A 72,089-nucleotide genomic window follows, 5' to 3' on the forward strand; every position below is an offset into this window, starting at 1 on the left:
ATACAATACAATTGAACTTATTGTTGTTGCATTGTGGATTGTGGTACTTGTGTTGCACTATACACTACTCATCCCGTGTATTCTTGGTCTTCAGGCGTATGTGCCTGTATGTACTCCGTTAATATTCAAAGTCAAAGTCGGTCAGAATCAGAGTCTTTGGTGCTCCGATGAGCAGCCAACCTTTTTGTGATTTCCGACCAAAATTGTGCACCCAATATATAGTTGTTCAATAGGGTCACACGGCGCTCTATAGTTGTAATAGAGGTTAAATGAACCATTAGTGGCCCACAGAGGCTACCATCCGCCAGTGCCGAGCCTGTTGAGCCGAATATCTGGGGATTCTATGCCTTTATTGGAGAAATATGGTTATAAACTACACTCACAATTATTTCCACTTCATACCTGCATTAATTGTCGAATTTATCACTGCACTATTTATATATATGTATATTTATATATAGACGTCTATCCTCGCATATATTCTCCCTTAGGGTTGATCTGGTATTTTTCCTCTGCCAGATTATATAATTTGCAGAATCACGTGGGATTATAAAATTCGGTGGCCGAGAGACAATAAATACGTCTGCTTTGTCTAATTGCTTTTTCTCTAATGCTAAGCTCGCTTCACTTTCGACTGTACTCCACTGCACCGCATGGTAAGCCGAGCTTTTGCAAGAGCTTTGCGAAGACAGTGATAAGCAAATGCAGATAGTGAGATGACTAAGTTAGGGTGCGTCAATATTTAGAACACCAAAAAAAAAAAAAAAAAAGTTGGGAAATTTTGAACTTTTTTTATTACAATATATTTTTCGCTCACTACAAGCGTTAATATGATATTTGTAAATTTTACATCTGCCGTCAGTAATATTTACCCTGCCTTATTGGACGGCTGGCAAAAATCCTCTGCTGAACCCTCCCCGAGGGTGCTGGCTGGGTAGGATCTGTATTACCTCAGTGTCAACGGGTAGCAGATCTCTACTATACGTCGATATTTCAGGAACTGCAGATCCTAGCTGAGGACTCTGTTCCTTATCTTTCGGGCATCTGCCTGAAGATAAGTAGCAGAATCCATGGTACGAGGTGTCTGGCGGTCAGACTGAAAACGCTATGGGGGGCTCCCAAGAACAAAATTAGCCAACTATGGTCTCGGAATGGACTCTTTAAACTATTCAACTCGGGCTGGGATGTCAGCCCAAACGTCGGTGGAAGGCGTGACTGCTACCACCGGCGGGCACGGGGGGGAGAGATCCTCTCTGCGTGTCGCCAGCGGTCACACCTCTGAGGCGGCGGGAGCAGGCCGTATCAGTTGTAACAACACTGCCACCAAAAATTCGAGGTTGGTGCGCGCGGGTGCTGTGGTCTTAACCGACACGGACCAAAAGAGCGCTGCGCCAACTTCTACGGTGGAGGGGGAACGTCTTCCTCTTCAGTCACCCCTGCCTATCGCCAGCACCTCCAAGGTTGCGCAGCGGGGCACGGGGGGCTGAAGGAGAAGGCCAAAAATAGGGCGGCGACCCGTATTCACGCAAGGCTTAGTGGCGTAGCTAACCTGTCCGTCAAGGACCAGGAGAGGCTTGCCTGGGCCAACACGTGGATGCGGGAAAACCAACTTAGCCCCTTCCAAAAGACAATAAAGTGCAGACCGGTTCTACCGGCCCTGCCAACAACAAGGTGGAGTCCATGGCAAGCAAGCGCCAACGGTCCGCTGAGAGTCCCAAGCAAGGGGCTCCAGTGAGCAAGAAGCTGCGAGCACCTGGCTCCACCAACACGGACTCGAACAGGACGAAACAGAGAGCAACGGTTGCTGAAACTGCCAGGCGGCATCTCGCCGTTGCTCTCATAGACAGAGGGGACCCTAACGGGAAAATGTCTGCAGAGCGGTGGCGGTTGACCCATAGTAAGCTGGTCGACGCACTGTTTGTCAGGATGGAGAATGTCCCAGACAGTCCAATGCCTACATTCGAAGGCACTGGCTGGCTGAATGGTGTCAAGATCCTGACATGCAAGGACGACCCAACATTGCAGTGGCTGCAAGCGACCGTACCCAAACTGGACGGGCTGTGGGAGGGGGCCAAGCTGGACGTGGTGGACAGGAATAATATTCCGTCCATGCCGAAGGCGAAAGTCCTTTTCCCAATAGTTGTCCAGGGAGAGCGGGCGCTTCAGCTGCTTAAAAAGCAGAACCCGGCCATACCGACGAGTGATTGGTCCGTGCTGAAGGTTAATGAACCTTTACCCAGTGGTGGGCAGCACGTGATCATTCAGATCAACAAGGAGGCCGAGGATCTGCTATATAAACGCAATGGGAAGATGGCGTGGGGCTTAGGGAGCGTGTACCTTCGCCTCAAGAAACGTCATCCGAACGACAATGACACACACACGCTGAGGTCTGGGGAGGTTGAGGCAGATCTCGGTCTCGAGAGCGTGACCGACGCCACCCAGCACCTCAGCCTGACTGACAAGACGGAGGAGGTGGGGGAGGAACTGTCCATGGAGACGGGCCCCCCGCGAGTTTGCTAACCTCTAATGAGTGTGCTGCAACTCAACCTCCATAAATCCAAAACGGCTTCGGCGGAGCTACTCCTTGCCCTGGAGGAAGTGTCCGCCTACGCGGCTTTGGTCCAAGAACCGTGGATAGCGTCGGGCAACACGGTGGCTGGACTGAAGTCGCCCAACTATGATTTATACGTCCCGACATTGGTAAGCAGATCGAGAACTGCCATCCTTGTAAAGAAGGGGCTAAAAGCTCATCTACTACCTAATTACAGCAACGACGATCTAACCGTGGTGGTGCTGGAGAGCCGTGAAGGATGTTTGCTGCTGGCATCCTGTTATATGGCCCACGACAAGCCGGCTCCACCTGACGAGCTGCGGAGGCTGGTGGACATGGTCTGCTCCTCCAATAAGCATATTATTATCGGAACGGACGCCAACGCCCACCATAGCGTCTGGGGAAGTCCCGACATCAACGACAGGGGTGAGTCAGTTCTTGATTTTATCCTTAACCATAAGCTTAGACTAGCCAACAGGGGTGAGGTATCTACCTATGTAGGTCCCACCTCCAGTAATGTGCTGGACTTAACGATTTCAACTGAGTGTACCAATGTTGAAGAGTGGAGGGTCCTGGACAGACCCTCCTTCTCGGACCATAAGTACATTCAATTTACCATTCCTTTTAACAGGGTACCTGCGGCTCAGCCGTTCAGAAATCCCCGTAACACGAACTGGGCGAAATTCTCTAGCCTTGTTTCCAAGTCTCTTGGTTCGCCGGGTAACATCAACTCGGTGCAGGACCTAGAAACTAATGTCAATGTCCTTTCTGCAGGACTACTTTCAGCGTTTCGCCAATCTTGTAGACTCTCAAGACCGACGAGAAGATTGAAGCCACCCTGGTGGAACCCAGATCTCTCATCGCTACGTGGAGAGCTTACTAGCATGTTTCAACTTGCTAAGAAGGCGGACAACGAATATGTCTGGGACGAGTATAGGTCTCTTCTGAAGTCGTACAAGAAGATGATCCGATCATCCAAAAGGTCTTCATGGAGAACCTTCTGCTCGGACCTGGATAACATCAAAGACACCTCCAGACTGAGGAAGCTGCTGTCCAAGCAGGCTTCCAGTCCTAGTCTGCTCAAGTCGGGCGATGGAGCGTGGACGGAGAGCAGTGCTGAAACTCTTGAAGCACTGCTCTCAACTCATTTCCCGGGATGTATTGGAATAGAGAATAGTGACTGGCAGCTCTTTCCTAGTCTCCCAGTTATGAGACTCCCTGCCAGTCTAATTACAGATAACAAAATAATTTGGGCTATCGACTCCTTTGCGAAGGTCAGGTCGCCCGGTCTCGATGGACTTTCGCCAGCAATGCTGCAAGCCAGCAAGCCCACGATTGTTCCGTGGTTATCGGGTATCTATTCGGCGTGCCTCGCATGGGGTCATATCCCCACTCTTTGGAGGACCTCGAAAGTCATTTTCCTGCCCAAGGCGGGCAAATGCAGTCATGTGGTCCCAAATGACTTTCGGCCTATCAGCCTAACCTCTTTCCTGCTAAAAACATTGGAAAAGCTACTTGATTTGCACATCAGAAGCAACTCAATGCATCTGTTGTCCCCAAATCAGCATGCGTATACAAAGGGCAAGTCCATTGAGACTGCTCTCCATGCTCTAGTAGCCTCCATAGAAAAAGCGGACCACTATAAAGAATATGCCTTGGGTGCATTTCTTGACATTTCAGGCGCCTTCAATAACGTCACCACTGATGCTATTATGAAGGGCCTTACCTCAATTAACACGGCACCAGCGATCCACAGATGGGTCAACCGCCTTCTTTGTGACAGGCGGGTGGTGGCTACGTGGGGCGATGCGGCCATTACAAAGGTAGTGCGAGGTGGCACTCCCCAGGGTGGGGTTCTCTCGCCTCTCCTTTGGAATTTGGTCGTAAATAGCCTACTTCTAAAATTTACTAGACGGGCCCCCAAGTTAATTGCCTATGCTGACGACATAAGCATTTTGATAACTGGGAAATGCCCAACCACCCTTAGTTCCGTAATGGAACTTACTTTGCGGGAAGTTAAAGCATGGGCCGAATCAGCCGGGCTCAGCATTAACGCGGATAAAACGGACCTTATCCTCTTCACGAAGAGGTATAAGGTACCTGCGTGGTCCCCCCCAAAAATAGGCTGCACTATGCTAAAGCCGAGCCTAGCAGTAAAATACCTAGGTGTGGTCCTGGACAGCAAACTGACATGGAAGCTCAATGTGTTAGAAAGGGTGAAGAAGGCCACCGGAGCCTTGTACATGGCGAAAAAGATGCTTAGTTGCACTTGGGGCCTCTCTCCTAATCTAATGCGGTGGATATACATCTCAGTTGTTCGCCCTATCCTCACCTACGGTGTTCTAGTGTGGTGGCAGGCCACTGAAAAAAGGACGTACCTATCCATCATGGAAAGGACACAGCGTCAAGCGCTACTGTGTATCACAGGCGCTCTCAGGTCGACGCCAACTAAAGCCCTCGAGGTTATAGCTGGTGTGGAACCATTACACCTATACGCGCAATCCATAGCCGCAAAATCGTCCCTACGGATTGCCGCAACTGGCAATTTGGGTCTGCTAGGCTATGGTCACAGCGCCATTGGTAGGGAGACTAGTAGAGACTTGGACTATACTATCCCCCTTACCAGTACTGACCATATTAACACTATATTCTTGGAACCGGAGTGCTGGCGGGAAGGGTTATGCATTCCCGAAGCCCTCAACCTCTTCACCGACGGTTCGAAGATGGATGATGGTGTCGGAGCGGCCGTATACTGCCCGGACCCGGTCTCCAAACAATCCTATAAACTCCCAGACCATTGCAGCATCTTCCAGGCGGAAGTTTTTGCCATTGGCAAGGCTGCCGAATTGGCTCGGGGTTTACAGCGTGATCACACCTCTATTAACATCTTTGTTGACAGCCAGGCTGCAATAAGATCAATGCACTCTGATGTGGTCAAGTCCAAAGTTGTCCTGGACAGCAGAAGAGCAATAGAGTCGCTGAACGCATCTGCGGTCGTGCGAATCTATTGGATCCCAAGCCACCAGGGCATCGATGGCAACGAGATCGCAGACACTCTCGCCAAAGAGGGAGTGGGGCTCGATGTTGGCAACATGTGCAATGTTCCGATATCCCTGCGAACTCTAGGCAGTGAAATTGAGGTGCGCTCTAGACTTCAGTGGGACGCGAGCTGGCGTAATGCCAACTCGTGCAAAACTGCAAGGCTGATGTGTGCCTCTACTAACAAAAACTTAACCAAATTCGTCATGCAGCTTTCAAGGAAAGACTGCAGGCTAATGCTAGGCATTTTAACTGGCCACTGTATGTCAGCTGTCCATGCTGTAAAGATGGGCATCACGAACAGTGATCAGTGCAGGAAATGCAACGAACCCGGGGTTAAGGAAACACTTGAGCATCTTCTCTGTAGATGCCCAGCGTTATCCCGACTCCGGTTGAAATACCTTAATTCGCCGTGCCACAACGATCTTCGGGACGTCTCACGGCTATCTCCTAGGATGCTGCTGGCTTTTGCCAAAAATGCATCCATACTGCGCGATTTCTGAGACGTAGATAAGCTACCGGTTCAGCTACGGACCTCCACTGGTCTATGCTTTGCCCCGTACTGGGGCAGCCGGTCCTACCTAACCTAACCTATTGGACGGCACCATAGAAAACTCCAAAAATTCTATCCGCCTGTCGCCTGTTGGCTGCTGGCCGAAATGGGGGAGGTGATTTCACTCAAATATATATTATATTTTTTTCTTTTTCCCGCACTGTTCACTGTTTATTTATGTATGTCACTTTTGTCTTTTACTTGGCGATGTATGTATATAATATATTTTTTTCTCTACTTTGTGAGAACTGCCATGACAAAATAAACAGGTGACTTGCGAGAGAATGACTAGCACGAATGAAAAATCTAAGCCTTGTCAAACGGACATTAAACTTTGATGCATTCTTATCTTCCCATTCTTTGCCATTCGCTGCCTTAAGATGCATCTATCGCGAATACTTTCTGCAATGTTGCTAAGCCCCACACACAGAGGGCGCTAAGTAATATTTCCTACCATACATATGTATATTCTACAAGTTTATACTAACACTAAACAATTATTATACATCTAACATTTAACTAACAAAAATTGGATTATTAACATATATAAACATAACTTTAATAAATATATTACATTAACTACTACTACATCTGGTCTCTTATGAAACGTAAAAGAACAGTATCGTTAAATAAAACCAGAGAGGAGACAATTTCTGAGGTCACTTCCCTTTGGGAAGAGATATCTCCAGAGATCATCCGAAATTTAATCGATTCAGTACCGGATCGCCTGGAAAAAGTTATTGAAACTAAAGGAAATTACATATTTTACTAAATACCTTTTTCCCGTTTAGTTTTGTTTAAGTTTAAACTTTGTTATTCATATTAAAATACACTTGTCAAAATACTTATGCCACCGCTTGAAAATTACATAAGCTTATATTTTCTCAAGTTCATATGATAAAATGTTGAATTCATTATTTTTAAGTTTGTATTAGCACTAAGTAAAGCAGCAAAAAAAATCATTAAGTTATATTAAACCATTGCAAAGTTACTTAAAAATTTGAATCATTTTTTTTTCGTCAAAATAATTATGCCGACTAGTGTACATCTAGTGCCGTGGCGCTGGCATGTTTTTTCTACTTGGCAAAAAAACTTTTGCCTACTTTTAGGCCCAACCAATAAATGTTGGCTGTCCAAGCGACCACTACAAGTCAGTACCAGACAAGATTGAATTTGATGCTAGTAGAGTCGCTTCGAGCCCAGTTGCCGTAGTCAGAAAAAAAGATTCTGTGTTGATTTCCGCCAACTTAATAGTATGGTATTAAAGGACTGTTTCCCAGTACCTGTTATAGACGACGTACTTGATGTTTATCGTAATGGACTTAGAAAACAGTTTTTCCCATGTTCCAATACGAGGGTTGCTATTTAAGTTTCTGGCCTAGGTCACTTCTAGCCATTTTAGGACCAATTGGCTATTTCCCAAAAAAAGTTTGGACTTTTATCGATAAAAGCTCCATACAACTTTTTCATGTGCGACCACGTTTGATATCGATAAACGATTAATCAATAACTTACCTCGGCAGAAAAATCGAATTTACTCGTGAACACTTTCGAGCAATAATTTTTCACAACTTTCGACTTCGATTATTACGACAAGAGTGGACCGATGAACTTAAATCTTTGTAAGGCGATGAAGTGCCATCCTATAGCCCTGTGAAAAACTGGTTTAATGGATTCTATCATGGCCGATGCTCGCTGGAAGACGAAGGTTGTGAAGATCGTCCAAAAACAGACGTTGTGCCAGAAAACATAGATGCCGTCCGTGAACTGATAAGGGGCTGTCCATATATTACGAAATCACGTTTTCTGCGATTTTTGACGCCCTACCCCCTGGTAATCAAAAGTAATTATTTGATCGTCTTCGTCGTCTACATAGTCCTCGTCAAGCCATTCGAGGTCTTCACATGGCCTATTGTAGTACTTTGTTTAGATTTGTGCTATCTCTTCTCTGACGAGTGGTATGTGAAGGTCCCTGTGAATGTTTTCATTCCGAACGTACCACGGTGCCCCGGTGATGGTTCCGAGAATTTTTGATTGAGTGCGTTGCATTATATCCACACTGCTGTTACTGGCATTCCCCCACAACTGGGAGCCGTACATCCAGATTGGTTTCAAGACGGTGTTATATAGGAGTACCTTGTAGTCCAAGCTATGGGGCGAGCGGCTATTGATAAGCCAGTGGAGGCTGTTGGCTTTGAGCTTTAAATGCGTTCTTTTGGCTTCAATGTGGCTGCGCCAGGTAAGCCGTCTATCGAGGTGTACGCCAAGATATGTTACTACATTTGCTATCGGAACCACTCTGTTGTTAAGAATAAGTGGAGGGCAGTCTTGCCTGTTAAGAGTGAACGTTACGTGTTTGCATTTTTGTTCGTTAACTTTGATTCGCCAGTCGGATAGCCATTTCTCCACTGCCACCAGGTGTATAGCAAGTTGCGCCGTTGCTTGCTTGGGGCATCTCGAGCGGCTTAGGATCGCTGTGTCATCTGCAAAAGTGGATGTGGTTAGATTCCTGCTCGTTGGGATATCCGCAGTGTAGATAAGGTAAAGTGTTGGTCCAAGCACGCTGCCTTGAGGAACTCCGGCTCTAATGATGTAGTCATCGGACATGGCTGAATTACATCTTACTGAGAATTTCCTGTTGTATAGGTAGGACTTCAGAAGTTTGTGAGTGTTGGTTGGGAGCATTTCTATAATTTTGTGCATTAGACCTTCTAACCATACTCTGTCGAAAGCTTGTGATACGTCCAGAAATATCGCAGTGCAGTACTCCCTTTGTTCGAATGTATTTCGGATTTCTGAGGTTATGCGGTTGACTTGCTCAATGGTTCCGTGTTTTTCTCGAAAACCGAATTGATGAATCGGGATTTTGTTGTGTGTTCTGAGATATGGGGTAATGTGTGCCAAGAAGCATTTTTCGAAGAGTTTTGATAGACACGTTAGTAAACTAATTGGTCTATATGATGAAGCGATTGTGCGGTCTTTGCCAGGTTTTGGTATCATTATAATGATCGACTTTTTCCATCTCTCTGGGAAGTGTCCGTGTCTCGTTATTGCATTGAAGAGCTGGCAAATAGCTCGAACAGCACAGAGAGGAAGTTCAATAATCATTTTTGGTGATATTAGGTCGCATCCTGGAGATTTTTTTGGGTTGAGTTGTTCGTTTATGATTTTGAGTAACTCATGTGGCCTAAATACAATAGGTTCATACGTTGATGTGTCGATATCTGATGTTGCTGGCAGTGAGATCCCGTTTGATTATGTGTTGGGCTGAAATACATTTTGAAGATGTTCTGCAAATCTGACGACTCTTTCTTCGTCGCTTCGAGCCCAGTTGCCTGTGGATGTCCTTATTGGCATTGCAGATTCGATTGGTGCGCAGAGAGATGAGTGTGCTCTCCAAAGTGAGAACTTGGAGCTCATTGGGGATAACTGTTCTATGTAAAGTTTTTGGGACCTTTCTTCTTCATGACGAAGTGCAGCTGAGAGCCTCCGTGTTGCGTCTTTCAACCTTTGTTTTGCGGATGGTGATCTGTTGGATTGCCATTCTCGCCGTGAGCGTCGCTTTGCTTTCAACGTTCGTGTATCTATTATTGTACGATGTTTTTTGCGTTTGTGGAGTTGATACGCGAGCTGCTGCGACCAAGACGGATTCAAGAGTGTTTGTGGATAAGTTGATATCAGCTTCGTCATTCAAACGTGGATTCAACTCAATGTGCGAACTTATATATTTTTTGTACTTAAGCCAATTGGTTTTATTCGTTGTTAGTCTGAATGGTTTATCTACCGCAACTGGATGTAGATTTAGATGAAGAAGTACAGGCGAGTGATCAGATGATAGATCTGATAAGGAGTTGGCACTTATCAGGTTGCGAGGAATGTTTTTTGTGACTGCAAAATCTATCAAGTCTGGCAGTTTTCTAGGATCTGTTGGCCAATATGTAGGTGTCCCAGGTGACACACAGTCTAGCTTGTTGCTTGCTTTTATTATTGCATTGTACAACTGCCTTCCCTTAGGAGTCACAAGTCGGGATCCCCCGTGCGTATGCTTGGCATTGAAGTCTCCTGCTGCTATAAATTGTTCGCTCAGAGAGTTGAAATATTCCATGAATTGGGATTCTGATATTGTAAACCGAGGAGGACAGTATACGGCGGCAAGCTTTAAAGATCGGGAATCCATTTGCACATCTATTGATGTAGCTTGCATGAAGTTAGTGGCGAAGCTATTGTGGAAGCAGTGCTTGATGCGATTTCTAATCAGAATCCCAGTGCCTCCATGTGCTTTCCCGTCTGGGTGATTCGTGTTGTAGAATAGGTAGCCTCGAATTTGAAAATTATATTTATTTGTTTATTACATCGATATGGTTATTATTAAGGAATTGAGTTAGCTCGAGTTTGCGTTGTGAGACGCCGTTGGCGTTCCACAGTGATATACGGAGTGGAGCCATTGATTATTTAGTCTGTTTTTGAGCAACAAGCAGCTCAATCAAAACGTTCTGGTTTCGCATAAGATCTTGCATAGTTGTCTGCATGAATGACATGAACTCCATCATACTTTGTTGAAGGTTACATATCATTGTTTCAAGTTTGTTCGTAGACTGTTCTTCTGTTTGATGAGAGGAAACTGATGATCTTGGATTGGTGGGAGCGGTACTTTTAAGACACAATTTTAGAGCAGTTGCAAAGCTTGCGGATTTGTCGGTGAACTCATTATTGGCTAAAGATTTAACAGCTGTAGGGGGGAAGACATTACGTGTAGATTTCATAAGTGGTGTATGTGAGTGAGCAGTGGTCACTCTTAGGTGTGTACGATTTTTCAGTTCCTTGTAGACTGGACTGGACTGGAACTACAGGGGCAGTTAGCTGTATGGTTGCCTCCACAGTTTCCACACTTTTTGCTGCTGGGATCCTCTTTATTTTTTGGGCATTTGTGAGATTCATGAAGGTCTCCACAAGCAACGCATACTGGACGAAGCGTGCAATAAGACCTTGTGTGGCCATATTCCTGACAATTATTACACTGCACCGGTCCGTTTCTTTTATGCGGCTCCTCTACCGTAATTCTGCGGTGTAGTAGGAACTGGAGAGTAAAGATTGGATGCACTTCATTTTTTTCAGAGGCTTGGATTTGGTTTCGAGTTCAAGTTCTACCTTGAAAAGAGATTGAGGCTTTCTTTCTCTATTCAAAATGTTAAGAACATTTTTTACATTAAAACCTTTCTCCGTCAGTGCTCTTGTAACTTCAGCTGGTGTTACTTCCGGCTCAATACCTTTTAGTACTACTTACTGGCCCTTACTGCTTTTTAATTGGTACGTGTAGAAGTTTTTATTATTGTCGTTTAAATACTTCGACAAAGTTCTGTAGTTTACTTCCGTATTAGTCTGAACTTTTGTTTCATGAATATTTCCCTTTGTTAATGCAATTATCTGGAAATTGTCTGGTCCTATTAGGTTCAGTATCGAGTTTACGAGAGCATTCGAACTTTTCTCTCGAATGTAAATCGGCGGCGGCTTAGGCTTTTTGTTGTCCCCTACGATGTCTTCAGGAGGCATATCATCGGATTTATCTGCCAAAATAGCAAATCTGTTTGCTTCTATGGGCTTCTCTGTTGTAGATTGTTTTGAGGTGCCTCGAGTTATTTTAGCAGAGTTACCAAGTCTAGAGTTCTGCGGGCTAAGCTTACGTTTTATTTGTATGTAGCGATCCATACCAGTCTGTACGGCCGAATGTTGTTTTGAAGAGAGCACGCTGGTGTAAGGTGCTGCATTATTTGCTTGCACAGCAGTTTCCGTTATTACAGTAGATGGTATTGCGCAAGCAGTCGATACCATTGTCGTTGTTGTAATAGTTGCCGTTACAGTTGCTAATGACGTCACTGTACTGGTGACCGTGGCTAAGCAGGTAGGCATGAGGGAAGGTTATGGGGTTTTATCCAACGAGAGCGCAGGAGAGAAAGAACGCGCCCTGCCTTGCGATGTTGGATTGAGTTCATTACTCGGGCTTGGGGTTATTGATCGCGGTTGGTTATTTTTTGTTGGGTTTGCGGTCGCGTTGTCTTGCGTTTACACGAATGAGTGGTATGCGTTGTTACGTTGCAAAGAGAGTCGACGATCGTCTTGCTGACGTTGGAGCACCGTATGAGTGTCGCTCATAGCTTAATGTTTTTGATTTTCTTATTTTTATTTACACAAAAAGTACGAAGTTCATCGCACTAAGCGTCTTTTCGCCCACTGTGTATTTTTGTTTGGAACTTGCACTGCACTATGCTTTGTTTTTATTTAATTTTCGTTGCAAGATAAGAAGACAAAAGAAAGCACGTCTGCACTCGCCGACGTTCTTCGCTGTTTTCGAGATATTGTATATGGATGACATTATTGTATGGTCAGCAGGAGAATGAATGTGTGTTCAAGCTTAGATTGGTGCTGGCAGAGGCTGCTAAATATGATCTGCACATAAAATGGAAGAAATGTCATTTTCTGCAAACCAAAATTAAGTTTTTGGGTCACGTCGTTGTAGGTGGCAAAAAATGGCCTGGAGGCGACAACATTGCAGCTGTCAAACACTTTCAACTGCCAACAAAGCTGTACAGTTATTTTTGGGTTTAACAGAATTTTTTAGAAAATTTATAAAAGACTAGTTGACCCGGCGAACTTTCTTCCGCCCTTATGACAATAAATAAGCAGATTGTGTTTTTTTTTTTTTGTATTATTTCACTCATTATTATTTCTGTTTTTTAGTATATAAGTTGCGCTTTACCTAAGTACCTTGTGATAGACAATTTTTGTTTTATTATCAGGCGCAAAAACACACAACCCAGATGGTCTTCCGACCCGTGAACATGCCACGTATAATTGACCATGGGAAAAACATGAATGATCTAGATTTAAACCACAAACTTTTAAGGATTGGCCTTGTGATTTGTTGATGGTCATGACAAATGCAAGATGTAACGGAAATTGATTTCTTTTAAATTCAAACGGCATATCGGTTGGGATTATAGGGATCCTCGGAATAAGAACTTCCTCATCTTTGAATTTTCCTATCATTATCGTAGCGTAAATTACATTGTTCATCAATTTTCTAACCACCAAACGCATACTGTTGCACAGTTTTGGTTGGTTTATGTTTCGAATCATGATTACTACGGAGGCAACCTTTAGGCGTAAATTGAGCGGTGGTAAGCCAGGCACATCCAAAGAGTTTAAAAATTCAATTGGATAGGTTTGAATGAATGCATTGTTCCAATGATCATATTTTGAATTATGTAATTCAGGTCATCTACATCTTTATTCTTAGCCTCTAAAATTGCTCGCTCACTCAACCATTCATTATTTTTGTAGTTAGAAATAATGTTTGGAAATACATCTTTTGATGAGACAAAATTGCAGAACTTGTTTGGCTCGATTCATCGACTGGTACTTGACCATTACCGATAGTTAGCAATTGCTCCGAGAAATCTTCAGCAGATGTATCATTAAGCAATGTAGATCTTGGAATTATTGGCAGTATTTGGCGGATATCGCCAGACAATAAAATCATTGCTCCTCCAAAATATCTCGAGTCATTGCGTAAAACTTTTAACGTTCGGTTAAGTGCTTCCAATGCTCGTTTATGCGCCATTGTGCATTCGTTCCAGATGATGACTTTCGATACTGACCATTGCTGAATATTTTGCAATATTACACGTTGGCTCTTCAATAGTGTGAAGATTTAACGGTAATTTTAATGCTGAATGAGCCGTACGGCATCCTTCTAACAATTTGGCTGCTATTCCAGAAGAAGCAACTGCAACCGCTATGTTTGATCTCGCCCGAACAGTTGCTAAAACTAATGACATGAGGAATGTCTTGCTAGTACCACCAGGAGCATCTAGGAAATATAAACTACCATTTTCATCATTGATTGCCTTCATTAAAGAATCATAAACTTGTTTTGTTGGTAATTCAACAGGGGTACATTCGTTTGAAGTGCTAAATCTAATGCTTGGTGATCATATTGACGTTCCCGTTCCAATTCTTAATTAAATGTGTGTCATTGATTTCACGATATGGCGCTGGCATTCCTAACCTCATTAATAAATTACCGCACATGAGGTAACACATCAGAGAACTGCAACGAGTATGACGTTTTTGCTCATACTCGAGTACTGATTCAGTACTCTGTTTGATTTAATCCGTTTGCTTCGGGTATACGTATACAGAGCTCTGTTGACAGTATTATATTTTTAAATTCAATTTTTAAAAATGAAAATAAATTAGATGAATAATAATCAAAATATAAAAAAATTAAATAAATTTTATAATGTATTAAATATAATATAAAATGACAATTATTATTATTATAAATACTACTTTTCCTTTGTTTTATTCAAAAATAATTTTTAACATATGTACATACATATGTAGACAGGCAGACAAAGCACATACTTTTGATGTGCATTTCATCAAACATTTCTAACACACGCATCATAACCTAATCACTCGAGTAAACGACAGATGAATAAAATCAACACAATTATGTATACTCGAGTAAAAATGCCTTGAATTCTGACTTAGCAACAGTTCAACCCAATGAATCGTTAGCAACAATCGCATCAAAGGGTTTGATGCAAGCCGAAGCAGCTCATACTTGTACTTGATTGTGATTGCCGAGCGAAAATCGGTTCGAGTAAAATCAAATCAGCTGACGCTGGAAGTACATGAGTTGAATCGAACTCGTTGCGATTAATTGTTTGATTTGATTTGATTGCAATTTGGGTATGAGTATTCGCTCATACTTAATCATACTAGTTGCAGTTCTCTGTAACACATATCTTCGATCAAGAGTAAAGCACGATTATGTATCTCCTCATTCATCTCAATATCGTGATTTCTGGAACTGACACAAATTTGATGTAAAATATCCTCTGACATATTATCCTTGTATTTGTGCCACAGATTACATGGGTTTGATGGAAAACATGTCAAAATTATGATAGCGAATAATGTGCGTATTGAAGATGCAGAGATAATGGCTTCAGCGATTGTCGTAACCCAATGGGTATGCTTTTCTAATAAGTTCAATTCTTCACATGCAGCACGATATGTTGGGTATATTACACCATTAACAGTTCGTAGTGTCTCAAATGACGCTTACCCACGCATATTTACCAGCAACAACCGCAAATAGAAACATTCTTCATTTTTTGGATGAACTGTATACATACGACCAAGTCGATATTATGTATTTATACATTTACATTTATTTTACAGTCAGCAATGCCGTGAGCAAGACGATCGAAAAATAAAAAATAAAAAAAAAATTATAAAAAAAAAATAATAAAAATAAATTAATAATAAATAAATAAAATAAAATAATGAATGGTTGAGTGAGCGAGCACTTTTAGCGGAAAAAATTGTAAAATCGGCTTAATTTTAAAAATCGGAAAAAATTTTGGAAAATTAAAAAAATGTAAAAATCGGCAAATTTCGTAAATTAAAAAAAAAATTTTAAATCGGTAAAATTTTTTAAATTTTCAAAACTTTCTTTCTTTTTTAATTGTCTTGCTCGCGGCATTGCTGAGGGTAAAATAAATGTAAATGTAGAAATACTAATAAAATACCGTAATATCGTGTATGATACGTTACGCTCACAGCCTACTTACTGTTATTCATAACTATAAGTGCAGCCATGTCGGTGGAATAAAATTCGCGCTGTCTCCTAGCTCTAAGCTACCTACCAATTTTCACTCAAATCTCTTCTGCCGTTCTTGATTTATAAGAGGTGAAACTTTATAGACTTTATTTTATATATATAGATTATGCTCACATTGCTCGCCCCACTCACAAACTTGTTGAAGAAGGACTCAGTCTTTGCAATCAAAGCAGCGAAAGTAAACGCAATCAAACAGGTGAAAGATTATCCCAGGAACCTGTGTTACGAATTTACTGCAGAGATGCCCCTACAAAATTGCATACTGATGGTTCAAAAGATGGTTTCCGGGCAACACTTCTGCAAAAATTCGATGGTGAACTTCACCCTGTATTTTATTGGAGTAAAGTGAATAGGAACGCCATAGCTATATTTTGAAGGTGAAAGCTGCTTATCTTGCCAAGGAAAAATTTAGATATTATCTTCTTGGCATAAAATTTAAGTTGCTGACGGATAATGCAGCGTTTTCGCCAACTGTGCGAAAGAAAAATATTCCTCGTGAAGTTGCAGAATGGATACTCTAGAAGACTTTAATTTCAAGATAGAGCACCGATCTGGAGAACGTATGAAGCATGTTGATTGCTTAAGCCGGTACCTAAGTTGATGGAACACGAAGTAATTAATGAGGCTCATGCTATTGGTCATTTTGCTGTACAAAAGACAATTCATGAAATACAGCAGCAGTTTTGTATCCCACATTTGGAGTATAAAGTGGCACAGGTTATTAATGCTTGTATACCTTGCATAATAACCAACAAGAAGCTGAGCAAACAGGATGGTTACCTCAACTGTATCGAGAAAGGAGATAAACCCTTGCATACGCTTCACATAGATCGTTTGAAACCAATGGATTCATTAGCAAAACAATACAAATTTATCCTTACCGTTATTAATGGGTTTTTTAAGTTCGTGTGGCTGTACGCAGTGAAGTCAACTGGATCTGAAGAGATTTTGAAACTACAAGAATGGGCAACCACTTTTGGGAACCCGTGCCGAATGAGGAGTAGCGTTCACATGAGCTTCGTTTAAAGAATATGCCGAATCGAATGGAGTTGAACATGTCCTTACTTCTACAGGCGTTCCTCGAGGTAATGGGCAAGTCGAGCGAATTAACAGGTTCATTTTGTCAGTAGTCTCCAAATTGTTTGCCAAAGATTCAACGAAATGGCATAAGTTTGTACCCCAGGTCCAAAGAGCTATCAATTCGCATATTAATTGTACAACAAAACAAGTTAGAAAGCTACAGTCGAGTTTGCTCTAACTATTTTGAATAAAAGCAAAATATAGCAGTAATAATCTCAAAATATTCAAAAAAAAAAATATGCATGTTTCTCGGTCGGGATTTGAAACCGACCACCACAACATGCCGGGCTTGCAAATTTTCACTAGAGCCAACGCAGTCATTATGCAGGTGCAACTTAACTCTAGGAATCAAAGACAATCATCAAATTCAATGCGCGATTACTTCTTACTTCTGTCAGTAAGCTTGTAAGGGAATAAAAAAATACAAATCGCATTAAAAAAGAATTATATTGTAATTGTCAGGTTTTTATATTTTTTCATTTCGGTTTATTTCACAACTTGTTCTTTCTTTGCCTAACGTTCTCTACATAGTGATCGCACTTTCGTCTCGTGCCCGATCGATACACCTATCGATCGGGCTTCTAACTATCATAGATATTTAATCGATGAATTCTTAATGTTACGTTATGCTATATTTAAATCTAGTATTTACAATATCTACAATATATGTATATATTCCCGACCGGGACTCGATCTCGCACACCACAATTACTATAGTAACAAGTTAGAAAGCTACAGTCGAGTGTACTCGACTGTGAGATACCCGCTACTCATTTTGAATAAAAGCAAAATATTGCGGTATTATTTTCAAAATGTTCCGAAAATACTAAAAATATGCGAAATTGTATATTTGGTATATCGATATAGTACCACATTCAAAATATGTATACCATAGACGGCACAATATACCAGATTGTCAGCCAAAGCAACTAAGACCCCTAGTAAGTAGGCGTTTTTGCCTATACAAAAGTATTTCTTTTATAACTTCCATAATTTTTATCTGATCGCAATCAAATTTATTATGGTCTGAGTTGCTTTAATCGACAATCTGGAATATTGTGCCGTCTATGGTATATTTTGAATGTGGTACTATATCGATATAAGAAATATACCGTTTGGTATATTTTTTGTATTTTTGTAGTATTTTCGGTTTATTTTGAAAATAATACCGGAATATTTTGCTTTTATTCAAAATTGGTAGTGGGTAGTTTTAATGTTGTTGTAAGTAATGTAAACTAACACCCTAAGCGCAAAAGGAAACTATAAACGTGAATATTAATATTAAATTGATCGTCTTGGCGATTTTCTTTAAGCATTTACTTATGTCTCTGTCAACTAAAACTGTGAACTAAGACCCTAAGCGTACAATTAAACTATAAATGTGAATGTAAATATTAAATTGATAGACTTGGCGACTTTCTTTAAGCATTTACTTATGTCTCTGTCAATTTCCTTTTTTCACCATTGTTTGTTTTTTAAAAAATTACAAAGTGAAATAATCAGCTGATATCGATAAAAGCATAAAAACATTAGCCAAAATTAGCGGCTGTCGTTTTTTCTAATAAAAAATCATTTCTTAAGTAGCTTTTCCCATTTGTATCTATTATCAACCAGTTTTTGAGAAATAATAAACACTGTAATTATTACTGACTGTACCCAAAATCGCGACTATAGCTTTAAAATTATACTTACTATTCGATTTTTTTTCAAAATATGGAGGCATAGGTGGCATAATAAAATTTGAAACAAGTGCATGCAGGAAATGGTAGATTTTTGGTAGATACAATAATAATGAAAAAGAAAATTTTGCTATGACTGACAATTTGATATATTTAGTTTTCAATGGTAATTGTGTATGTTGTATTATAGCAATACGTCAAATATAGCTCTTGATATTTATACCCGATACCCATAGAGTAAAAGGGTATTATAACTTTGTGCCGGCAGGAAATGTATGTAACAGGTAGAATGAGGCATCTCCGAGCCTATAAAGTATATATATTCTTGATCAGCGTCAACAGCCGAGACGATACAGCCATGTCCGTCTGTGTGTCTGTCCGTATGAACACCTAGATCTCACAGACTATAAGAGATAGAGCTATAATTTTTTTTCGACAGCATTTGTTATGTTTGCACGCAGATCAAGTTTGTTTTAAATTTTTGCCACGCCCCTTCCGCCCCGAAAATCAAAAAAATCGAATAGCAAGCGTTATTTTAAAGTTAGAGCTGCGAAGTATATACAATAACAACTATAGTAGTTGTGATTCCTGAAAATTTGATTGCGATCATATAAAACTTGTGGAAGGTATTAAATAAATACTTTTGTATGGGCAAAAACGCCTTCTTACTGGGCGTCTAAGTTGCTTTATCCGACAATCTGGTATATTGTGCCGTCTATGGTATATTTTGAATGTGGTACCATATCGATATTCCAAATAAACCGCTCGGTACATTTTTAGTATTTTTCGTAGTATTTTCGGTATATTTTAAAAATAATACCGCAATATTTTGCTTTTATTCAAAATGGGTGGCGGGTATCTCACAGTCGAGTACACTCGACTGTAGCTTTCTTACTTGTTTTTGCTTTATTTTATTCTTTTATATTTATTTTATTTAAAATGGGTAGCGGGTATCTTACACTCAACTGTACCTTTCTTCCATGTATTTTTATAAACCTTTCTTGTGCCTTGCTAGCTATACTCAAAGGGGGAATGACATAGTCAGTAAACACATGTCGGAAAAGATAAAAGTTTAAATTAAATGCATAGCAAATGAGGGCGCTATTATTTATAAAATATATCAAAATATAAATAAAATAAATATTTATAAAAAAAATATTCCAAAGTTTATATTTTGTGTATCTATAAACTACTACAATCAAAATATGTATATGATAGTGTACAAAGTATACCAGAATGTCAACGGAAGAAGTTAAGACAGCCGCAATTTTTGGCTATACATAGTACATTATATTATATTATATACATTATTTCCCAATTAGTCGATTTATATATTTTATATTATTTACGGTAGAATTGTTTCTAGTCATTTAACACCATCGGAAAGAAAACAATTTGCATATCGTGAGAACGAGAGAAGATTTCAGTAAACCTCTTATGTAGTTCAAGTATCAGCTACTTTATTATTAGCATTTCTATTCTAAAGAGGACGACCGTTTAAGGTGCTAACGTGAATTTTTTGACGTTATAGTAGACGTTAACGCCACCCCACAACTTGATTTCCACATTTATTTTCAGACAGCCTTCCGGAGCTTAGTGCCTTTTCATGTTTTTCTTTGCTTGCCTTCCGCCTCAAGAATAATGTGATTTTTATTAGGTTTAGATTTATCTCTAGTTACAACTTTTCGAGCAATATTAACTTATCGGTCTTCCTATAGATACAAATTTATCTGCTGCAGCAAATGCTGAAAAAGAAGAAAAAGCAGTTAGTTGTTGTAACATAAAGAAAAAAAATGTACTTGTTACACTTACTAAAAGGGTAGTTTAACTTTGCACCTCCAGCAAATGAAGTCATCTCTGACACCATGAAGTATACTCTTGAATCACATCAATATTTGTGACAACACAGCCATGTCCGTCTGTCTGTCTGAAATATTTGATCCCAGAGACTTTAAGATATGTAGATATAATTTTTTTGACGACGCTTGTAATTTCTGCGCGCATATAAAGTTTATTTTTACTTACTCTTGTTCTATATTTGTTTTCTCATATATGACTTACTGCAATCCTACAATGATTTTCGATTTGGAGAATATCTGCTGGTCTACGCTCCATTTTCATACGTACCATGATTTCATTCCTATTTCCTGCAATTTTTGATGAATGATCAATTGAAGAAAACAGTCCTTGGCTGCTGATTTTGTCTTATTTCCTTCTAGTTGGCTATGTTAGATGAACTGTTAATACGGCTTGGTTGCTGGTACATTTTTTTGTCCCGCCATTTTGACTTAACTGTGATTAGTATTTGTTTTATATTTTAGTTACTCTGCATCTTACCGCTTCTGGAAAATTCAAATGTTTTTGTTATCCGTAGGTACGTTGCCAATTTAGCTAGGCACTCGGCAATCCACCTGTACCTGCAGAAAAATCAAGTTTTATAACAACAAGTTCTGTTAAAAGACAGCATTCAGTGATTAAAAATCCAAAAATTTTATGAGTTTACTCTATGTTTAAAAAAAGTCAACAAGTAAATTTTGCAATTTGATTTTTCCTTAATTAATATGTCTTCCTGCGAAACCTCTTCGCAGCAAATCTTGTTTAATCTTGCCCTTATTTTAAATAAGTAAATTTCTCCCTTGTAAGTGCAATTAAAGTTGTCCATCTTAACACTGGCTTTACATTTGGGCCTAAAATAAGCGCGAACATCATCAGATGTCGTATCAGGGGCAAGCATTAAAACAAGAATCTGTTTAATCAGTGAAGATTGAATTTCTTCACCCATCTCCAACTCTACCAACAAAATCGAAGCAGGAATAGGATCTTCGACGTTATGTCGTTATGTAGAACTTCAGTAAATACCGAGGGTTAAGAAGATGAGAGGTAAATGACAATAGTTCAGAAGCAAGAAGTACAGACAAAAAGGAAGATCATCAGGAGCTGAAAGCTCATTCGAAGCAATAGACAGAAGTGTATTGGCCTTTTGCCCTTCTGAGAGCCAGTCAAGAGCTTAATACTCCATACGCTTCATAACCCTGAATCCAAAGGGGAGAAAGCATCCAAAAGTTGTTCCTAGCGTATTGAGCATCTCTACAATGTTTACATGTTTAGATAGAATCGATTCAAAAACAAGTAAGAAAGATGCCCGCTACCCATTTTGAATAAAAGCAAAATATTGCGGTATTATTTTTAAAATATACCGAAAATACTACAAAAATACTAAAAATATACCGAGCAGTATATTTGGAATATCGATATGGTACCACATTCAAAATATACCATAGACGGCACAATATACCAGATTGTCGTATAAAGCAACTCAGACCCCCAGTAAGAAGGCGTTTTTGTCCATACAAACAACCATTTGTTATGTTTGCACGCAGATTAAGTTTGTTTCAAATTTTTGCCAAGCCCATTCCTGCCCCCGCAAATCAAAAAAATCGAATAACAAGCGTAATTTTAAAGCTAGATCTTCTTTTTTGTGTATACGATAATAACTATAGTATTTATGAGTCCTTAAAAATTTGATTGCGATCAGATAAAAATTGTGGAAGGTATTAAAGAAATACTTTTGTATGCTTTGGCCGACAATCTGGTACATTGTGCCGTCTATGGTATATTTTGAATGTGGTACTATATCGATATACCAAATATACCTTTGGCATATTTTTAGTAGTATTTTCGTTATATTTTAAAAATAATATTTTGCTTTTATTCAAATTGGGTAGCGGGTATCTCACAATCCAGCACACTCAACTGTAGCTTTCTAACTTGTTCTTTATACATTTTTGTATGATTAATAAAAATGACTTGCCACTGTCTTTCTTTTGCCCTTGGCATTATGTTCAACCAAGTGAGATTAAGACAAAATTACTAAATGTTGGTCATTTATAGATTATAAGATCCCTAAATGCATCAATCTAGCTCGGCTATTGACGCTGATGATCCTGTTGACCCAGGATTACGCCTTACCGACTTCAAAACCTCCCGCTCTTCTCGATCGGTCAGTTTTGGAGGCCTACCAGAATGTGGCTTTGATTGAACAGCGCCGGTTTGATTCCAATTTTTTTGGACTTTTTTAATCATTGAATGCGTTTTAAAAACAATTTCGACAATTTCCCGCTGAGATTTCCCTTTTTGGTCCAGTTTGACGAACGGTTTCCTCCCTCGGGAGCAATTTTGGATGAGTGGATCGAAATACCACCAGAATTCACCAAAAATTGGTTTAATCAATGCCAAAACGCATGATTGGCACAATAAACCTTCCTATTTATCCTACCTCGTACTAATTTTTGTAATGTTTTATCAATAAATGGCTTTTTTTTAACTAATTTAAGTTTGTACGCAGACTTTTTCTGATTTGAAAACAGGTGTATTTTTTGTTTTTTGATTTTAATTAAAAAAGTTGCTGATGGAAATAAATGAAGACTGGTTATATTTTTTCATAATAGATATGTTGTTAATTTAAAAAAAAAATAAAGCCAATATCTTCAATACAACTATTTTTATTTAACATCAAAGTTGCGCGTGAGGTTTGTACGCAGACTTTTTCTGCTTTCTCCTGCCTTCTAGCAGGATATAATGGCCTTACAGTGTAAGGTGTAAGGCTTACACCAATGAGTAGCGGTTGAAGAAAGTTAATCTGCGTGTAATTTTAACAAATGTAGCAGATCAAATAATTTTCTATATCTTTTAGTATCTGAGGCACACAGACTAGGCGATATATACATACATATATATATGTATATGTACATTTGTATTCGTTGTTCAGACTAATCTTGTATATATATACTTAGATTGTATATATACATAGTTTATGAAGTCAGAGATGTTGGCTTAGCTTCGTGAAAAAAGTAAATAAATATTCATATAGCAATCAAAACTCCTAATTTTACTGACTTTATTCCATATGTCTAGTAGGCCCTTGTTCATATTATCACTTACTTGACGAAAGCGATAGATCTACGCACATAAAATTAGCTAAAAAAAACAAAAAGCTGATTAAAGCTAACTACCCCAGTGAACTGACAACCAATTAAAGTTTACGCAAAAATACGGTAGAAAATTGAAGCCAAACCAAAAAAAACAATCATAGAATAGGCGAACTAGAGAGACACAAAAGAAGATGAATAGGTGGACAAATGAAATATTCAACGCACCATTAAATGCAAACGCAGATGACAACAGAGGTATTTATGTTGAGAGTCACCGTTTATTGACCAAAAGCACACACACATCAGCCAACAGAGTCGAAAAGCCAAACAATAAGCAGTTACAAGTGACTGTAACAGCAAAAAAAAAAAGAACAGAAGAAAATATAAAAAACATCAATGAAATGGTTTAATCAATCCAATCGACTTTAATAGATCCGGTAGATAGAGAAAATATAAAACCTCTTTACGTCATACTATTTAAGAAGAAATAAAACATAAAAAAGATATTGAAAATTTCAGAATTCCATACCAATCTACACATGTACGAGTGTATAAATATATAATACTCATATGTATTTGCGATTGTAATGTATCAATTTTATATACTATGAAATTATTTCAAGAATATTTAAATGATGTAAATTAATATATATAAGAAGGTGCAGATTTAGTTATTTTTAATTTTTGTACCGGGTAAAAAATAATAAAAATAACTACGAAATATTGGATAATTCAGACTTTATAATTCGACTTTATAATAATTCAAAATCGAAGTTTTATATTTTGGAAATTTTAGATTGGCCATACAATCAAGGACATACCATACCCAAAAAATTTATATATACATGGTCTGAAAAGGGGACGAAAAGTAAATATCTACAAAGAACAATAAAGAGCTTGGTCAGGACAGGATGTAACTTGTTTGTCTTCATCTTGAGCGCGGCCACTGTAGCAGCATCAGCATAGCAGCAAAACAATTAACAATCTCCGTTTGTCGTAATTGACTCAAATGAAAGCAAACAATAAATAAAACAGTAACGGTTAAGGCAACAGCAATTATAAAACAGCAAGCATAGCGGCAGCCTAAGACAGCAAAGCAAAGCGTTGACAATTGCGACTCAGTCAGCAATGTTAATTAGAGATGTGAGACTTTACGATTAGTATTGCATTTTACCGAAAATAAACATAGTATGTACATATACACATATATATGTATACATACATAATATGATTTCAGTTATTTGAAGAGTGTTTGTGCCATTGTTTTAGTGATCTATGGACTTATTTGAACGGTTCTGTGTTTATTTATTTATGGCGTGATTATACGCGCAGCATCAATAGCCGAGACGATCTAGCCATGTCCGTCTGTCTGCCCGTCTGTCCGTATGAACACCTAGATGATAAGATATGTACATATGTCGCCTTGAAACGTCATATCCCCGCGCGGATATATGGCATTTTTTGTTCGGCGGAGATACATACATATGTCGTTTTATTAGCGTCTCATCTTACACTTGAATGAATTATGTATTATGTATAATATATAATATATATGTATGTCGGAGAATAAGGATTCGGCACAGGAGTGATTGGCTCTTCATATCCTTGCATGATCTCTTTTTAATGGCACTTCGCACAGCAAGTCTCTTGCAATGTTCTTCGTCTCGTAACTCGAAACCATCTGTCTCTCTTCGCCAATTCTTCTATTTCACCACAACTATTTCGTCAGCATTCTTACATTGTCTCTATTGCATCAGCCAAAGAACTGCAAGCGCCATGCTCATTTGAGCTTGTATCAAATGATGCTTTGTCCATTTAACATTATGTTACCTAACATACTTTCCGTTAACTTTCAAACTAAACATATCTATATCTGTAATTCTTCGACATGTACATATATATATATATACATACATACGTTTGTTTTTAACATATGTACCCAGCCAGCAATTGGAAGATCGTTTTTGAATTAATCACCTTGACGAGTCTTCTTCGAGCCATTGAAATGATTAAAAAAAGATTCCTTTTATGCGCGACTAGAAAATGAATCGAAAATGAGTCGTAAATGATCTTCATATACGATTTATAAAATAGCAAAAACAAAATTGTAAAGCAGTCGAAAATTGGTCATCCAGATGATTGAAATGAGATTATTTGTTGCTTTGCACTAACATTCTGCTCTCTGCCTTATCTCGTTGATCTTTTTCAAACTACTTTTCACCAAATTTTAAGGGGTTGCTGAAATGTTCTGCATTTTTAAACTCAGTTTTAGTAACTTTGTGAGCTCAGTGAGATTAGGTAAAGTGAAAAGAATATGTCGTCCAAAAATATTAGAAAATTGGCAAAAAAAACAAGCCAAACAATTATTAAGCAAAGACATTGTGTTGTCTGCATTAAAAAAAATGAATACATGGCAGATGACACAAATGAAGAACTTGTCGCAGAAAATAACATTGAAAATTATAACGACTCAAGCGCGTCAAGTGAAAAAAGTTCTATTATGAGTGATTTCAATAGTGAGAGTGAAAATAAAAGTGAAAGTGAAAACGAAATAATAAGTTTGTGCGAAGAAATGTCAAAATGGGCTACCGAATTTGGAGTAAGCTTTGCTGCACTTAATGCATTGCTCTCAATATTACGAAAGTGCAATATAACAGTGCCAAAAGACGCTAGAACCATTTTGAAGACTCCTGGCTCTGTTACTCAGAGAACAGTTGGAGAAGGAACGTAGTAAAATGCGGATTAACGGACTTTTTGACTCTACAAGATTGGAAGTTACCGAAATTGGTTTTGGACTTCGGTATTAATGGCCTTCCCTTGCTCAAAAGCAGCTCTAAACAAGTATGGCCAATATTGGCCAGCGTTGCAGACACAACCTACGTTTTCCTTGTTGGCGTGTATGAAGGAACTTCTAAGCCAAGTTGCGCGATGAATTATTTACAAGAATTTATTTCTGAGTTGAAAATTGTTATGCAAGAGGGTTTTTTGTTTTCTAATAATTTGTACTAAATTTCTGTTCGCTGTTTCGTAATGGATGCACCGGCAAAGTCTTATATTTTGGGAACTAAGGGACATAGTGGATACTATTCATGTGGCAGGTGTACTCAAAAACCAGAAATCACTAATTCACCTAGAACTAATTATTCCTTCAGAAATAGGACTCAGCCAGAACATCACCTAAAGCAATCTCCATTAGAAATGTTAAATATTGATATTATATCACAATGTTCTTTAGATTATATGCACGTTATATGTTTAGGTGTGATGCGGACATTGTTGAATGCATGGGTAAAAAAAAAAGGTGCAGACTTTTCGTTAACATCGTGGAAAATCGATTCTATTTCAAAAGAGTTGCATTTTAATAGAAACAACATGACAAGGGAATTTAAAAGAAAACCTCGAAGTTTAAAAGAACTAGACAGATGGAAGGCAACAGAGCTTAGACAATTTGTTCTTTATACTGGACCTTTTATATTAAAAGAAGTTCTTACTGCAGAAAGGTATGCTCATTTTTTAAAATGATCTTTAGCCTTAAGAATTCTTTTAGATAAATATGACTGTAAGCTTAACAATTCATGTGCTGAAAATCTTTTGTGTTTGATACACCAAGGCTTTATGATTTATCCTTCATAATTTATAATTTTCATTCATTATTACATATTCATGAAGATGCCAAGCTTTATGGATCTCTAGAAAGTATAAGCGCATTTAAATTTGAGAACCATTTAAGTAAAATTAAACGAAAGGTTAGGAAAGGTGATAGTGTAGCAGTAGAAATTTATAAAAGACATGTAGAAAGTAGCTATATTTTAGAGAAGGAAGTAGGATATGAATTGCATGCTAGTTTTGGAAAAACTAAAAAGGGAAAAATATAAAATGTAAATGTGAAAGGTGTTATTTTCTCAGTCCGAGAACCCGATAATTTTTGTTTAGTAGGAAATAAAATTCTTAAGATTACTGAAATACAGAACTGTAATAATATGCCAGTTTTTTTTTGGAATGGCAGTAAATAACTTGACGCAAGCTTTTCTTCAACCAATTGAGTCGAATAATTTTCAAATGTATTGTGCGGCTGATATAACATTTGATGACAAAATTGAGTTTTTAGTAAACGATATTCTTAAAAAAAAATTATATGTTTACGTAATTCTGCGACCCTTAGTTTCTTATTTACACCCCTTGTGCACAATGTCTGATAACTATTATTCATCGGAAAATTTTCAATACGCACAATTGAACAATTCAACATCATGTAAGTAGAGCATAATTAAATACAATATCTTTCAATAACGATATTACTTTTAGTGCAAAATGATGCCAGATTTGACAAAATAACTGATATATTACTTAAAATACAAAAAGAAAACCGAATTTTAAAGGCTGAAGTTGTGGAGCTAAAGCTTTCTATTACCAAATTGGCAGAGGAAGTGATTACCGTAAAATTAGAAAATAGAAAACTTCACAGCACCAGAGGGCAACTCACGGATGATTTGCCAGACTTCATTCACCAACATCAATGAAATTACCAACTTTGATAACGACGTACAGCAGGATAATGAAAATTACAACAATTTGTAAGTATTGTATATGTCAATCAATTTTAATTTGCTATAAATAACCAAATTTTTAGAAACAATTTATAGGGAAAACTGGTGGAGAAGGACCAACTCAATTTTTGAGGGCAGCAATTCGAAACGTATTTTCTGACGAATTGGCTACCTTATATAGTTGGAAAGGAACCAGCACAAAGCCAAGCGCTGAAAAGTGCTTCCTTATAGCAATAATTAAAAGTAAGAAAATATTTCTATTATTGGTGAAATAAAATTAATACCTTTCTCCTCCTAGATATTTGCCACCTAAAATACAATTGTACATGAACATAGTTTTTCGTACATGCCAAAGACCGTGTTAATAAAAGAAAGCGTGTGAATTAGTTTAGTTGCTATCTGATATACATCATTTGTTAAAATTTAATTATCGTTAATTTACTACATTATTATTACTTTACTATTTTCTTACTTTATTACTACATCTTACATTTCTTAAACAATTTTTTTTGTACATACCAAGGATCGTGCAACAAGAAGAAAGCGCGTGGAATAGTTTAGTTTTTATTGATATTATTTGTTAAATTTAAATTATTGTTACTACTACATTCTATCTTATATATATATATATATATATATATATATATATATATATATATATGTAACAAAGTAGAGTAATTTATTGATAGAAAATATAAAAGTAATGAAGTAATGATAAATTAAACAGAATAATGTTCAACACGATTTGAGGACAACTGTTTCTATCAACGCAGACACACCAACTGCTTCTCGTCGATCTTGCTTTCATTATCAGTGCTGCCATATCCTTTCACTAAGCTCGCGTTGCCACTCGTTGCCACCCACCAGTAGTGCCACACTTCACATTCGGTCATCCTGATTAGCATCGTCTGTCCCAGACGACAGGCAATCATCGTTGTATCCGACGTACTTCCACAACTTCACATTGTCCGAACTTGTGTTAGTAATATTGGGTCCCTCTGTCTGAGCAGCTTTTCTGATTTCAAAACGCCCATTGCCTTTTATTTTAATTACCTCATATGGACCAAGGTAATTACTGGCTAATTTCTTCCCAGCAAGGAATTGTGTTCGCTTCACAGCAACTAAGTCACCTTCTTTGTATCCATATTCCTGTTTACGCTTTTTGTCATACTGTTTTTTATAGACTTCTTGTGCCTTCTGAATATTCATTTTGGCCGCTTGACGCAGTTCATCTCTTTTATTTTGGAAGTCTATTACGAGCTCTTCTTCCAGCAGTGATGTCAGCTTGTCGCTTATTTTATTTTGAATTCGTACTCCAAACATCAACTCAAACGGCGATTTTTTGGTTGTACAATTAACATGCGAATTGATAGCTCTTTGAACCTGGGGTACAAACTTGTACCATTTCGTTGAATCTTCGGCAGACAATTTGGAGACTATTGACAAAATGGACCGGTTAATTCGCTCGACTTGTCCATTACCTCGAGGAACGCCAGTAGTGGTAAGGACATGTTCAACTCCATTCGATTCGGCGTATTCTTTAAACGAAGCTGACGTGAACGCTGCTCCTCTGTCAGTTATCATTCGGCACGGGTTCCCAAAAGTAGTTGCCCATTCTTGTAGTTTCTTCAAAACCTCTTCAGATCCAGTTGACTTCACTGCGTACAGCCACACGAACTTAGAAAATCCATCAACAACGGCAAGGATAAATTTGTATTGTTTGGCTGTTGAATCCATTGGCCCCAAATGATCTAGGTGAAGCGTATGCAACGGTTTATCTCCTTTCTCGATACAGTTGAGGTAACCATCCTGTTTGCCCAGCTTCTTGTTGGTTATTATGCAAGGTATGCAGGCATTAATAACCTGTGCCACTTTATACTCCAAATGTGGGATCCAAAACTGCTGCTGTATTTCATGAATTGTCTTTTGTACAGCAAAATGACCAACAGCATGAGCCTCATTAATCACTTCGTGTTCCATCAACTTAGGTACAGCAAAGAGATCATTCCCATCGACTGTCTTGTACAAAATACCTCCTTTCATTTTAAATCCATCATAAGGGCGCGACTTGAGTATTTCGCAAATAGCTTTCATGCCTGAATCCCTCTCCTGAGCGACCTTCAACCTTGTAGACATCTCGGATGCTATGGTGTAGACATTATATGCGTACCGGCTCAAACAATCAACATGCTTCATACGTTCTCCAGATCTGTGCTCTATCTTGAAATTGAAGTCTTCCATGTAGAGTATCCACTCTGCCACTTCACGAGGAATATTTTTCTTTCCCACAGTTTGCGAAAACGCTGCATTATCCGTCAGCAACTTAAATTTTATGCCAAGAAGATAATATCTAAATTTTTCCATGGCAAGATAAGCAGCTTTCACCTCCAAAATATAGCTATGGCGTTCCGATTCACTTGGTGTCGTCTTTTTACTCCAATAAAATACAGGGTGAAGTTCACCATCGAATTTTTGCAGCAGTGTCGCCCCGAAACCATCTTTTGAAGCATCCGTATGCAACTCTGTAGGTGCATCTCTGCAGTAAATGCGTAACACAGGTTCCTGGGATAAGGCATCTTTCAACTGTTTGATTGCGTTTACTTCCGCTGCTTCGATTGCAAAAACTGAGTCCTTCTTCAACAAATTTGTGAGCGGGCGAGCGATGTGAGCATAATCTTTTATAAATTTTCTAAAAAATCCTGTTAAACCCAAAAACGACTGTACAGCTTTAACATTCGTTGGCAGCGCAAAGTGTTTGACAGCTGCAATCTTTTCACCTCCAGGCCATATTTTGCCACCTTCAACGACGTGACCCAAAAAATTAATTCTGGTTTGCAGAAAATGACATTTCTTCCATTTTATGCGCAGATCATATTTAGCAGCCTCTGCCAGCACCAATCTAAGCTTGAACATACATTCATCCTCCTGCTGACCGTATATAATAATGTCATCCATATATAGCTGTAGAACGTCTTTGTGAATAAGATCTTGAAACACGCAATTGATGAATCGCATAAAAACAGCTGGCGAGTTGCAGTATCCAAACGGCGCTCTCGTAAATTCAAACAGGCCCTCTTTCGTTATGAACGCAGTGAATTTTTGGCTTGATTCTTCTATTGGAACATGGAAAAAACTGTTTTCTAAGTCCATTACGACAAACATCTTTGCAGCCTGCAGCTTTTCAAGTACGTCGTCCATCACAGGTACGGGGAAGCAGTCCTTTAATACCATGCTATTAAGTTGGCGGAAATCAACACAGATTCTGTATGTAGCATCTTTTTTTCGGACTACGACGACTCTGCTAGCGAAGTTGGATGTTGATTTTCGGACGATGCCTTCTTCTAACCAGCTCTCGACTTGCTTCTGTATGGCTGCACACTCTGTAGGTGGATGACGACTGGGTTGTTGACTAAATGGCGCAATCTGCCCATCAGGTATAATTTTGAGCTTCACGGGGCATTCGGTTCTCGGCTCGACTGGGCGGTATTCCCGAATCAGCGACTCAATGAGCGGTTTGTACTGCGGGGGAGCATTTATATCAACTTTTGTTTCAACGATATTATAAATACTCATCTGATTAAAGTCAGCGTGATCCTCCTGAGCTGACGACGACGAAAAGTTAAATCCGTTTTCATTCAGGGCAAAATGAAACTTTGACACAAAATCATATCCAACCAGTGCATCAAATTCAATCTTGTTGTCTGGTACCACAATGAACTTTTGAAGCGACTGGACATCGTCTACAGTTACGGCTCCTTCGAATTCGCCCAATGGAATTGTGCTGACTTTTCCCAAACCACGCAGAACAGAAGTACATTTATTGAGCTTCACCGCATTCAAGCGTTTATAAACGGAGTATTTCATAATAGATACATCGGCCCCTGTATCAACCAGGCATGATATCTCAACGTCGTTTATTTTTATAATTTTTAGTCGCCAATCCGCCTTAACAACTTGGACGGCCTTTATAGCATTGGGGCAACGCGATGAGATGTATGTCCGTCTTCTTGACATTTGAAACATTTTGTTTTAGATGTGCAGTCTTTACGCAAATGATCGACTGAACCGCAATTAAAACAACGAGATGTTTTTTTTAGATTTCTCGCTATTCTGGTTACGCTTTCTTTCTTTGTTATCGTCTTTTTGGCTTTTAACATCTTTTACACACTCATAGTCACAGTATTTTTTTTGCAACCGTACATGCTATATTTAAACTCTTTTGCAATATTTAAGCCATTTACTATGTAGCGAATAATTGACTTTGTTTCGACGTTACCCAAGGCAGCAATTTTTCTCATCTGCAGCACATATTCTTGGAAACTTTCAACATCTTGTTTCTTCCTTTCGTTCAGTTTTGTATGTATCTCTGCACTTTCGTACTCTCTTTTGAACTCTTTTAACAGCCTGCTTTTTAGTTCTCCGTAATTACATACAAATTCAGATTCAAGAAACAACTGAGCCGTTTTTGTCATTTTCGATCGCGCATTTACGTATTTTTGTTTCTCGTTTAACCCGTATGCGTCTGCGTTTAGCTCGAAATTATTAAACCAATATTCCACTGGCACTGACTCTCCATCAAAATCTGGCACAACTTTAGAAAACCCTTCTACCGACACTTTTGGCTCTTGCCGGTCTATCTCATCGGCTTGAATTTTTAAGTTTAATAATTTATTGATCGAAAACTTTTTTTTGCTTGCAACTTCCAATAATTCTTTTTCTTCTTCTTTATAAAAGTAATGAAGTAATGATATATTAAACAGAATAATGTTCAACACGATTTGAGGACAACTGTTCCTGTCAACGCCGACACACCAACTGCTTCTCGTCGATCTTGCTTTCATTATCAGTGCTGCCATATCCTTTCACTAAGCTCGCGTTGCCACTCGTTGCCACCCACCAGTAGTGCCACACTTCACATATATATTCCATCGATTCACTTTGTTTTTAATCTTTCACTTTTTTCTGTTACTTCAATATCGTCGATGTTGTTATATTATGAAGCATAGTTGAATTCTTTTCAATTATGTTAACCTCTCGGTATTTTCATTCCGGACATTTGATTCCTTATTGTCATTTGGCATATCAGTTTGATTTATTCCTTAATATCATTCAGGATATTTGATATTCAGAATCTTCAATACATTTTAGGAAATGATTACACTGTTCCTGTCAAATTTTATTGTCATTCACCTACATCAAGTTTCCAGCAGTCTGTTTGGAATAACATACAGCACATCCTCCATCGTCATTATTATTTGAACGTTGACGTAATAATGGCAGTACCATCAAGTGGCCCAGCGATACCAAGCCCGGGCTTGTTGACGAGCTTGCATTAGTATATATATATATGTGTCGGAGAATAAGGATTAGGCACTGGCTCTTCATCTCCTTGCATGATCTCTTTTTAATGGCATTTCGCACAGCAAGTCGCTTGCAATGTTCTTCGTCTCGTAACTCGAAACCATCTGTCTCTCTCCGCCAATTCTAACATACTGTCCGTTAACTTTCAAACTAAACATATCATCATAACATCTGAAATTCTTCGACACATATTTAGTGAAAGCATCTATTTGCACTATCACGTATTCTTTGATGTCATTTTTGCCACTCAACTTGCCACTTATGTCCATGTGCACAGTATGCCATGGTATGGAAACTTTGGGTATGGGGTGTTGTACTATTTGGGCCTTTCCCGACGTTGACTTTGAAAGCTTGCAGGTGATGCAATTCTCAACAAATTCTCGCACATATTTGGACATATTTGGGAACCAGTACTGCTTATATACCTTATCTAGTGTTTTCTCCCACCCCAAATGCATTATGGCCTCATGTGCGTGATTAATCAGAGACCTCCTAAATGCTCGCGGTATTACCGGCAGACATCGACTTCCTCCGTATCTCTGTATTACTCTATACAACATGTCTGACCGCATTTCGTACGTCTTTGCATCTTCATGTCTTAGTTCGTTATTTTGCAACTTTGTTATTAAGTCTCTATCTCGCTGCTGTTCAGCAAGTAGCCAGTTATCAGTAATATCTGCCATGCATACACGTACTTCCGTTATTTTGGTAGACTTAGTAACCTTGTCAATTGGTAGTGGATTGTGCGAAAGGAAATCTACATGTGCCATACTGTTTCCTTTTCTATATTCTACCTCAAACTCAAAGGACTGCAGATATGCCCACCAGCGATGGACCCTTGGCGTTAATTCTATTTTATTGCGGCTAGCTTTGAGCGAATTACAATCCGTGAAAACGACAAATGGACGACCCTGCAAATAATGACGATGTTTCACTGCGTTGTACACTGCCAGTGTCTCCAGTTCATATGAGTGGTACCTTGTTTCAGCCCCTGTAGTACACTTGCTATAATATTCTATAACTCTTGGTTTGCCGTTTATCTTGTGCATTAAGATAGCTCCATAGCCATCTGCACTAACGTCGGTATGGAGTTCAAAAGGGTATTGTGGGTCATAAATGTTAACAAATATAAGGGCTTCATTAATTCAGGAAATCGAGGAACGAATTGTCGAAAGTAGGAAGGAATGCTTGAATTTTTCGCGGGTTTGGTCTTATTTCGCCGTTTTCAATTTTATACCCTAAGTATTCAACACTTGGCTGCAAGAAGGAACACTTTTCTATATTGTAAGAGAAGCCGGCATTAGACAACCTTTGCAATACCTCCTTAAGTCTATTATAGGCCTCCTCTTTTGTGCTAGAAACAATTAAGACATCATCAATGTAAACAATTGCATACGAATATGCCACTTCACCCAAAGCACGCATTGTGGCTCGCTGAAATACAGATGAAGCACTCTTCAAGCCAAATGGCTTTGCTATAAATTCATATTGGCCTTCTGTCGTAACGAATGCTGTGCGTTCTATTTACTCGGGGTGTATTGGTATTTGGTAAAAGCCGCTCGCCATGTCAAGGCTTGTAAAATACTTTCTACTGCGCAGTCTATCAATTTGGTCCGATATTAATGGTAACGGATATTTATCGGAGACCGCATTAGCATTCAACTCACGATAATCGATACATAAACGATCACTGCCGTCCTTTTTCTTTACCAGCAGCATTAGGCTCGCGAAAGGAGAACAGCTTGGACGTATGACTTTTGCTGCCAGAAGTTCTTGTATTTTTCCTCTCACTAATATCTTTTCTTCCACGCTTAATATATACGGACGCCGTTTTATTGGCATCAATCAGACGGATCTCCAATTCACTCGTCGGTTAGGTATACCCTTTATGAATGTTGATGCGTGCGGTTTTAATATTTCTGCCAGTTCGGCTCGGTCAGACTGAGTTAGATTAACATCACTATTTATGGAGTCCATAAAATTCCACTCAACAGTGCTAGACAGGGTATTAAAGTGTTAATTTTGTGTAAAATAAACTTATTGGCATCTATAGTTACGCCAAAGCCCTGACCTAAGATTTCACGGCCAATCAGTGCATCGTGCTTCAAATATTTGTCCATGACAACGTGAAACAGGGTCTCTATCGAAAACTCACATATCTTAACAGTGGTAAGAATTTGCATTGAACATGTTACTGAACCTTCACCTATGCCGCTTATAAGTAGAGTGTTATTCATTCTCTTGCCCATGAACTTATTAGTTAATTTTTCTTTTAATAGGGAGCACTCTGCCCCTGAATCAAAAAAGTACGGAACGGGCTCACCATGTTGGTACATGATCCCCTTTGGGTCGACGAGTATTGCGCTTGGTTGACGATGAAGAGGTCGGGCATTTGGTTGCAATATGACCTAACTGGCCGCACTTGTAGCAGGTTAAAGTTGACATATCCCTCTTTGGTGTGGCATTGCCGCGAGTCGAGTTGAATTTTGTCTCACTTGCGTCTCCCGGTTTTCTGCTTCGACATTCTGCCATTTTATGGCCAGGTTTGCCACAAGAGTAGCACTTTCCTTGCCACGATGTTCTCCGCTTCTTTTGTTTGGGGACACTGGTATAGTCTGGTGTCTCACAGTCATTGTTGCTCCAGTTCGCTTCGGGTTTTGATGTTCGTTGTAAACAATAATCGCTGCAGCCGTTTATCTATTTGCGCAGCATGCGCTAACACGATCGATACCGCAATATCTTCGCTGCTCACATTTTTCCACTTTGACAGTAAAGCCGTTACTTGTCTGCTGGCATACACAGACAAACACTCGCTTGGCCTTGGTTTACTGCTGAACATATTAAGCAATATAGCAGCTGAGGTCTCTACACCTTCATATCTTTGGATAAATAATTGTCGGAATTCCAGCCACTTTATTTCACTGTAACAGATCTGTGACAGCCACTGAGATGCTCCTCCTTTCAAAGAGTTGCTTAAACCCATGACGAGAGCGCTACTCTCCAACATGTTCTCTGCCATGATTATGTCAACGGTTTTACACCAAGCAGCGGCATCTGCGTTCGCAGTATCGGGACAAAAGTTTGGAAGCGTTACTTTTCTACTGGGTTGCGTCGCTGTTCTGGGAATCTGCATCGATTAAATTAATTCCCGGAAAGATTTGTTTTGCGCTTCGAATAATGCACGCCATTGATAAATTTTGTGGCGAGACCGACCCCACTTCTGATGTCGGAGAATAAGCATTAGGCACTGGCTTTTCATCTCCTTGCATGATCTCTTTTTAATGGCACTTCGCACAGCAAGTCGCTTGCAATGTTCTTCGTCTCGTCACTCAATGCAGACTGACTAGCAAGCCATCTGTCTCTCTCCGCCAATTCTTCGATTTCACCACAACTATTTCATCATTCTTTTTACATTGCCTCTATTGCATCAGCCAACGAACTGCAAGCGCCATGCTCATTTGAGCTTGTATCAAATGATGCTCTGTCCATTTAACATTATGTTACCTAACATACTTTCCGTTAACTTTCAAACTAAACATAGATCTGTAATTCTTCGACATATGTACAGTATATTTATATATATATGAAGACAAACACAATTAAATACACGATAAATATTCTAATATTAAGATTTAAGGCAAATTAATTTACTATCAAAAATTGTTTCTGCGCCGACTCAATCCTATCTTGATATACCCTACTCTGGGGATTCCAGAGAAGAGGTCTATACTCAAGTATAGGACGAACCAGTGAGACGTACATAGTTTTGGTGATGTAGGGATCGTTGCATTTTTGGAACCAGCGTTCTATGAATCCCAGTACACCCATGGCCCAATTTACAACCCACAGAATATGTTTACCGAAGTTTAGTTTTGCATCAAGCAAAACACCTAAGTCATTCACGGACTCTATTCGATCTAGAGGAGTATCAGTTAAAGCGTCGGTGCCTGTCATGTCATTAGCACCCATCTTAGGTTCGTTGGAAAGAAGGTTGTCTTTCTTAACGACGACCATATCACTGCATGATCCGTGTAGAGGATTGTCTATTGATCTGTTTATGCAGCTCCATTAGGTATTCTTCCTTCCAACAGAATTGTTAATGAAGAGCCTTCAGTCGCTGCCCACGATACTTGATACTTGATTGGTACTTGATTTTCGGTTCCAACACAGAAATAAGCGGGCCACCATTAGGAAATGGCCAGGAATCAAGGCCAGTAGGTCCGTAGTGTCTTCGGACATCGGGGATATAGGTCTCGAATTAAGGAAGGCTTTGATCTTAGATAATAGAGTGGATAACTCTTCGAACGTATACTTTAGAACTCTTTACGCCGGCTTCCCATAACCCTCCAATATGTGGGGCGCCCGGTGGATTGAAGTTCCATGACAGGTTCTGGTGGCCATGGTCGCCATGGTCGCTTCCAGGGATTCGGTCGAGATCACCTTTTCAGTTCCAACGAAGGATGCCCGTTGTGTGATCGAGTAAATTTAGGTTTGCAATTTCTTCTTGTAAATCACACAAATCTTGCATGAATTACGAATTACGAATTTGACGAGGACCTTTAAATTCGGAATCCAGAACATAGAGCGGACCAAACTACTTGGTTACCCCCATGTTAGTATACACAACGGGTGAAATAGACCAACGAAATATGAGAGTACAATTGGATAATTTTCCTCATAGCGCAGCGAGTGGGACGCTCTTAGACGCCCACAAGCCGGTAGCATCCCCTTGCCATCCAGGAATGAATTCAAGTTTAGGACGCAACTTGAAGGGGCCTGTTGCTTGGACTACGATCATTGGTATTCCTTCGGAAAAGTTTGGCATTGCGACACAATTATCAGTCGTGCATGCCAACTGTGGGATGACGTAAGTGAGGTTTCGATATGAAGTCCTGGCTTGGTTGGAGAGCGCTTGTGCAGCAATTGCGTGATTAAGCCCCGATACTCGGGTATGCACGGACTGGAAGAGTCACTTCAAGCCCTGAGTCGATAAATGCACGTGCGGTGCATGTAGCACATAGATGACATATATTAATAACCGCCGTGCCAAGTAGGATAATTGATGCTAATAGGTTCGGAGTGGACTGTAATTGGAATCTATGGCTGGAGTGGAAAAAGAAGAAGCACATTTGTGGGTACTATTACTACCCGATGAAGCAGAATGTTGTACCGCGCTTGCATGTGAAGCAATTGTGCGCACTAGTACACTCTCGGAGTTAATGACCTCTTGTTAAATAGTTTAAGCACAGGCTTTTCTGTTTGATAGAAATGGCAAACATAAGTCACAAGACTTGCCCTTCTAAGTGACCCGGGTGTCGAAAGAGGTAACTCGCTTTGAACTTTGCTGTGGACAGCGGTTCAGTTCTGTGGATTGGAAGTTCGTTTTACATCCTCAATCGCTTTGAGTGTCCGATAACGCTCGTTGAGGATCGTGCTCAAGTCCTGGCATGCTGAAATCTTAGACCTGTGGTAGTTTGGAGAGCTTGGACGAGCACATAAATTCAAGAATGCAATCTACAATTGGAGAGCGAGATTTCGGAGTGCTCGAGAGGGGTTAAGCAGCGCTGAATATGGCACTGCAATTCCTTAATCGCTGCCCCGTACACTTGTAAATCCGTGGATAGGTTTAAGAAAATCTTGAGCTGGCTCGTTACCAGTAAGCGCAAGTTTTCGAACAGCTCACACAGAGCACCCCAAGCTGACGGAAACCTATCGTTTGTGAGCGGAAACTAGGCAATGATTTCGTTGTTCTGAGTTGCCGCCTTGAAATAAAGTAAAACAGTTTTTTAACCGGTGTCAACCTTGGGTTGTTGACATAAATGGCAGTGAAAAGATCACGGAAGGTCGGCCAACGCAAGTAATCTCGCGGAAAACTTCAGTGTCACACGGAGGGAGCCGTCAGCACCCGGAATGCACAGGAGGCGCGGATGCTTCACTTCTGACTGACCCGGCTACTTGGGTAATTTGCCCCTTCCCGTTGGATGGCATCAGCGCACATGGCATAAGCGACCTCGGCATTGTCCCAGAGGACTTGCAACCGGTCACGTCGGATCTCGTACGTATGTACATTGTCGTCCTCGGATGCAGGTCCTCTGACCCGACTCTTAAACTGGACTATTCTGTCCGAGACGGTGAGGAAACTGTTGAGGGCCATAATTCGGGATCTGGTCAGTTGGCCTGACTATGCTGAGCACTTCCAGTTTTTAAAGCGGAAGCGTTGCTGTGGTGTTTCGAGGCGAATTGCAGCTGCAGAAATCATTACTTTCATGTCGTCTTTGAACCCAGAAGGAGCGGGCGAGGCGGACGAAAGACGATGAACTTCATCGGTTGGGACCTTGAAGGAGAACTTGAACTTCACCCCAAAATCTTCTTCTACCAGAGTCTCACAGCAAAGCAAATGTAAAATAATGGAAGTTTGGCTATGCCACAGGATAGTAATCGGGGCCCGACAGAAAGAAACCGGAAGTGTTCATATGTATGTTGGTTGTAGGCAGCAACTGTAACAATTGTTAAATAAAACATCAACTTTTTGTGCAGCTTGAATCTTTATTGTTATGCGCTTGCGAACGGATTAAATTATGTAAATACGTAATTTATGTGGAGTTGTAAGTGTGTACAATGCATAGTTTAATATAATTAGTTGAATGCATAACATAAATAAGTCGTTGAGGAGAGCCATACTTAAGACCATTAACATTTATGTATGCGCGTCTATATATGTAAATATTGCAAACTGTATAGAGCAATATGAGTTTGCAGAAACGAAGTGGAATAATGCAGACAAACGCGTTACGACAGAAGTGGAGCAGTCCAGACGTGTGTATATATATGCTTATAAACAAGTGTTTATTGGTTGCGTTAAAAGCATGTATAGCCAATCAGAAATATCATAATTTGTGTGATCTTTATTAATCTATACTGTGTGAGATATACGATAATTGTCGGTAGAATGCTTAGGTACTTATATATAGAAAAGTGTATTACTTATCTTATTGCTGGGGTCGCACAGTGGATCCGGTCGGGGGCAAGGGTCTTCGGCTTGAAGGACCAATGTCAGCAGTTGCAGCGGAACGACAACAAAAACAGCTCCGAACCTGCAATGCACTATGGGCAAAAAGTCCGGAATTGCGACATTTTTACAATTTTTGAAGATAGAAACATGAAACTTTGTACATACATATACCTAAAAAATAAAGATCGAATTTCGGATTTTTTCTTTTTTCAATTGGACCACGCCTTCCTTGCCGCCCACCTTACCATGAGGTTATAATTTTCGATTTTTTTTCAAAAAATTTGTTTTAAAATATTTTAATGCAATATATTAATTGAAACTAAACTAAATTTATTAAATTAATATATTTTTAGCAAATTCGCATTTTAAATTTGATTTGGATCCATTAAATTAAATCAAAAATTAATTAGAGCCCAATATTATGTTTTGTGACTCCGTACCTTGGTGTCCAGTTAATAATTTATTCTTCACAAAGCTCTTCCTCCAACTCCAGGGAACTTTGCCCAAAAATTTCGAGTTCATTATCTCCGCCTTCTTCTACCTGATTATCATTATTGTCTACACATGCCCATGTTATGTCAATATCAGGAGATTCCAAAAGAGCTATAATATCTCTTGGTAGGCTTTTTTATAGTTTAATCTTTGGTGTTCCTTTAGATTTATAGTTGAAAGCAGTGGGTCAGAGGAATCCAATGCTCTATTAAACACATCTGATATAGTATGCAGGCGGCTGTTTTTCCTTGCATGAGAAAACATATCGAGTTTGTAAAATTGTTTGCACTCTTCTGACGCCCCTAGAAGAAGTACGGAGGTTTCTATAATTTGGTGCCAATGTACTAGTACTTTATGCAAAATTTGAGACATTGGATACCACTTATAAGTATTAACGTATAAGTACATCATGCACCTACTTTAACTTTTGATGGGCATACCTCAAACTCACATAATGTAGCAATTAAAATTATATAAACACTTTTCAAAACGTCATGCAACAATAGCATTAACTTTTCTGTTTCATAGACTAGTTTAAATGCTAATTTTCACTTTAACCTTGGTCCTGCCTCAGTATACGTCAATCGTTTACGACCAGGTTTTTCGCGTGGAAAATCATCTTAAGAATCTCAATTATGAACAAGGATGCAAGCTATTGCGCAGGCTTTTCTGTTGCATTTTCGTAAATTAGTGTTATTCAATCCAAAAATCTGAATAAGCTTATCTTTTACTAAGATTTCCTGAACATCACTTAATTCATTTTTATCGATATTTTGCAAAACAAACTGCTTCACAGCAGTTTTTTGGCGGTTGTTTTTTCTCCAAAAATCAAGCAACGTTGAAAAACAAGACGTAAATACAACTGCAACATTGAGTTTTGTCGTAAATCGGGCAAAAACGGGCAAAAATGTTAATCACTATTTGATTGTTAACAGTTTGGTTAATAAAATTCAGCTTTAATATTGCCTCGACAAGCCAAGACGCACTAGTTACACTCCACAAAAACACAAATACATTTGTTACCAGGGACCTAAAAACATACCAACAACGCAGTGCATGATTGGACAATATATCACATGTACTAAAAATTTAGTGCCAATAATTAATATTACATACCTTGACGACTAAATTCCATATTCAAGCTTTTTTGTTTGATTTAATATTTTAATATAAAATTGACAGAAAAAATCACGAATTTTCCCCCCCATTTTTTTTTTTAGAGGGTCCAGACCATAGTCTTTAAATATGGGCGAATAGCAAATTACCAACGAAGTCTAAAATTTTTAAAAAATATGTTTCAGTATTCTTGAAGTATTCTAATTCAAAAAATAAAGTCAATTTAATGATACCGAAGACAAGAAAAAATGTAAAAATGCCGCATTTTGCGAATTTTTGCACATAGTGCAATGGTAATTGCAACGACTGCAATACAACGGAAACAAGAACAACATAGTAGCGAGAACAACATAGGAATGACGGAGCAACGCCGCCGGCAGAACAACTGCAATTAATAAAATAAGACGGGCTTGTCTCGCAATTATTTTTTATAAATTCAAAGAACTGTCTTTCTTAATTTGTAAAAAAAACACCTACATGTAAGTTAAATTCCAATATGTTGTGAGAAAGAACTTCTTTATTGAAACATTAAAATTGAACTGATTTTACAAAGCTTAAGAATAACCCAATCTGGCTGTGGGATAGCGGCAGCGGCGCTGGCGTACTTGGCGGCGACGTCGGCGTAGTTAGTAGCGACGTTGGCGTAGGCGGATGCATTGTTGCTGTTGTTACAATTTTGTGGATTCAGCATTTAATGTTGTTTACTTAGGACTGGTCGGCGGATGTTTAATTTATTGAACTCGAGTGGTCAACAGTTGTGCAACAATTTGGTTACAATGTTCCACAATTGGTTATGTCAGTGAACTGTGACAATGTTGCTGTTAACTTGTATGTTAACAAGGGGATATAATATGATATTATTAGGTTTAGCCAAAGTACATTAATTTCAGTTTTTTTCCAATTCCTTCCTCAACTGTATAACAATAGACCAGGTTAAAGATTCAGGAGCAGATTTACTAAATATCTTTCTATCAAGATTAACAAACCTTAAACTTCTAGATTTAGGTAGAGCCTGCTCCGCCTAAGAGCGGCGGAGCATAGACCAGAAGAGGTTCGTGGTATATACCGGTATATGTTAGCTTCGTCTCAAAAGTCGCACGGTATGGATGTTGTTCTGGAAAAAGTCAGCAACATCCAAAGTAGCGGTAGCCGTCATATATGCATCTCGGCTATCAACAAAGCCACTTCTGCCAATGGCGAAGACTTCTGCTTGGAAGATTCTACAATGGTCGGGAAGTTCATTAGAATATTTGGAAATCAGGTTGGGCAGTAGACGACCGCATCAACTTCATCAGCCATCTTTGTTTCATCGGTGAAGGTCTTCGGGAATGCATAGCTCCACCAACAGCTCTGTTCCACGTTAACCATATTAATGTGGTCAGTGGAGGTGAGGGGATAGTAGTCTGTGTCTGTACTAGCGCCCCCCTTCACTTCGAGAACTTAAGTTGGCGTCGTCCTGATAGTACCTGTAATACACAGTAACGCTCGACGCTCACTTCCATGATGGATAAGTATGTTCTTTTTTCCGTGGCCTGCCACCACACTAGAATACCATAAGTGAGGAATGGTCGAAGAACAGAGATGTATACCCTTCGCATGAGAGAGGGTGAGAGCCCCCAATTGCAATTTAGCATATTTTCCGCCATGTACAAGGCTCCAATAGCCTTCCTCACGTAGTGTCTATCTTCGGAAGAGACCACATGGGTACCTTTTACCTCTTCGTGAAGTGAATAAGATCCGTTTAGTTCTTCCCGCAAAGTAAGTTCCATACTCGAAGAGAGGGTGTTTGAGTTTTCCCAGTTATCAGAATGATCTTTGTATCGGAATAGGGAATTAACTTCGGAGCCCGGGCGATCTGACATTCGGAAAGGAGTCAATAGACCAAGAGGTAGTGCCAAAACCGGGAGACTTGGAAAGACCTACCAGCCACCATTCTCTATTCCGCAAAATCCCGCGCCCCAAGATTTTCAGCACTCTCGGTACTCTTGAGCAGACTAGGACTAGGAGCCAACTTAGAAAGCAGCTTCATTTGCGTGAAGATAACTCTTATTCAGGTCTGAGAAGAACGCTTGCCAAGTAAGTTGAAACATGCTTGAGGGAGTACCACAAAGCGATGAGAGATCTGGTTGGCCACTATGGTGGCTTCGATCTTCTCGTCGGCCTGGAGTAGTCTGATAGGAAATTCACAGATGATTCTATATCCTGTACCGAGTTGATTGTACCCTGTGGACCTAAAGTGTTTGTAACGAGACTGGAGAGCTTTATCCAGTCCGTATTGCGAGAGTTTCTGAATGGTTTAGCTACAGAAACCATGTTCAATTCAATTTTAAACTGAATGTATCTATGATCAGAAAAAAATAGTCTCCCAAGCACTCGCCAATTTTACATGGGTACCAGACATCGTCAAGGGTGGCAAATTTCGACACTCAACTCACACCCATACATTTTACTTAGCACTAGCAAACCGAGTAAGAGATACACACTTATTCAAAATCATGCGAGTACTGTGAGTGTGAGTGATTGCCATACTCAGGCCTTTCTTGCAATTGCCTATTCGGCACTCGATCATTTTAGACACTCGGCTTGTAGACACTTGTGTCTTGCCGGTGGTTGTTCTTCGTGCAACCGATCATTTTTGCACTTATGACGAAATGGCTTGTGTCTTATGAGTATCTGCTCAAATTCTGAAAAACACCCAAGTATTTTGCTTAGACACCCAAGTGTTTGATCAGACACTCAAGTGTTTTTTCCCCACCCCTATTGATGCTTGTGTGTCGCGGCTCGCGGAACAAATATGCAAAATACCCTTTTGCAATTATATAGGCATTTACAATAGTGTAGTAAACAGGTAAGAAAATTTCTGATTTTCCGGTTATTGATGAATGTAAATAACCCAAAAACTCATAAAACATGTAAATTACACTTAATAAAACTGATTAGGTGTATTTTTACTTGTTTTTGTTCCTTTCCAACATATAAAAATTCTTAAAAATTTAATTCTTTTTTAATTACATATATAAGTCGTCAAATAAATACACTAGACAAAGCCAAAAAAATAGTTTTCGAATTTAAATTTTCTAGAAATAAAATGAGTGCAAGAAGAGCGCACCAGCAATAACAAGAACAATACAAAAAGTCGACTGCAGTTCTTGCATCTCAACAAACATACATACAAATATACATATGTATGTACATACATACATACATATGATCGTGCCGGTCCACTCATAATTTTTTACCAAGTGTACCTACCGGATACACTTACCCATAACCACCGGCACCGGCCTTACCCGAGTGCATAGAATCACAGATCGCAAATTGCCGAGTATGCCTCGGCACTTGCACAATAAGTGTCGGGCCTTTCTTGATACTCATACTCATGAGTATAAGCCTTTCTTGACACTTATACTCATGAGTACAAGCTTATTTAGGCACCGGTACTCATGAGTACAGCCTTTTTAGACACCGGTACTCATGAGTATGTGTATTTTTGGCTACCCGTGCCGTTCTCTGATGGGTACCTATGCGATAGTCAAAACTGGCGTGAAATAGGACCTATATATGTATGTAGGTTCCTCACCTTTATTGGAAATCTTCAAAAATTTATTACGCCTTACGTTGCTGTCTGGACTTCTCCAAACGCTATATTGGGAGTTGGCGATCGTGCCGATAATTAGATGCTTGTTGGAGGAGCAGACCATGTATAATACACAAAGCAGACATTTTCCCGTGATATTTCACCTAGTAGTTTCAGCAACCATTGCTCTCTGTTTCTGTCTTTTGTCCCTGTCCGATCTCTGTGCGTTTTTTGTGGATCCATGTGCTTGCTGCATCTTGCTCACTGAAACCCCTGGTGCTGGCTTGTCAAAGATTTCGTTCCTCCTCAGCCGTAGAGACGGACGCCACGTTCTCAACAAGGGCAACGCCTACCACGCGTCAACTTCAGGTTGGATCAGCAGTACTTAGGTTGACGAGAGTTTCGGTCTATGATCTATTTCCAAATAATGCAACTCATTTGTTTTTAAGAAATGAGTATGCAAATATCTTTAGCATTTCTAATTTGAAATAGATTCCTAAAGAGCGATTCATTTCCACTGCTCTTGACTCAGATAAAGCTGGACAACCTAATTCCGAAATCAGATCAAACTCTTAGATAAAAGTGCAGGAACTATGATCGAAAAATTTTTACCTGCTCATTCAAATGAGCAAGTTGACTGCAAACAATTTCCAGAAGATATTCATAAAAATCATTGCCACATTACTAACACCTGCTCCGATTAGTTAATGCTCCATGAATCTTATTGTATTCCAAGCTACCATTGTGCTATTCGCTTTGATTGGCAATTGACGCACACTGGGGTGAGAGACCTCAAAGTAAAAATTAAAAATCAAGTAAGAAAGCTACAGTCGAGTGTGCTCGACTGTGAGATGCCCGCTAGCTATCAGAGAACGTGAAGGGTGTCACTTTTTGGCACCCGAATCACACTTATAAGTTTGGAGTGCTTGTCGCACTCACAAACAACAAGAATAGAATAACACACCCAAGCGCACAAATCGCTTTCCGTGCTTCGTGTTTTTGCATTTCGTCACTCACTCAAACAGTAAGCGTAGATTCTATTTCATCAGACACTCAAAAATTTTGCGCAGATAAGTAAACTGCACACTCAAAGCACTCAAAAGTAAAATTGATTGTGGAACGTGCACTTTACCACAAAAACATAAAGGAAGAAGTGTTATGTGGAATATTTTACATTCTATTCTTAAAGAAGACGAAAGTGCCGTGGAAGGGTGGCTATTTTGCATCACCTGTCGAAAAGTTCTAAAAATTGTGGCTGGCCACACATCAAATTTGTCTCGGCATAAATGTTGTATGACATTAAGGCAACCAAGAGAAGTGACGAAAGTGTCGGCAATAGACAAAGCAGAAGCTATTGAAAAATGCAGTCAATGAATTGATATCATCGGAAATTCAAATTACAGCAGATACTGCAGGATTAGCTGCCACCGTTGATATATGGTCTGACCAATATCTACAACGAAACTTCTTGGTCATAACAATTAATTATCTTAAAAAAAAAATGTTTTTTGTGATCACACTCTATGTTCTTTGCGATCACACTCTAAGTGACCATATGGCACAAGGTGGCGTTTTTTTTTGTATCCCCCGGCTGCACATATGCAGGATACAGACCTGGCCGACAATAAACAGCAGTGTGTGATACAACCCATGTTTCTAGTCAATATATGTCCTGCACAGAAGTGTCCACTTTATCAGAGCCTTAACCAAGCATAACATCTGTTTCAAATCCAGAATTTTGTTTCCCAACCTTAGTTGCTGCACCATCTAATAAGAATTCTAGAGAATCCCAAATAGAAGATTTAGAACAATATTCTAGAGAAAGGTTTATTTTAAGTCATGATTTTGATGTACTGCAGTGATGGAGAGTAAATGTAAACCGTTACCCTCTTCTGTCAAAGGTGGCATTGAAGTTTCTTTCAATACCTGCAAGTAGTGCAAAGGCTGAAAGAGTATTTTCATTAGCATGTCATGTCAATGTCATTACTGAAAAGCGGAATAGGTTGGGACTAACATCTATTGACAGTTTACAATTTTTGCACTCTTATTACAAGCATATTAACAAATCAGAATAAGTTATATTTACTTTTTTTATAATTCACATGCTCAATTTCATTCATTCATTCATTATACCCGCTACCCATAGGGTAGAAGGGTATTATAACTTTGGCTGGCAAAAATCCTCTGCTGAACCCTCCCCAAGGGTGCTGGCTGGGTAGGATCTGTATTACCTCATTGTCAACGGGTAGCAGATCTCTACTATACGTCGATATTTCAAGAACTGCAGATCCTAGCTGAGGACTCTGTTCCTTATCTTTCGGGCATCTGTCTGAAGATAAGTAGCAGAATCCATGGTACGAGATGTCTGGCGGTCAGACTGAAAACGCTATGGGGGGCTCCCAAGAACAAAATTAGCCAAAAATGGTCTCAGAATGGACTCATTAAATCATTCAACCCGGGCTGGGATGTCAGTCCAAATGTCGGTGGAACGCGTGACTGCTACCACCGGTGGGCACGGGGGGGAGAGATCCTCTCTGCGTGTCGACAGCGGTCACACCTCTGAGGTGGCGGGAGCAGGCCGAATCAGTTGTAACAACACTGCCACCAAAAATTCGATGTTGGTGCGCGCGGATGCTGTGGTCTTAACCGACACGGACCAAAAGAGCGCTGCGCCAACTTCTACGGTGGAGGGGGAACGTCTTCCTCTTCAGTCACCCCTGCCTATCGCCAGCACCTCCAAGGTTGCGCAGCGGGGCACGGGGGGCTGCCCCCCGTGCCCCGCTGCGCAACCTTGGTGGTGCTGGCGATAGGCAGGGGTGACTGAAGAGGAAGACGTTCCCCCTCCACCGTAGAAATTGGCGCAGCGCTCTTTTGGTCCGTGTGGGTTAAGACCACAGCACCCGCGCGCACCAACATCGAATTTTTGGTGGCAGTGTTGTTACAACTGATTCGGCCTGCTCCCGCCACCTCAGAGGTGTGACCGCTGTCGACACGCAGAGAGGATCTCTCCCCCCCGTGCCCACCGGTGGTAGCAGTCACGCGTTCCACCGACATTTGGACTGACATCCCAGCCCGGGTTGAATGATTTAATGAGTCCATTCTGAGACCATTTTTGGCTAATTTTGTTCTTGGGAGCCCCCCATAGCGTTTTCAGTCTGACCGCCAGACATCTCGTACCATGGATTCTGCTACTTATCTTCAGACAGATGCCCGAAAGATAAGGAACAGAGTCCTCAGCTAGGATCTGCAGTTCTTGAAATATCGACGTATAGTAGAGATCTGCTACCCGTTGACAATTTGGTAATACAGATCCTACCCAGCCAGCACCCTTGGGGAGGGTTCAGCAGAGGATTTTTGCCAGCCAAAGTTATAATACCCTTCTACCCTATGGGTAGCGGGTATAATGAATGAATGAATGAAATTGAGCATGTGAATTATAAAAAAAGTAAATATAACTTATTCTGATTTGTTAATATGCTTGTAATAAGAGTGCAAAAATTGTAAACTGTCAATAGATGTTAGTCCCAACCTATTCCGCTTTTCAGTAATGACATTGACATGACATGCTAATGAAAATACTCTTTCAGCCTTTGCACTACTTGCAGGTATTGAAAGAAACTTCAATGCCACCTTTGACAGAAGAGGGTAACGGTTTACATTTACTCTCCATCACTGCAGTACATCAAAATCATGACTTAAAATAAACCTTTCTCTAGAATATTGTTCTAAATCTTCTATTTGGGATTCTCTAGAATTCTTATTAGATGGTGCAGCAACTAAGGTTGGGAAACAAAATTCTGGATTTGAAACAGATGTTATGCTTGGTTAAGGCTCTGATAAAGTGGACACTTCTGTGCAGGACATATATTGACTAGAAACATGGGTTGTATCACACACTGCTGTTTATTGTCGGCCAGGTCTGTATCCTGCATATGTGCAGCCGGGGGATACAAAAAAAAACGCCACCTTGTGCCATATGGTCACTTAGAGTGTGATCGCAAAGAACATAGAGTGTGATCACAAAAAACATTTTTTTTTTAAGATAATTAATTGTTATGACCAAGAAGTTTCGTTGTAGATATTGGTCAGACCATATATCAACGGTGGCAGCTAATCCTGCAGTATCTGCTGTAATTTGAATTTCCGATGATATCAATTCATTGACTGCATTTTTCAATAGCTTCTGCTTTGTCTATTGCCGACACTTTCGTCACTTCTCTTGGTTGCCTTAATGTCATACAACATTTATGCCGAGACAAATTTGATGTGTGGCCAGCCACAATTTTTAGAACTTTTCGACAGGTGATGCAAAATAGCCACCCTTCCACGGCACTTTCGTCTTCTTTAAGAATAGAATGTAAAATATTCCACATAACACTTCTTCCTTTATGTTTTTGTGGTAAAGTGCACGTTCCACAATCAATTTTACTTTTGAGTGCTTTGAGTGTGCAGTTTACTTATCTGCGCAAAATTTTTGAGTGTCTGATGAAATAGAATCTACGCTTACTGTTTGAGTGAGTGACGAAATGCAAAAACACGAAGCACGGAAAGCGATTTGTGCGCTTGGGTGTGTTATTCTATTCTTGTTGTTTGTGAGTGCGACAAGCACTCCAAACTTATAAGTGTGATTCGGGTGCCAAAAAGTGACACCCTTCACGTTCTCTGATAGCTAGCGGGCATCTCACAGTCGAGCACACTCGACTGTAGCTTTCTTACTTGATTTTTAATTTTTACTTTGAGGTCTCTCACCCCAGTGTGCGTCAATTGCCAATCAAAGCGAATAGCACAATGGTAGCTTGGAATACAATAAGATTCATGGAGCATTAACTAATCGGAGCAGGTGTTAGTAATGTGGCAATGATTTTTATGAATATCTTCTGGAAATTGTTTGCAGTCAACTTGCTCATTTGAATGAGCAGGTAAAAATTTTTCGATCATAGTTCCTGCACTTTTATCTAAGAGTTTGATCTGATTTCGGAATTAGGTTGTCCAGCTTTATCTGAGTCAAGAGCAGTGGAAATGAATCGCTCTTTAGGAATCTATTTCAAATTAGAAATGCTAAAGATATTTGCATACTCATTTCTTAAAAACAAATGAGTTGCATTATTTGGAAATAGATCATAGACCGAAACTCTCGTCAACCTAAGTACTGCTGATCCAACCTGAAGTTGACGCGTGGTAGGCGTTGCCCTTGTTGAGAACGTGGCGTCCGTCTCTACGGCTGAGGAGGAACGAAATCTTTGACAAGCCAGCACCAGGGGTTTCAGTGAGCAAGATGCAGCAAGCACATGGATCCACAAAAAACGCACAGAGATCGGACAGGGACAAAAGACAGAAACAGAGAGCAATGGTTGCTGAAACTACTAGGTGAAATATCACGGGAAAATGTCTGCTTTGTGTATTATACATGGTCTGCTCCTCCAACAAGCATCTAATTATCGGCACGATCGCCAACTCCCAATATAGCGTTTGGAGAAGTCCAGACAGCAACGTAAGGCGTAATAAATTTTTGAAGATTTCCAATAAAGGTGAGGAACCTACATACATATATAGGTCCTATTTCACGCCAGTTTTGACTATCGCATAGGTACCCATCAGAGAACGGCACGGGTAGCCAAAAATACACATACTCATGAGTACCGGTGTCTAAAAAGGCTGTACTCATGAGTACCGGTGCCTAAATAAGCTTGTACTCATGAGTATAAGTGTCAAGAAAGGCTTATACTCATGAGTATGAGTATCAAGAAAGGCCCGACACTTATTGTGCAAGTGCCGAGGCATACTCGGCAATTTGCGATCTGTGATTCTATGCACTCGGGTAAGGCCGGTGCCGGTGGTTATGGGTAAGTGTATCCGGTAGGTACACTTGGTAAAAAATTATGAGTGGACCGGCACGATCATATGTATGTATGTATGTACATACATATGTATATTTGTATGTATGTTTGTTGAGATGCAAGAACTGCAGTCGACTTTTTGTATTGTTCTTGTTATTGCTGGTGCGCTCTTCTTGCACTCATTTTATTTCTAGAAAATTTAAATTCGAAAACTATTTTTTTGGCTTTGTCTAGTGTATTTATTTGACGACTTATATATGTAATTAAAAAAAAATTAAATTTTTAAGAATTTTTATATGTTGGAAAGGAACAAAAACAAGTAAAAATACACCTAATCAGTTTTATTAAGTGTAATTTACATGTTTTATGAGTTTTTGGGTTATTTACATTCATCAATAACCGGAAAATCAGAAATTTTCTTACCTGTTTACTACACTATTGTAAATGCCTATATAATTGCAAAAGGGTATTTTGCATATTTGTCCCGCGAGCCGCGACACACAAGCATCAATAGGGGTGGGGAAAAAACACTTGAGTGTCTGATCAAACACTTGGGTGTCTAAGCAAAATACTTGGGTGTTTTTCAGAATTTGAGCAGATACTCATAAGACACAAGCCATTTCGTCATAAGTGCAAAAATGATCGGTTGCACGAAGAACAACCACCGGCAAGACACAAGTGTCTACAAGCCGAGTGTCTAAAATGATCGAGTGCCGAATAGGCAATTGCAAGAAAGGCCTGAGTATGGCAATCACTCACACTCACAGTACTCGCATGATTTTGAATAAGTGTGTATCTCTTACTCGGTTTGCTAGTGCTAAGTAAAATGTATGGGTGTGAGTTGAGTGTCGAAATTTGCCACCCTTGACGATGTCTGGTACCCATGTAAAATTGGCGAGTGCTTGGGAGACTATTTTTTTCTGATCATAGATACATTCAGTTTAAAATTGAATTGAACATGGTTTCTGTAGCTAAACCATTCAGAAACTCTCGCAATACGGACTGGATAAAGCTCTCCAGTCTCGTTACAAACACTTTAGGTCCACAGGGTACAATCAACTCGGTACAGGATATAGAATCATCTGTGAATTTCCTATCAGACTACTCCAGGCCGACGAGAAGATCGAAGCCACCATAGTGGCCAACCAGATCTCTCATCGCTTTGTGGTACTCCCTCAAGCATGTTTCAACTTACTTGGCAAGCGTTCTTCTCAGACCTGAATAAGAGTTATCTTCACGCAAATGAAGCTGCTTTCTAAGTTGGCTCCTAGTCCTAGTCTGCTCAAGAGTACCGAGAGTGCTGAAAATCTTGGGGCGCGGGATTTTGCGGAATAGAGAATGGTGGCTGGTAGGTCTTTCCAAGTCTCCCGGTTTTGGCACTACCTCTTGGTCTATTGACTCCTTTCCGAATGTCAGATCGCCCGGGCTCCGAAGTTAATTCCCTATTCCGATACAAAGATCATTCTGATAACTGGGAAAACTCAAACACCCTCTCTTCGAGTATGGAACTTACTTTGCGGGAAGAACTAAACGGATCTTATTCACTTCACGAAGAGGTAAAAGGTACCCATGTGGTCTCTTCCGAAGATAGACACTACGTGAGGAAGGCTATTGGAGCCTTGTACATGGCGGAAAATATGCTAAATTGCAATTGGGGGCTCTCACCCTCTCTCATGCGAAGGGTATACATCTCTGTTCTTCGACCATTCCTCACTTATGGTATTCTAGTGTGGTGGCAGGCCACGGAAAAAAGAACATACTTATCCATCATGGAAGTGAGCGTCGAGCGTTACTGTGTATTACAGGTACTATCAGGACGACGCCAACTTAAGTTCTCGAAGTGAAGGGGGGCGCTAGTACAGACACAGACTACTATCCCCTCACCTCCACTGACCACATTAATATGGTTAACGTGGAACAGAGCTGTTGGTGGAGCTATGCATTCCCGAAGACCTTCACCGATGAAACAAAGATGGCTGATGAAGTTGATGCGGTCGTCTACTGCCCAACCTGATTTCCAAATATTCTAATGAACTTCCCGACCATTGTAGAATCTTCCAAGCAGAAGTCTTCGCCATTGGCAGAAGTGGCTTTGTTGATAGCCGAGATGCATATATGACGGCTACCGCTACTTTGGATGTTGCTGACTTTTTCCAGAACAACATCCATACCGTGCGACTTTTGAGACGAAGCTAACATATACCGGTATATACCACGAACCTCTTCTGGTCTATGCTCCGCCGCTCTTAGGCGGAGCAGGCTCTACCTAAATCTAGAAGTTTAAGGTTTGTTAATCTTGATAGAAAGATATTTAGTAAATCTGCTCCTGAATCTTTAACCTGGTCTATTGTTATACAGTTGAGGAAGGAATTGGAAAAAAACTGAAATTAATGTACTTTGGCTAAACCTAATAATATCATATTATATCCCCTTGTTAACATACAAGTTAACAGCAACATTGTCACAGTTCACTGACATAACCAATTGTGGAACATTGTAACCAAATTGTTGCACAACTGTTGACCACTCGAGTTCAATAAATTAAACATCCGCCGACCAGTCCTAAGTAAACAACATTAAATGCTGAATCCACAAAATTGTAACAACAGCAACAATGCATCCGCCTACGCCAACGTCGCTACTAACTACGCCGACGTCGCCGCCAAGTACGCCAGCGCCGCTGCCGCTATCCCACAGCCAGATTGGGTTATTCTTAAGCTTTGTAAAATCAGTTCAATTTTAATGTTTCAATAAAGAAGTTCTTTCTCACAACATATTGGAATTTAACTTACATGTAGGTGTTTTTTTTACAAATTAAGAAAGACAGTTCTTTGAATTTATAAAAAATAATTGCGAGACAAGCCCGTCTTATTTTATTAATTGCAGTTGTTCTGCCGGCGGCGTTGCTCCGTCATTCCTATGTTGTTCTCGCTACTATGTTGTTCTTGTTTCCGTTGTATTGCAGTCGTTGCAATTACCATTGCACTATGTGCAAAAATTCGCAAAATGCGGCATTTTTACATTTTTTCTTGTCTTCGGTATCATTAAATTGACTTTATTTTTTGAATTAGAATACTTCAAGAATACTGAAACATATTTTTTAAAAATTTTAGACTTCGTTGGTAATTTGCTATTCGCCCATATTTAAAGACTATGGTCTGGACCCTCTAAAAAAAAAAATGGGGGGGAAAATTCGTGATTTTTTCTGTCAATTTTATATTAAAATATTAAATCAAACAAAAAAGCTTGAATATGGAATTTAGTCGTCAAGGTATGTAATATTAATTATTGGCACTAAATTTTTAGTACATGTGATATATTGTCCAATCATGCACTGCGTTGTTGGTATGTTTTTAGGTCCCTGGTAACAAATGTATTTGTGTTTTTGTGGAGTGTAACTAGTGCGTCTTGGCTTGTCGAGGCAATATTAAAGCTGAATTTTATTAACCAAACTGTTAACAATCAAATAGTGATTAACATTTTTGCCCGTTTTTGCCCGATTTACGACAAAACTCAATGTTGCAGTTGTATTTACGTCTTGTTTTTCAACGTTGCTTGATTTTTGGAGAAAAAACAACCGCCAAAAAACTGCTGTGAAGCAGTTTGTTTTGCAAAATATCGATAAAAATGAATTAAGTGATGTTCAGGAAATCTTAGTAAAAGATAAGCTTATTCAGATTTTTGGATTGAATAACACTAATTTACGAAAATGCAACAGAAAAGCCTGCGCAATAGCTTGCATCCTTGTTCATAATTGAGATTCTTAAGATGATTTTCCACGCGAAAAACCTGGTCGTAAACGATTGACGTATACTGAGGCAGGACCAAGGTTAAAGTGAAAATTAGCATTTAAACTAGTCTATGAAACAGAAAAGTTAATGCTATTGTTGCATGACGTTTTGAAAAGTGTTTATATAATTTTAATTGCTACATTATGTGAGTTTGAGGTATGCCCATCAAAAGTTAAAGTAGGTGCATGATGTACTTATACGTTAATACTTATAAGTGGTATCCAATGTCTCAAATTTTGCATAAAGTACTAGTACATTGGCACCAAATTATAGAAACCTCCGTACTTCTTCTAGGGGCGTCAGAAGAGTGCAAACAATTTTACAAACTCGATATGTTTTCTCATGCAAGGAAAAACAGCCGCCTGCATACTATATCAGATGTGTTTAATAGAGCATTGGATTCCTCTGACCCACTGCTTTCAACTATAAATCTAAAGGAACACCAAAGATTAAACTATAAAAAAGCCTACCAAGAGATATTATAGCTCTTTTGGAATCTCCTGATATTGACATAACATGGGCATGTGTAGACAATAATGATAATCAGGTAGAAGAAGGCGGAGATAATGAACTCGAAATTTTTGGGCAAAGTTCCCTGGAGTTGGAGGAAGAGCTTTGTGAAGAATAAATTATTAACTGGACACCAAGGTACGGAGTCACAAAACATAATATTGGGCTCTAATTAATTTTTGATTTAATTTAATGGATCCAAATCAAATTTAAAATGCGAATTTGCTAAAAATATATTAATTTAATAAATTTAGTTTAGTTTCAATTAATATATTGCATTAAAATATTTTAAAACAAATTTTTTGAAAAAAAATCGAAAATTATAACCTCATGGTAAGGTGGGCGGCAAGGAAGGCGTGGTCCAATTGAAAAAAGAAAAAATCCGAAATTCGATCTTTATTTTTTAGGTATATGTATGTACAAAGTTTCATGTTTCTATCTTCAAAAATTGTAAAAATGTCGCAATTCCGGACTTTTTGCCCATAGTGCATTGCAGGTTCGGAGCTGTTTTTGTTGTCGTTCCGCTGCAACTGCTGACATTGGTCCTTCAAGCCGAAGACCCTTGCCCCCGACCGGATCCACTGTGCGACCCCAGCAATAAGATAAGTAATACACTTTTCTATATATAAGTACCTAAGCATTCTACCGACAATTATCGTATATCTCACACAGTATAGATTAATAAAGATCACACAAATTATGATATTTCTGATTGGCTATACATGCTTTTAACGCAACCAATAAACACTTGTTTATAAGCATATATACACACGTCTGGACTGCTCCACTTCTGTCGTAACGCGTTTGTCTGCATTATTCCACTTCGTTTCTGCAAACTCATATTGCTCTATACAGTTTGCAATATTTACATATATAGACGCGCATACATAAATGTTAATGGTCTTAAGTATGGCTCTCCTCAACGACTTATTTATGTTATGCATTCAACTAATTATATTAAACTATGCATTGTACACACTTACAACTCCACATAAATTACGTATTTACATAATTTAATCCGTTCGCAAGCGCATAACAATAAAGATTCAAGCTGCACAAAAAGTTGATGTTTTATTTAACAATTGTTACAGTTGCTGCCTACAACCAACATACATATGAACACTTCCGGTTTCTTTCTGTCGGGCCCCGATTACTATCCTGTGGCATAGCCAAACTTCCATTATTTTACATTTGCTTTGCTGTGAGACTCTGGTAGAAGAAGATTTTGGGGTGAAGTTCAAGTTCTCCTTCAAGGTCCCAACCGATGAAGTTCATCGTCTTTCGTCCGCCTCGCCCGCTCCTTCTGGGTTCAAAGACGACATGAAAGTAATGATTTCTGCAGCTGCAATTCGCCTCGAAACACCACAGCAACGCTTCCGCTTTAAAAACTGGAAGTGCTCAGCATAGTCAGGCCAACTGACCAGATCCCGAATTATGGCCCTCAACAGTTTCCTCACCGTCTCGGACAGAATAGTCCAGTTTAAGAGTCGGGTCAGAGGACCTGCATCCGAGGACGACAATGTACATACGTACGAGATCCGACGTGACCGGTTGCAAGTCCTCTGGGACAATGCCGAGGTCGCTTATGCCATGTGCGCTGATGCCATCCAACGGGAAGGGGCAAATTACCCAAGTAGCCGGGTCAGTCAGAAGTGAAGCATCCGCGCCTCCTGTGCATTCCGGGTGCTGACGGCTCCCTCCGTGTGACACTGAAGTTTTCCGCGAGATTACTTGCGTTGGCCGACCTTCCGTGATCTTTTCACTGCCATTTATGTCAACAACCCAAGGTTGACACCGGTTAAAAAACTGTTTTACTTTATTTCAAGGCGGCAACTCAGAACAACGAAATCATTGCCTAGTTTCCGCTCACAAACGATAGGTTTCCGTCAGCTTGGGGTGCTCTGTGTGAGCTGTTCGAAAACTTGCGCTTACTGGTAACGAGCCAGCTCAAGATTTTCTTAAACCTATCCACGGATTTACAAGTGTACGGGGCAGCGATTAAGGAATTGCAGTGCCATATTCAGCGCTGCTTAACCCCTCTCGAGCACTCCGAAATCTCGCTCTCCAATTGTAGATTGCATTCTTGAATTTATGTGCTCGTCCAAGCTCTCCAAACTACCACAGGTCTAAGATTTCAGCATGCCAGGACTTGAGCACGATCCTCAACGAGCGTTATCGGACACTCAAAGCGATTGAGGATGTAAAACGAACTTCCAATCCACAGAACTGAACCGCTGTCCACAGCAAAGTTCAAAGCGAGTTACCTCTTTCGACACCCGGGTCACTTAGAAGGGCAAGTCTTGTGACTTATGTTTGCCATTTCTATCAAACAGAAAAGCCTGTGCTTAAACTATTTAACAAGAGGTCATTAACTCCGAGAGTGTACTAGTGCGCACAATTGCTTCACATGCAAGCGCGGTACAACATTCTGCTTCATCGGGTAGTAATAGTACCCACAAATGTGCTTCTTCTTTTTCCACTCCAGCCATAGATTCCAATTACAGTCCACTCCGAACCTATTAGCATCAATTATCCTACTTGGCACGGCGGTTATTAATATATGCCATCTATGTGCTACATGCACCGCACGTGCATTTATCGACTCAGGGCTTGAAGTGACTCTTCCAGTCCGTGCATACCCGAGTATCGGGGCTTAATCACGCAATTGCTGCACAAGCGCTCTCCAACCAAGCCAGGACTTCATATCGAAACCTCACTTACGTCATCCCACAGTTGGCATGCACGACTGATAATTGTGTCGCAATGCCAAACTTTTCCGAAGGAATACCAATGATCGTAGTCCAAGCAACAGGCCCCTTCAAGTTGCGTCCTAAACTTGAATTCATTCCTGGATGGCAAGGGGATGCTACCGGCTTGTGGGCGTCTAAGAGCGTCCCACTCGCTGCGCTATGAGGAAAATTATCCAATTGTACTCTCATATTTCGTTGGTCTATTTCACCCGTTGTGTATACTAACATGGGGGTAACCAAGTAGTTTGGTCCGCTCTATGTTCTGGATTCCGAATTTAAAGGTCCTCGTCAAATTCGTAATTCGTAATTCATGCAAGATTTGTGTGATTTACAAGAAGAAATTGCAAACCTAAATTTACTCGATCACACAACGGGCATCCTTCGTTGGAACTGAAAAGGTGATCTCGACCGAATCCCTGGAAGCGACCATGGCGACCATGGCCACCAGAACCTGTCATGGAACTTCAATCCACCGGGCGCCCCACATATTGGAGGGTTATGGGAAGCCGGCGTAAAGAGTTCTAAAGTATACGTTCGAAGAGTTATCCACTCTATTATCTAAGATCAAAGCCTTCCTTAATTCGAGACCTATATCCCCGATGTCCGAAGACACTACGGACCTACTGGCCTTGATTCCTGGCCATTTCCTAATGGTGGCCCGCTTATTTCTGTGTTGGAACCGAAAATCAAGTACCAATCAAGTATCAAGTATCGTGGGCAGCGACTGAAGGCTCTTCATTAACAATTCTGTTGGAAGGAAGAATACCTAATGGAGCTGCATAAACAGATCAATAGACAATCCTCTACACGGATCATGCAGTGATATGGTCGTCGTTAAGAAAGACAACCTTCTTTCCAACGAACCTAAGATGGGTGCTAATGACATGACAGGCACCGACGCTTTAACTGATACTCCTCTAGATCGAATAGAGTCCGTGAATGACTTAGGTGTTTTGCTTGATGCAAAACTAAACTTCGGTAAACATATTCTGTGGGTTGTAAATTGGGCCATGGGTGTACTGGGATTCATAGAACGCTGGTTCCAAAAATGCAACGATCCCTACATCACCAAAACTATGTACGTCTCACTGGTTCGTCCTATACTTGAGTATAGACCTCTTCTCTGGAATCCCCAGAGTAGGGTATATCAAGATAGGATTGAGTCGGCGCAGAAACAATTTTTGATAGTAAATTAATTTGCCTTAAATCTTAATATTAGAATATTTATCGTGTATTTAATTGTGTTTGTCTTCATATATATATAAATATACTGTACATATGTCGAAGAATTACAGATCTATGTTTAGTTTGAAAGTTAACGGAAAGTATGTTAGGTAACATAATGTTAAATGGACAGAGCATCATTTGATACAAGCTCAAATGAGCATGGCGCTTGCAGTTCGTTGGCTGATGCAATAGAGGCAATGTAAAAAGAATGATGAAATAGTTGTGGTGAAATCGAAGAATTGGCGGAGAGAGACAGATGGCTTGCTAGTCAGTCTGCATTGAGTGACGAGACGAAGAACATTGCAAGCGACTTGCTGTGCGAAGTGCCATTAAAAAGAGATCATGCAAGGAGATGAAAAGCCAGTGCCTAATGCTTATTCTCCGACATCAGAAGTGGGGTCGGTCTCGCCACAAAATTTATCAATGGCGTGCATTATTCGAAGCGCAAAACAAATCTTTCCGGGAATTAATTTAATCGATGCAGATTCCCAGAACAGCGACGCAACCCAGTAGAAAAGTAACGCTTCCAAACTTTTGTCCCGATACTGCGAACGCAGATGCCGCTGCTTGGTGTAAAACCGTTGACATAATCATGGCAGAGAACATGTTGGAGAGTAGCGCTCTCGTCATGGGTTTAAGCAACTCTTTGAAAGGAGGAGCATCTCAGTGGCTGTCACAGATCTGTTACAGTGAAATAAAGTGGCTGGAATTCCGACAATTATTTATCCAAAGATATGAAGGTGTAGAGACCTCAGCTGCTATATTGCTTAATATGTTCAGCAGTAAACCAAGGCCAAGCGAGTGTTTGTCTGTGTATGCCAGCAGACAAGTAACGGCTTTACTGTCAAAGTGGAAAAATGTGAGCAGCGAAGATATTGCGGTATCGATCGTGTTAGCGCATGCTGCGCAAATAGATAAACGGCTGCAGCGATTATTGTTTACAACGAACATCAAAACCCGAAGCGAACTGGAGCAACAATGACTGTGAGACACCAGACTATACCAGTGTCCCCAAACAAAAGAAGCGGAGAACATCGTGGCAAGGAAAGTGCTACTCTTGTGGCAAACCTGGCCATAAAATGGCAGAATGTCGAAGCAGAAAACCGGGAGACGCAAGTGAGACAAAATTCAACTCGACTCGCGGCAATGCCACACCAAAGAGGGATATGTCAACTTTAACCTGCTACAAGTGCGGCCAGTTAGGTCATATTGCAACCAAATGCCCGACCTCTTCATCGTCAACCAAGCGCAATACTCGTCGACCCAAAGGGGATCATGTACCAACATGGTGAGCCCGTTCCGTACTTTTTTGATTCAGGGGCAGAGTGCTCCCTATTAAAAGAAAAATTAACTAATAAGTTCATGGGCAAGAGAATGAATAACACTCTACTTATAAGCGGCATAGGTGAAGGTTCAGTAACATGTTCAATGCAAATTCTTACCACTGTTAAGATATGTGAGTTTTCGATAGAGACCCTGTTTCACGTTGTCATGGACAAATATTTGAAGCACGATGCACTGATTGGCCGTGAAATCTTAGGTCAGGGCTTTGGCGTAACTATAGATGCCAATAAGTTTATTTTACACAAAATTAACACTTTAATACCCTGTCTAGCACTGTTGAGTGGAATTTTATGGACTCCATAAATAGTGATGTTAATCTAACTCAGTCTGACCGAGCCGAACTGGCAGAAATATTAAAACCGCACGCATCAACATTCATAAAGGGTATACCTAACCGACGAGTGAATTGGAGATCCGTCTGATTGATGCCAATAAAACGGCGTCCGTATATATTAAGCGTGGAAGAAAAGATATTAGTGAGAGGAAAAATACAAGAACTTCTGGCAGCAAAAGTCATACGTCCAAGCTGTTCTCCTTTCGCGAGCCTAATGCTGCTGGTAAAGAAAAAGGACGGCAGTGATCGTTTATGTATCGATTATCGTGAGTTGAATGCTAATGCGGTCTCCGATAAATATCCGTTACCATTAATATCGGACCAAATTGATAGACTGCGCAGTAGAAAGTATTTTACAAGCCTTGACATGGCGAGCGGCTTTTACCAAATACCAATACACCCCGAGTAAATAGAACGCACAGCATTCGTTACGACAGAAGGCCAATATGAATTTATAGCAAAGCCATTTGGCTTGAAGAGTGCTTCATCTGTATTTCAGCGAGCCACAATGCGTGCTTTGGGTGAAGTGGCATATTCGTATGCAATTGTTTACATTGATGATGTCTTAATTGTTTCTAGCACAAAAGAGGAGGCCTATAATAGACTTAAGGAGGTATTGCAAAGGTTGTCTAATGCCGGCTTCTCTTACAATATAGAAAAGTGTTCCTTCTTGCAGCCAAGTGTTGAATACTTAGGGTATAAAATTGAAAACGGCGAAATAAGACCAAACCCGCGAAAAATTCAAGCATTCCTTCCTACTTTCGACAATTCGTTCCTCGATTTCCTGAATTAATGAAGCCCTTATATTTGTTAACATTTATGACCCACAATACCCTTTTGAACTCCATACCGACGTTAGTGCAGATGGCTATGGAGCTATCTTAATGCACAAGATAAACGGCAAACCAAGAGTTATAGAATATTATAGCAAGTGTACTACAGGGGCTGAAACAAGGTACCACTCATATGAACTGGAGACACTGGCAGTGTACAACGCAGTGAAACATTTTCGTCATTATTTGCAGGGTCGTCCATTTGTCGTTTTCACGGATTGTAATTCGCTCAAAGCTAGCCGCAATAAAATAGAATTAACGCCAAGGGTCCATCGCTGGTGGGCATATCTGCAGTCCTTTGAGTTTGAGGTAGAATATAGAAAAAGAAGCAGTATGGCACATATAGATTTCCTTTCGCGCAATCCACTACCAATTGACAAGGTTACTAAGTCTACCAAAATAACGGAAGTACGTGTATGCATGGCAGATATTACTGATAACTGGCTACTTGCTGAACAGCAGCGAGATAGAGACTTAATAACAAAGTTGCAAAATAACGAACTAAGACATGAAGATGCAAAGACGTACGAAATGCGGTCAGACATGTTGTATAGAGTAATACAGAGATACGGAGGAAGTCGATGTCTGCCGGTAATACCGCGAGCATTTAGGAGGTCTCTGATTAATCACGCACATGAGGCCATAATGCATTTGGGGTGGGAGAAAACACTAGATAAGGTATATAAGCAGTACTGGTTCCCAAATATGTCCAAATATGTGCGAGAATTTGTTGAGAATTGCATCACCTGCAAGCTTTCAAAGTCAACGTCGGGAAAGGCCCAAATAGTACAACACCCCATACCCAAAGTTTCCATACCATGGCATACTGTGCACATGGACATAAGTGGCAAGTTGAGTGGCAAAAATGACATCAAAGAATACGTGATAGTGCAAATAGATGCTTTCACTAAATATGTGTCGAAGAATTTCAGATGTTATGATGATATGTTTAGTTTGAAAGTTAACGGACAGTATGTTAGAATTGGCGGAGAGAGACAGATGGTTTCGAGTTACGAGACGAAGAACATTGCAAGCGACTTGCTGTGCGAAATGCCATTAAAAAGAGATCATGCAAGGAGATGAAGAGCCAGTGCCTAATCCTTATTCTCCGACACATATATATATATACTAATGCAAGCTCGTCAACAAGCCCGGGCTTGGTATCGCTGGGCCACTTGATGGTACTGCCATTATTACGTCAACGTTCAAATAATAATGACGATGGAGGATGTGCTGTATGTTATTCCAAACAGACTGCTGGAAACTTGATGTAGGTGAATGACAATAAAATTTGACAGGAACAGTGTAATCATTTCCTAAAATGTATTGAAGATTCTGAATATCAAATATCCTGAATGATATTAAGGAATAAATCAAACTGATATGCCAAATGACAATAAGGAATCAAATGTCCGGAATGAAAATACCGAGAGGTTAACATAATTGAAAAGAATTCAACTATGCTTCATAATATAACAACATCGACGATATTGAAGTAACAGAAAAAAGTGAAAGATTAAAAACAAAGTGAATCGATGGATGGATAATGGATATAAAAATAAAAATATTATTTTTCATTTAAATATGATGAAGTAGAAAATCCGTTACAGTGTACGGCTATATTAGTTTCATAAGGGTTTACTCAACAATATTATGAAAAAACATTTGATCCAGCTGCCAGAATTTCGAGTTTCCGGCTGATTTTGTTATTAGTAGCACAATATAATTTTAAACTCCTTAAACACGGCGATTTACTAGCTCAAACAAGCAGCTATTTGCTGCTACATTGGTTGAGATTTTAAATTTGTTTATTTTTGATTTATTTTTTGTTGTGAATTTTTAAATGATACCAATTATTGCGTGTTGCGAATGTCATTTTTCCGGTTTAAACAGACTTTTAGATATGTAACCTCCCCGATGCCCTTTTATGAGTATTATCTTTGTATTATCATCAATGTTTTAAGGTAATAAAAATGTTAAATGTAGCTGGTGATATTTTCTGATTGGTGTGTAATCATTAATAATCGCAAGATGTCATACTGTTTTTAAGGGCAAGTATTCGGCTCAATCTGATGCTGTTTCTCTGTTTTTGTGATGTTTCTTTTGTGTTCGTCATTTCTATTTGCCGAAAATGTTGCTTATTATTTTTCGCCATTTTTATGTTATCATTTTCTTTAGCGTATTTGTATAGCGTATTTTCTTTAGAACCTTCCCAGCCAGCATTTTATGAGATTTCTGGTCGAATTTGAGTCTTTTTCGACTCTCCTAGAAGATTAAAATAAGCATAAATGCGCTCGTTTTCTGATCGAAAAAGATACTCTGTTCGGGAGAAAATGGAACCCTAGCCGACTCATTTTACTCGCAAGACGCGAGTCTTTTTCGAGTCATATTTTAATCGAAATTCACTCGTTTGCAAGTCATATTTCGAGAAATAAACGAATCTTTTTCGAGTCATATAAGAATCAAAAATAAGTGAAATATTCAATATTATTTTGTTCTTGTATTTTTAATTTATATATATATGTGAAGTGTGGCACTACTGGTGGGTGGCAACGAGTGGCAACGCGAGCTTAGTGAAAGGATATGGCAGCACTGATAATGAAAGCAAGATCGACGAGAAGCAGTTGGTGTGTCTGCGTTGATAGGAACAGTTGTCCTCAAATCGTGTTGAACATTATTCTGTTTAATTTATCATTACTTCATTACTTTTATATTTTTCTATCAATAAATTACTCTACTTTGTTACATTTGGGGGCTCAACCGTCTGAAGTTCGGTATTGTAAAACAGAATTAATTGTGTTGAAACGGCGTTGAAAACCAAATCGAGTGTACATAACATATTGTCGAGTCGCGATGAATGTGTGTGTACATGTGTGTGCATGTGAACAATGAAAAAAAACAGCTGCAATAGAAAAAGCTAAAGTTGAAAGAGGACAGAAATATACGCTGCGAAGCAGAGAGACAGTGAAGACAGAAGAAGTGAAAATCAAATCGGTGGAACTTGCGAGAAATAGCGCAACAAACAGAGTGAAGAAAGAAGAAGAAAAAGAATTATTGGAAGTTGCAAGCAAAAAAAAAAGTGAAATTGAACTGGCGAAAATGGAGCAGATGATTGAACAAAATCAAGTGAATTTGCAACAAATAATTCAATTATTAAACTTAAAAATTCAAGCCGATGAGATAGACCGGCAAGAGCCAAAAGTGTCGGTAGAAGGGTTTTTCTAAAGTTGTGCCAGATTTTGATGGAGAGTCAGTTGCCAGTGGAATATTGGTTTAATAATTTCGAGCTAAACGCAGACGCATACGGGTTAAACGAGAAACAAAAATACGTAAATGCGCGATCGAAAATGACAAAAACGGCTCAGTTGTTTCTTGAATCTGAATTTGTATGTAATTACGGAGAACTAAAAAGCAGGCTGTTAAAAGAGTTCAAAAGAGAGTACGAAAGTGCAGAGATACATACAAAACTGAACGAAAGGAAGAAACAAGATGTTGAAAGTTTCCAAGAATATGTGCTGCAGATGAGAAAAATTGCTGCCTTGGGTAACGTCGAAACAAAGTCAATTATTCGCTACATAGTAAATGGCTTAAATATTGCAAAAGAGTTTAAATATAGCATGTACGGTTGCAAAACTTTTGAGGAGCAAATACTGTGACTATGAGTGTGTAAAAAGATGTTAAAAGCCAAAAAGACGATAACAAAGAAAGAAAGCGTAACCAGAATAGCGAGAAATCTAAAAAAAACATCTCGTTGTTTTAATTGCGGTTCAGTCGATCATTTGCGTAAAGACTGCACATCTAAAACAAAATGTTTCAAATGTCAAGAAGACGGACATACATCTCATCGCGTTGCCCCAATGCTATAAAGGCCGTCCAAGTTGTTAAGGCGGATTGGCGACTAAAAATTATAAAAATAAACGACGTTGAGATATCATGCCTGGTTGATACAGGGGCCGATGTATCTATTATGAAATACTCCGTTTATAAACGCTTGAATGCGGTGAAGCTCAATAAATGTACTTCTGTTCTGCGTGGTTTGGGAAAAGTCAGCACAATTCCATTGGGCGAATTCGAAGGAGCCGTAACTGTAGACGATGTCCAGTCGCTTCAAAAGTTCATTGTGGTACCAGACAACAAGATTGAATTTGATGCACTGGTTGGATATGATTTTGTGTCAAAGTTTCATTTTGCCCTGAATGAAAACGGATTTAACTTTTCGTCGTCGTCAGCTCAGGAGGATCACGCTGACTTTAATCAGATGAGTATTTATAATATCGTTGAAACAAAAGTTGATATAAATGCTCCCCCGCAGTACAAACCGCTCATTGAGTCGCTGATTCGGGAATACCGCCCAGTCGAGCCGAGAACCGAATGCCCCGTGAAGCTCAAAATTATACCTGATGGGCAGATTGCGCCATTTAGTCAACAACCCAGTCGTCATCCACCTACAGAGTGTGCAGCCATACAGAAGCAAGTCGAGAGCTGGTTAGAAGAAGGCATCGTCCGAAAATCAACATCAAACTTCGCTAGCAGAGTCGTCGTAGTCCGAAAAAAAGATGCTACATACAGAATCTGTGTTGATTTCCGCCAACTTAATAGCATGGTATTAAAGGACTGCTTCCCGTACCTGTGATGGACGACGTACTTGAAAAGCTGCAGGCTGCAAAGATGTTTGTCGTAATGGACTTAGAAAACAGTTTTTTCCATGTTCCAATAGAAGAATCAAGCCAAAAATTCACTGCGTTCATAACGAAAGAGGGCCTGTTTGAATTTACGAGAGCGCCGTTTGGATACTGCAACTCGCCAGCTGTTTTTTATGCGATTCATCAATTTGCGAGTTTCAAGATCTTATTCACAAAGACGTTCTACAGCTATATATGGATGACATTATTATATACGGTCAGCAGGAGGATGAATGTATGTTCAAGCTTAGATTGGTGCTGGCAGAGGCTGCTAAATATGATCTGCGCATAAAATGGAAGAAATGTCATTTTCTGCAAACCAGAATTAATTTTTTGGGTCACGTCGTTGAAGGTGGCAAAAATATGGCCTGGAGGTGAAAAGATTGCAGCTGTCAAACACTTTGCGCTGCCAACGAATGTTAAAGCTGTACAGTCGTTTTTGGGTTTAACAGGATTTTTTAGAAAATTTATAAAAGATTATGCTCACATCGCTCGCCCGCTCACAAATTTGTTGAAGAAGGACTCAGTTTTTGCAATCGAAGCAGCGGAAGTAAACGCAATCAAACAGTTGAAAGATGCCTTATCCCAGGAACCTGTGTTACGCATTTACTGCAGAGATGCACCTACAGAGTTGCATACGGATGCTTCAAAAGATGGTTTCGGGGCGACACTGCTGCAAAAATTCGATGGTGAACTTCACCCTGTATTTTATTGGAGTAAAAAGACGACACCAAGTGAATCGGAACGCCATAGCTATATTTTGGAGGTGAAAGCTACTTATCTTGCCATGGAAAAATTTAGATATTATCTTCTTGGCATAAAATTTAAGTTGCTGACGGATAATGCAGCGTTTTCGCAAACTGTGGGAAAGAAAAATATTCCTCGTGAAGTGGCAGAGTGGATACTCTACATGGAAGACTTCAATTTCAAGATAGAGCACAGATCTGGAGAACGTATGAAGCATGTTGATTGTTTGAGCCGGTACGCATATAATGTCTACACCATAGCATCCGAGATGTCTGCAAGGTTGAAGGTCGCTCAGGAGAGGGATTCAGGCATGAAAGCTATTTGCGAAATACTCAAGTCGCGCCCTTATGATGGATTTAAAATGAAAGGAGGGTATTTTGTACAAGACAGTCGATGGGAATGATCTCTTTGCTGTACCTAAGTTGATGGAACACGAAGTGATTAATGAGGCTCATGCTGTTGGTCATTTTGCTGTACAAAAGACAATTCATGAAATACAGCAGCAGTTTTGGATCCCACATTTGGAGTATAAAGTGGCACAGGTTATTTAATGCCTGCATACCTTGCATAATAACCAACAAGAAGCTGGGCAAACAGGATGGTTACCTCAACTGTATCGAGAAAGGAGATAAACCGTTGCATACGCTTCACCTAGATCATTTGGGGCCAATGGATTCAACAGCCAAACAATACAAATTTATCCTTGCCGTTGTTGATGGATTTTCTAAGTTCGTGTGGCTGTACGCAGTGAAGTCAACTGGATCTGAAGAGGTTTTGAAGAAACTACAAGAATGGGCAACTACTTTTGGGAACCCGTGCCGAATGATAACTGACAGAGGAGCAGCGTTCACGTCAGCTTCGTTTAAAGAATACGCCGAATCGAATGGAGTTGAACATGTCCTTACCACTACTGGCGTTCCTCGAGGTAATGGACAAGTCGAGCGAATTAACCGGTCCATTTTGTCAATAGTCTCCAAATTGTCTGCCGAAGATTCAACGAAATGGTACAAGTTTGTACCCCAGGTTCAAAGAGCTATCAATTCGCATGTTAATTGTACAACCAAAAAATCGCCGTTTGAGTTGATGTTTGGAGTACGAATTCAAAATAAAATAAGCGACAAGCTGACATCACTGCTGGAAGAAGAGCTCGTAATAGACTTCCAAAATAAAAGAGATGAACTGCGTCAAGCGGCCAAAACGAATATTCAGAAGGCACAAGAAGTCTATAAAAAACAGTATGACAAAAAGCGTAAACAGGAATATGGATACAAAGAAGGTGACTTAGTTGCTGTGAAGCGAACACAATTCCTTGCTGGGAAGAAATTAGCCAGTAATTACCTTGGTCCATATAAGGTAATTAAAGTAAAAGGCAATGGGCGTTTTGAAATCAGAAAAGCTGCTCAGACAGAGGGACCCAATATTACTAACACAAGTTCGGACAATATGAAGTTGTGGAAGTACGTCGGATACAACGATGATTGCCTGTCGTCTGGGACAGACGATGCTAATCAGGATGACCGAATGTGAAGTGTGGCACTACTGGTGGGTGGCAACGAGTGGCAACGCGAGCTTAGTGAAAGGATATGGCAGCACTGATAATGAAAGCAAGATCGACGAGAAGCAGTTGGTGTGTCTGCGTTGATAGGAACAGTTGTCCTCAAATCGTGTTGAACATTATTCTGTTTAATTTATCATTACTTCATTACTTTTATATTTTCTATCAATAAATTACTCTACTTTGTTACATATATATATATATATATATAGTAATATATCCACCACCAGAATAATTTCTCGTACATGACATGACAAACACTCATAATTATTCCCCTTCCAAACTGTCACAAACAAAAAGATCCTATTACATTGGCGATCGTGCCACTTCCAAAGGAAGTGAGGACTCAGCATTACTGCACTAACACAAACACAAAACATCACACGTATGTTAGCTAAGTCGTAATAAGGACTTTCATGTTAGAGCTCAGCATATTGTGAGTTCACAAAAAACACTTTCCTCACTTAAGATGTTAGCGAGCCTATAAGTCGTAATAAGAACTTTCATGTTAGAGCTCAGCATATTGTGAGTTCAGTTTTTAAAGACACTTTCCTCACTTAAGACGCGTAGCCCGCGAGCTTATAAATAAAAATAAAGTAGTCTATTAAGTAAACAAAAATAATCCTTGTGTTTATATATATAGTAACAATAATTTAAATTTAACAAATAATATCAATAAAAACTAAAACTATTCCACGCGCTTTCTTCTTGTTGCACGATCCCTTGGTATGTACAAAAAAATTGTTTAAGAATGTAAGATGTAGTAATAAAGTAAGAAAATAGTAAAGTAATAATAATGTAGTAAATTAACGATAATTACATTTTAACAAATGATGTATATCAAATAGCAACTAAACTAATTCACACGCTTTCTTTTATTAACACGGTCTTTGACATGTACGAAAAACCATGTTCATGTCTTCATCTGTACAATTGTATTTTAGGTGGCAAATATCTAGGAGGAGAAAGGTATTAATTTTATTTCACCAATAATAAAAATATTTTCTTACTTTTAATTATTGCTATAAGGAAGCACTTTTCAGCGCTTGGCTTTGTGCTGGTTCCTTTCCAACTATATAAGGTAGCCAATTCGTCAGAAAATACGTTTCGAATTGCTGCCCTCAAAAATTGAGTTGGTCCTTCTCCACCAGTTTTCCCTATAAATTGTTTCTAAAAATTTGGTTATTTATAACAAATTAAAATTGATTGATATATACAATACTTACAAATTGTTGTAATTTTCATTATCCTGCTGTACGTCGTTATCAAAGTTGGTAATTTCATTGATGTTGGTGAATGGAAGGCTTCTGAAGTCTGGCAAATCATCCGTGTGTTGCCCTCTGGTGCTGTGAAGTTTTCTATTTTCTAATTTTACGGTAATCACTTCCTCTGCCAATTTGGTAATAGAAAGCTTTAGCTCCACAACTTCAGCCTTTAAAATTCGGTTTTCTTTTTGTATTTTAAGTAATATATCAGTAATTTTGTCAAATCTGGCATCATTTTGCACTAAAAGTAATATCGTTATTGAAAGATATTGTATTTAATTATGCTCTACTTACATGATGTTGAATTGTTCAATTGTGTGTATTGAAAATTTTCCGATGAATAATAGTTATCAGACATTGTGCACAAGGGGTGTAAAAAAGAAACTAAGGGTCGCAGAATTACGTAAACATATAATTTTTTTTAAGAATATCGTTTACTGAAAACTCAATTTTGTCATCAAATGTTATATCAGCCGCACAATACATTTGAAAATTATTCGACTCAATTGGTTGAAGAAAAGCTTGCGTCAAGTTATTTACTGCCATTCCAAAAAAAACTGGCATATTATTAGAGTTCTGTATTTCAGTAATCTTAAGAATTTTATTTCCTACTAAACAAAAATTATCGGGTTCTCGGACTGAGAAAATAACACCTTTCACATTTACATTGAATATTTTTCCCTTTTTAGTTTTTCCAAAACTAGCATGCAATTCATATCCTACTTCCTTCTCTAAAATATAGCTACTTTCTACATGTCTTTTATAAATTTGTACTGCTACACTATCACCTTTCCTAACCTTTCGTTTAATTTTACTTAAATGGTTCTCAAATTTAAATGCGCTTATACTTTCTAGAGATCCATAAAGCTTGGCATCTTCATGAATATTTAATAATGAATGAAAATTATAAATTATGAAGGATAAATCATAAAGCCTTGGTGTATCAAACACAAAAGATTTTAAAAGATTTTCAGCACATGAATTGTTAAGCTTACAGTCATATTTATCTAAAAGAATTCTTAAGGCTAAAGATCATTTTAAAAAATGAGCATACCTTTCTGCAGTAAGAACTTCTTTTAATATAAAAGGTCCAGTATAAAGAACAAATTGTCTAAGCTCTGTTGCCTTCCATCTGTCTAGTTCTTTTAAACTTCGAGGTTTTCTTTTAAATTCCCTTGTCATGTTGTTTCTATTAAAATGCAACTCTTTTGAAATAGAATCGATTTTCCACGATGTTAACGAAAAGTCTGCACCTTATTTTTTTTCCCATGCATTCAACAATGTCCGCATCACACCTAAACATACTTATAACGTGCATATAATCTAAAGAACATTGTGATATAATATCAATATTTAACATTTCTAATGGAGATTGCTTTAGGTGATGTTCTGGCTGAGTCCTATTTCTGAAGGAATAATTAGTTCTATGTGAATTAGTGATTTCTGGTGGAAAAATAAGAAGATGTTTAACCATTTGTCCTTTTTGAGTACACCTGCCACATGAATAGTATCCACTATGTCCCTTAGTTCCCAAAATATAAGACTTTGCCGGTGCATCCATTACGAAACAGCGAACAGAAATTTA

General features: G+C 39.4%; 2 protein-coding genes and 2 long non-coding RNA genes across 4 annotated transcripts; 3 read left to right on the forward strand and 1 right to left on the reverse strand.

Annotated features, from left to right (window-relative positions):
* Nucleotides 1-1,621: 1,621 nt before the first annotated feature.
* On the forward strand, nucleotides 1,622-3,028 carry LOC127565059 (uncharacterized). Its single transcript, XM_052002112.1, has 2 exons — nucleotides 1,622-2,700; nucleotides 2,769-3,028. Exon 1 carries the CDS (start codon nucleotides 1,681-1,683, stop codon nucleotides 2,518-2,520), a length of 840 nt encoding a protein of 279 aa, XP_051858072.1. The 5' UTR covers nucleotides 1,622-1,680; the 3' UTR covers nucleotides 2,521-2,700; nucleotides 2,769-3,028.
* A 20,501-nt stretch (nucleotides 3,029-23,529) lies between these two features.
* On the forward strand, nucleotides 23,530-23,926 carry LOC127565065 (uncharacterized). The gene is made up of 2 exons (XR_007954477.1): nucleotides 23,530-23,779; nucleotides 23,831-23,926. It is a non-coding gene; the product is annotated as an uncharacterized LOC127565065 (long non-coding RNA).
* A 3,716-nt stretch (nucleotides 23,927-27,642) lies between these two features.
* LOC127565063 (uncharacterized) lies at nucleotides 27,643-28,430 on the forward strand. The gene is made up of 4 exons (XR_007954475.1): nucleotides 27,643-27,776; nucleotides 27,830-28,098; nucleotides 28,155-28,314; nucleotides 28,370-28,430. It is a non-coding gene; the product is annotated as an uncharacterized LOC127565063 (long non-coding RNA).
* Nucleotides 28,431-70,103: 41,673 nt separating this feature from the next.
* Nucleotides 70,104-70,870, reverse strand: LOC127565060 (uncharacterized). The gene is made up of 4 exons (XM_052002113.1): nucleotides 70,799-70,870; nucleotides 70,466-70,745; nucleotides 70,250-70,409; nucleotides 70,104-70,194 (listed from the first exon to the last, which is right to left on the reverse strand). Exons 1-3 carry the CDS (start codon nucleotides 70,860-70,862, stop codon nucleotides 70,397-70,399), a joined length of 357 nt encoding a protein of 118 aa, XP_051858073.1. The 5' UTR covers nucleotides 70,863-70,870; the 3' UTR covers nucleotides 70,104-70,194; nucleotides 70,250-70,396.
* Between the last annotated feature and the right edge of the window lie 1,219 nt (nucleotides 70,871-72,089).

Source organism: Drosophila albomicans, chromosome 2L, assembly GCF_009650485.2.
Source record: "Drosophila albomicans strain 15112-1751.03 chromosome 2L, ASM965048v2, whole genome shotgun sequence".
In the NCBI taxonomy this organism is placed as follows: Eukaryota; Metazoa; Arthropoda; class Insecta; order Diptera; family Drosophilidae; genus Drosophila; species Drosophila albomicans.

Bases quoted from the DNA above. Each gene is read 5' to 3' on its own strand.
- LOC127565059 (XM_052002112.1), top strand. From the start codon at position 1,681: ATGGCAAGCAAGCGCCAACGGTCCGCTGAGAGTCCCAAGCAAGGGGCT.
- LOC127565060 (XM_052002113.1), bottom strand. From the start codon at position 70,862: ATGTCTGATAACTATTATTCATCGGAAAATTTTCAATACACACAATTG. The intron at 70,746-70,798 runs GTAAGTAGAGCA...TATTACTTTTAG, and splicing joins ATTGAACAATTCAACATCAT to TGCAAAATGATGCCAGATTT.